The sequence below is a fragment of the Nicotiana tabacum genome, chromosome 14 (assembly GCF_000715075.1).
Source record: "Nicotiana tabacum cultivar K326 chromosome 14, ASM71507v2, whole genome shotgun sequence".
NCBI lineage: Eukaryota > Viridiplantae > Streptophyta > Magnoliopsida > Solanales > Solanaceae > Nicotiana > Nicotiana tabacum.
Window position 1 is genome coordinate 528,918 of NC_134093.1, and position 72,089 is coordinate 601,006.

General features: G+C 39.7%; 2 protein-coding genes across 2 annotated transcripts; one reads left to right on the plus strand and one right to left on the minus strand.

Annotated features, from left to right (window-relative positions):
• Positions 1-10,771: 10,771 nt before the first annotated feature.
• Positions 10,772-11,729, minus strand: LOC107764814 (protein neprosin-like). Its single transcript, XM_016583410.2, has 4 exons — positions 11,628-11,729; positions 11,462-11,515; positions 11,236-11,373; positions 10,772-11,128 (listed from the first exon to the last, which is right to left on the minus strand). Exons 1-4 carry the CDS (start codon positions 11,727-11,729, stop codon positions 10,772-10,774), a joined length of 651 nt encoding a protein of 216 aa, XP_016438896.2.
• A 20,308-nt stretch (positions 11,730-32,037) lies between these two features.
• LOC142169173 (uncharacterized) lies at positions 32,038-32,712 on the plus strand. The gene has a single exon (XM_075230406.1). It carries the CDS (start codon positions 32,038-32,040, stop codon positions 32,710-32,712), a length of 675 nt encoding a protein of 224 aa, XP_075086507.1.
• Positions 32,713-72,089: the final 39,377 nt, after the last annotated feature.

A 72,089-nucleotide genomic window follows, 5' to 3' on the forward strand; every position in this document is an offset into this window, starting at 1 on the left:
ACGGCATCACCCTTCGTGCATTAACACTCACAATATGGCACGGCATCACCCTTCATGCATTAACACTCACAATATGGCACGGCGTCACCTTTCGTGCATTAACACTCTCCCTTACCATAATGCAATGCATGAATAACAATAGGAAGATAGAATAACAAGTACAAACCTTACTTCAACATTTGGTTCCATAATATCAATCTCAACTTTGAAATAAAAACTCAATTATCACTAGAAAAATTCCGTAAACATGATAAGAATGATAATTTGAACAGCACTAGTATAACACGTAGCAATTTGGCATAGGAATAAGACAATATAAGAAAAACAGAGAAACATGAAAAACAAGTAAATTGGCGGCGCATAATTACTCGTCACCTCACATATACGCCGCTCACACGAATTTCACTTAGCAAATAATCTAAGGTTCCTAATTCCCTCAAGTCAGGGTTAGACACAACACTTACCTCGCTCCGAATGCCACTTAATTCTCAATCACAGCTTTTCCTTTGGAATTCACCTCCAAACCACTCGTATCTATTAAAAAATGACTCAATAATATCAAATATTTCTGAAGGAATCAATTATATTGCATAAATTAAATTTTCCAAATTTTCCTCCAAAAAGTCAAAAAATTGACCCCGGGCCCGCTTCGTCAAAAACCGAGGTTCGGACTAAAATTCTTTTACCCATTCACCCCCGAGCCCGAATATGTAATTAGTTTTGGAATCCGACCTCAAATTGAGGTCTAAATCTCCAAATTTCCTATTTTCTACCCTAACCCCTAATTCTACCATGAAAACTCTAGATTTTAGGTTGAAAATTCAAGAAATATAATGGGTATTTGAAAGAAAATGGTTTAGAATCACTTACCAACAATTTGGGAAAGGAGTGACTCTTGGAAAATCGTCCCTCACCGTTTGGTTTTTGAGAAAAATGAGTTTTTTGGCAAAAAATCCCGTTTTGGATTCTGTTAAGTGCTGGGCGACAGTGTTCATCGCGTTCGCGAGAGCACTGTTGCGTTCGCAAAATGTATGGCCTGCAGAGCCTTCGCGTTCGCGAGGCAGTGCTCGCGTTCGCATAGGTTACCCTTCCCTGGTCTTCACGTTCGCGATGAAGAAAATGCTGACTCCCCCTCCCCAGTGCCTAACGCTATGCGTTCGCGATGGGCTTGTCGCGTTCGCGAAGGGTAACGCCCCCATCGCTTCGCGTTCGCGACCAAGCCTTTGCGTTCGCGAAGAAGAAATCCTCAGCTACCCAGTTGACTCTTCGCGTTCGCGAGAGTACCTTCGCGAACATGAAGAAGGACATGCCAGAACACAGATTCTGCAGAAAAACTAGATTTTCAAAGTCCAAAACATCCCGTGGCCTATCCGAAACTCACCTGAGCCCTCGGGGCTCCAAACCAAACATGCACACAAGTATAAAAACATCATACGGACTTGCTCGCGCGATCAAATCGCCAAAATAACACCTAGATCTCTAAATTTAGCACCAATTCAAATGAAATTCTCAAGAACACTTTAAAACTTCTAATTTCTCAACTGGACGTCTGAATCACGTCAAATCAACTCCATTTCTCACCAAATTTCACAGACATGTCTAAATATCATAATGAACCTGTACCGAACTCCGAAACCAAAATACGGACCCGATACTAACAATGCCAAATATCAATCAATTCTTAAAAACAAATAATTTCCATACTTTTAAATTTTCATCAAAAATTCATAACTCAAGCTAGGGACCTCCAAATTCGATTATGAACATACACCTAGGTCCCATAATTCGATACGGACCTACCGGGACCGTAAAAGTACGGATCCGGGCCCGTTTACCAAAAATGTTAACCGAAATCAACTAAAATCAGCTTTTAAGGCAAAAATTCTTATTTTTATTAGTTTTCAACATAAAAGTTTTCCGTAAACCTGCTCGGACTGTGCACGCAAATCGAGAAGGGTAAAAATGAGACTTTTAAGGCTTAAGAGCACAGATTCTAGTTCTAAAATATAAGATGACCTTTTGGGTCATCACATTCTCCACCTCTAAAACAACCGTTCGTCCTCGAACGGACATAGAAAAATACCTGGGCTGGTGAAAAGGTGGGGATATCTACTCCGCATATCGAACTCGGACTCCTAAGTAGCTGCCTCAATAGGCTAACCTCTCCACTGCACTCGAACTGAAGGGTATCTCTTGGATCTCAACTGGCGAACTTGCCGGGCTAGAATTGCCACCGGCTCCTCCTCGTAAGTCAAATCCTTGTCCAACTGGACAGAGCTGAAATCTAACACGTGGGACGGGTCACCATGATATTTTCGGAGCATAGACACATGGAATACCGGATGAACTGAGGATAACCCTGGAGGCAACGCAAGTCGATAAGCTACCTCCCCCACTCTCTCGAGGATCTCAAATGGCCCGATATACCTAGGGCTCAACTTGCCCTTCTTCCCAAATCTCATAACACCCTTCATGGGCGATACCCGAAGCAATATTCTTTCTCCAACCATGAATGCAATATCACGAACTTTACAGTCAGTATAACTCTTTTTCCTGGACTGAGCTGTACGAAGTCGATCCTGTATAATCTTGACCTTGTCCAAGGCCTCCTGAACTAAATCTGTACCCAATAACCGAGCCTCCCCCGGCTCAAACCACCCAACTGGCGACCTACACCGTCTACCATATAATGCCTCATAGGGAGCCATCTGAATGCTCGACTGGTAGCTGTTATTGTAGGCAAACTCCGATAACGGCAAAAACTGATCCCAAGAACCTCCAAAGTCAATAACATAGGCGCGAAGTATATCTTCCAAGATCTGAATAGTATGCTCGGGCTGCCCGTCCGTCTGAGGATAAAATGCTATGCTCAACTCAACCCACGTGCCCAACTCACGCTGAATTGCCCTCCAAAAGTGCGAGGTAAACTGCGTACCTCGATCAGAAATGATAGACACGGGCACACCGTGAAGACGGACGATCTCACGAATATAAATCTCTGCCAACCGCTCCGAGGAATAGGTAACTGCCACAGGAATGAAATGCGCTGACTTAGTCAGCCTGCCCACAATGACCCAAACTGCATCGAACTTTATCTGAGTCCGTGGGAGTCCAACAACAAAGTTCATAGTGATACGCTCCCACTTTCACTCAGGAATATCTAACCTCTAAAGTAAACCACCAGGTCTCTGATGCTCACACTTTACCTGCTGGCAATTTAGGCACTGAGCTACATAGGCAACTATGTCCTTCTTCATTCGCCTCCACCAATAATGCTACCTCAAGTCCTGATACATCTTGGCAGCGTCTGGATGAATAGAATACCGGGAATTGTGGGACTCCTCAAGGATCAACTCACGAAGTCCATCCACATTAGGCATACAAATTTGCATCCTCAAAACTCCGTCATCTCAAACAGTAACCTGCTTGGCACCACCGTGCCGCACTGTGTCTCTAAGGACAAGTAAATGCAGATCGTCATCCTGCCGATCTCTGATGCGCTCAAACAAGGAAGATCGAGTAACTGTACAAGCTAGAACACGGCTGGGCTCAGAAACATCTAACCTCATAAACTGGTTGGCCAAGGCTCGAACATCCAATGCAAGCGGTCTCTCACTAACTGGAATATATGCAAGGCTACCCATACTGACTGACTTTCTACTTAAAGCATCGGCCACCACATTGGCCTTTTCGGGATGATACAATATGGTGATATCATAGTCTTTCAATAGTTCTAGCCACCTCCTCTGCCTCAAATTGAGTTCCTTCTGCTTGAACAAATACTGCAAGCTCCGATGATCAGTGAATACCTCACATGGCACGCCGTAAAGATAGTGCCTCCAAATCTTCAGCGCGTGAACAATGGCTGCCAGCTCTAGATCATGAACAGGGTAATTCTTCTCGTGAACCTTCAGCTGCCGTGAAGCATATGCAATAACCTTGCCACCCTGCATCAATACCGCACCCAGACCAATACGAGATGTGTCACAATATACTATATAAGATCCTGAACCTATGAGTAACACCAATACCGGTGCCGTATTCAAAGTTGTCTTGAGCTTCTGAAAGCTCGCTTCACACTCGTCTGACCACCTGAACAGGGCACCCTTCTGGGTCAATCTGGTCAACGGGGCTGCTATGGATGAAAACCCCTCCACAAATCGACGGTAATAGCCCGCCAAACCTAGGAAACTACGGATCTTTATAGCTGATGTGGGTCTAGGCCAATTCTGGACTGCCTCAATCTTCTTAGGATCCACCTGAATACCCTCTGCTGATACAACGTGACCCAAGAAAGCAACTGAACTCAACCAAAACTCGCATTTTGAGAACTTAACATATAACTGGTTGTCTTTCAGAGTTTGAAGAATGATCCGAAGGTGCTGCTCATGCTCCTCTCGACTGTGGGAGTAGATCAAGAAATCATCAATAAACACAACCACAAAGGAATCCAGGTAGGGTTTGAACACCCGGTTCATCAAATTCATGAATGCTGCTGGGGCATTTGTCAGCTCAAATGACATCACTAGAAACTCATAATGCCCATACCGAGTCCGAAAAGCTGTCTTAGGAACATCGGATGCCCTAATCCTCAACTGATGGTAGCTAGATCTCAAATCAATCTTTGAAAACACCTTGGCACCCTGAAGCTGATCAAATAAATCATCAATCCTCGGCAATGGATATTTGTTCTTGATGGTGACTTTGTTCAACTGCCGATAATCTATACACATCCTCATCGATCCATCTTTCTTCTTCACAAACAACACAGGTTCACCCCAGGGCGAGACACTAGGTCTAATAAAGCCATTATCCACCAAATCTTGCAACTGCTCCTTCAATTCTTTCAACTCTGGAAGGGCTATGCGATATGGCGGAATGGAAATAGGTTGAGTGGCCGGAGCCAAATCAATGCAGAAATCAATATCCCTGTCGGGTGGCATCCCCGGCAGGTCTGCAGGAAACACCTCTGGAAACTCACGAACAACCGACACCGAATCTATAGAAGGAACCTCTGTACTAGAATCGCGGACATAAGCCAAATAAGCTAGACACCCCTTCTCAACTATATGCTGAGCCTTCACATAAGAGATAACCCTGTTGGCAGAATGGCCAAGATTCCCTCTCCACTCTAATCGAGGCAACCCCTGCAAGGCTAAGGTCACCGTCTTGGCGTGATAATCTAATATAGCATGATAAGGTGACAGCCAATCCATACCCAGTATGACATCAAAATCAACCATATCAAGAAGTAGAAGATCTACACGAGTCTCAAGACTCCTAATGGTGACCACACACGAACGATAAACATGATCTACAACAATAGCATCTCCCACTGGTGTGGACACATACACATGAGCACTCAAAGAATCACGGGGCACAACCAAATAGGAAGCAAAATAGGATGACACATAGTTGTAAGTAGATCCTGGATCAAATAGAACTGAAGCATCTCTATTGCAAACTGAAACAGTACCTGTGATAACAACGTCAGATGAGTCAGCCTCAGGCCTGGATGGGAAGGAATAACATCGGGTCTGGGCCCCACCACCCTAAACTACGTCCCTAGGACGGCCTCTAGCTGGCTGGTCTCCACCTCTAACGGCCTGACCTCCACCTCTAACTGTCTGGCCCCTACCTCTGGCTGCCTGACCCTTGCCGCTGGCTGGCTGGGCAGGTGGTGCAGTAACTAGTGTCGGAACCATGGAACGAGAACTCTGATGCTGTGAGTTGCCCGTTGCCCAAGGGCAAAATCTAGGAATGTGCCTCGGATCACCATAAGTATAAAATAACCTCGGCTGCTGTGACTACTGACTCTGAAACTGACCCTGTCTACCTGAATAATCACCCTGATAACTCTGGAGTGGAGGTGCACTAATAAGAGCTGGTGGTACACTGTAGGCTGGCTGGTCGGAATAATGCATCTGAGGGCCACGACCACCTGAGGCACCGTGGGATGCCTAGAGCGTTGAATGAAATGGCCTGGGAGGATAGCCTCTACCAAAAGTACTCCTACCTCTAGATGAGGCACCGTTGAACTCACCGGAATGACGAGGCCTCTTGTCAGACCCCTGACCTCCCTGAGTAAGAACCATCTTACCTCGTCTGGCGACATTAGCAGCCGCCTGAAAAGAAATCTCACTCCCAGTCTCCTTAGCCATCTGCAATCTGATAGGCTGAGCAAGTCCATCAATAAACCTCCTCACCTTCTCTCTCTCTCGGTGGGAAGCAGAAGAATAGCATGACAGGCGAAATCCACAAAACGGGTCTCATACTGAGTAACCGTCATATCGCCCTGCTGGATATGCTCAAACTAACGGCGACGCTCCTCTCTCCATGTGATAGGCAAAAATTTCTCTATGAAGAGCTGAGAGAACTGGTCCCAAGTAAGATCAGGCGACCCAGCTGGTCTGGTCAACAAGTAATCACTCCACCATTTCTTGGCGGAACCAGTCATCTGAAATGCAGCAAAATCGACCCCATTGGTCTCCACTATACCCATGTTCCGTAGAACCTCGTGACAACTGTCAAGATACTCCTGGGGGTCCTCTGAAGGAGCACCATTGAAGTGAACAGGAAAGAGCTTGGTAAACCTGTCCAATCTCCATAAAGCCTCAGAAGACATAGCTGGCCCATCTCCGACCTGTGCCGTAATAACCGGCTGAACTAACCCGATTGGCTGAGCTGTTGAAGACTAATACTGGGGAGCTATCTACTCTGGAGCGGGAGTGGTAGGAGTCTGGGCTCCTCCTCCAGCCTGAGAGACTGCTGGTGCCATGGGAAATGCGCCAGTCTGGGCCACACTCTCCATAAGGCCCACCAAACGGACCAAAGCATCCTGAAGTACTGGGGTAGCAATGAACCCCTCCGGAACTTGAGCTGGTCTGACAGGAACAGTCTGGGCTGGAACCTCCTCATCAATCTCTATCTGAGGCTCCACTGTTGGGGCTGCTGCTCGGGCCCTAGGCTGAGCCCTACCCCTACCCCGGCCTCTGGCATGGCCTCGGCCTTGACCTCTGCCCCGCATAGGAGCTATCACTGGAGGCTCTGGCTGCTGCTCAGCTGAGGAAGCGGTACGTGTTCTCGCCATCTGCGAGAGAATAAGAGTAGAAGAGTTCAATAAGTATTGAGAAAGCAAAATCGCACGACAAGGAAGAATAGAAGTGAAACTTGTTCCTAAACTTCATAGCCTCTGGAAGATAAGCACAGACGTCTCCGTACCGATCCTCTAGACTCTACTAAGCTTGCTCGTAAATCGTGAGACTTATGTAACCTAGGGTTATGATACCAATTGTCACGACCCAAAATTTCCCACCGACAGGACCGTGATGGTGCCTAACATTTCACTTGCCAGGCAAGCTAACGTTATAGAATCATTAAACAAATTCCTTATTTTCATTCAGTAAATGACAATAATTAACTAAAATGAAATATAATAAGTGCAATATCATAAAACTGTATTAATTACTACCACTCAGATCTGAAGTCACAATTCAGGAGCATTCTAGAATTTACTACAAGTAATAGTCTAAAAGAAATATAACTGTCTGAATGAAAGAAAACAGTAGGGCATAAAAAGATAGACGGGGACTTCAAGGTCTTTGAATGCCGACAGATCTACCTTGAGTCTCCGGACAACGGACCAATAGCAAATCTCAATCAACCTGAGCCGGTATCAAAATTTGCACAGAAAGTGCATAGTGCAGCATTAGTACAACCGACCCCATATACTGGTAAGTGTTGAGCCTAACCTCGACGAAGTAGTGACAAGGCTAAGGCAAGGCACCTACAATCAACCTGTACAATTTAACAGTGTATATACAAATAGCAGGAATGAAGAACTAAACAGAAAATGTCGGGAGGGGAGATATACTAAGGGGAATATAGATAAAGAACTACAACAGAATGATCACTGGAGCAGTCAATATACCATGAATCAACAGGAATAATGAATACAGTAAAGAAAAATGCACGGCATCACCCTTCGTGTTTTTACTCTCATATCATGGCACGACATCACCCTTCGTGCATTAACACTCACAATATGGCACGGCATCACCCTTCGTGCATTAACACTCACAATATGGCACGGCATTACCCTTCGTGCATTAACAATCTTCCTCACCATAATGCAATGCATGAATAATAACATGGAGATAGCATAATAAGTACAAACCTTACTTCAACATTTGGTTCCATAATATCAATCTCAACTTTGAAATAAAAACTCAATTATCACCAGAAAATTCCGTAAACATGATAAGAATGATAATTTGAACAACACTAGTATAACACGTAGCAATTTGGCATAGGAATAGACAATATAAGAAAATAGAAGAAACATGGAAAACAGGTAAATTGGCGGCGCATAAGTACTCGTCACCTCACATATACACCGCTCACATGAATTTCACTTAGCAAATAATCTAAGGTTCCTAATTCCCTCAAGTCAGGGTTAGACACAACACTTACCTCGCTCTGAAGGCCACTTAATTCTCAATCACAACTTTTCCTTTGGAATTCACCTCCAAACCACTCGTATCTATTCAAAAATGACTCAATAATATCAAATATTGCTAAATGAATCAATTATATTGCATAAATTAAATTTTCCAAATTTTTCTCCAAAAAGTCAAAAAATCGACCCCGGGCCCGCTTGGTCAAAACTCGAGGTTCGGACCAAAATCCTTTTACCCATTAACCCCCGAGCCCGAATATATAATTAGTTTTGCAATCCGACCTCAAATTTAAGTCTAAATCCCCAAATTCCCGAAATCTCTATTTTCTACCCTAACCCCTAATTCTACCATGAAAACTCTAGATTTTAGGTTAAAAATTCAAGAAATGTAATGGGTAATTGAAAAAAAATAGTTTAGAATCACTTACCAACAATTTGGGGAAGGAATGACTCTTGAAAAATCGTCCCTCACCGTTTGGTTTTTGAGAAAAATGAGTTTTTTGGCAAAAAATCCCGTTTTGGATTCTGTTAAGTGCTGGGCGATAGTGTTCATCACGTTCGCGAGAGCACTGTCGCGTTCGCGAAGTGTATGGCCTGCCAAGCCTTCGCGTTCGCGAGGAAGTGCTCGCGTAGGCTACCCTTCCCTGGCCTTCGTGTTCGCGAGACATTTCTCGCGTTCGCGATGAAGAAAAGGCTGCGTTCGCAAAGGGTAACGCCCCCATCGCTTCGCATTCATGACCAAGCCTTCGCGTTTGCGAAGAAGAAATCCTCAGCTGCCTAGTTTACTCTTCGCGTTCGCGAGAGTACCTTCGCGAACGCGAAGAAGGACATGCCAGAACACAGATTCTGCAGAAAAACCAGATTTCCAAAGTCCAAAACATCCTGTGGCCTATCCGAAACTCACCCGAGCCCTCGGGGCTCCAAACCAAATATGCACACAAGTCTAAAAATATCATATGGACCTGCTAGCGTGATCAAATCACCAAAATAACACCTAGAACTCTAAATTTAGCACCAATTCAAATGAAATTCTCAAGAACACTTTAAAACTTTTAATTTCTAAGCTGGACGTCCGAATCACGTCAAATCAACTCCATTTCTCACCAAATTTCACAGACATGTCTTAAATATCATAATGAACCTGTACCGGAATTCGGAACTAAAATACAGACCTGATACTAACAATGCCAAATATCAATCAATTCTTAAAAATAAATAATTTCCAAACTTTTAAATTTTTATCAAAAATTCATAACTCAAGCTAGGGATCTCCAAATTCGATTCTAGGCATATGCCTAGGTCCCATAATTCAATACGGACCTACCGGGACCGTCAAAGTACAGATCCGGGCCCGTTTACCAAAAATATTGATCGAAATCAATTAAAATTAACTTTTAAGGCAAAAATTCTTATTTTCATTAGTTTTCAACATAAAATTTTTTCGGAAATCTGCCGGGACTGCGCACGTAAATCGAGGAAGGTACAAATGAGATTTTTAATGCTTAAGAGCGCAGATTCGAGTTCTAAAATATAAGATAACCTTTTGGGCCATCACATCTAGAGTTTCAAAGACATCGCTCATAAACCTTTTTAGGAGGAGTCGATGATACTTGAGATGCAGTTTTATTGAAATTGTGCCCAACCTCCTACATGGGCAACTTAATTACTTGTGTTAGATATTATGGCAGTGGAGTTGACAGTACGAGCTTGCCGTCTCTTCCATTCTCTATTCTGCTTGGTGAGCCCTGTTTCTTTTGTCTGTGGATTCATGTTTAGAGATTTTGCTTTATTCATTTATGTCCATAGAGGTTCCAGTAAAACTGCGGGGAGGTCTAATCATGTAGATGTGATTTATATTTTCTAACTCTCATATTCATTCCACACTTATATCAATTGGCCAAATGCCTAGTTATGTTTTGAGTTAAAACAAAGATTTTAACCAAATAACTCAAGATGGTATTTTTAATGTTTAAGTCATATCTCAAACCTTGAAATAATCATGAATAAATAGACAGGTTTAAGTGGTTCGCTCCGTATATGTTGAAGATACTAGGTGCCGATTGCGCTGGTCTTTTTGGGGCATGACAATTAGAAATATAGGTGGTTTCCTAATTTAAAAAAAAAAGACAGAAGAAGAAGGAAAGAAAAAATGTCTCCAAATATAATTGTAAAGGTCTTCTTTCTCAATCAACTGAAAATTGAAACAAAATACAATAAACATAAAAAGATACTGCACCCACTTTCTTGCATTATTTTGAGCAATTAATCAAATTACCATAAAATGGCTAGACTTAATTAAAGACTCATGCCTGCTCACAAGCCACCAGGTCCACCATAAAACATTGTGTGTTCCAAATAATCCCCACTAAATCTTACATCGTACAAATTAGGGGCGTCTAAATAAAATAGCAAGTCGCCTGTATCAATGTAATCACCCTTATCACTTAAAAGTGTAATATTTCTGCAATATCCGTCATAATTAACGTCTTTAATAGGTAAAAAGCTCGAACCCATAGGTGGTTCAGGTATTCCTGGTGGACTATATACGACTCCACCCCATTGAACGCTTGTTGCAAAATAGTCAAAGTCATCAAACACCTCTCGAGGCCAGAAACCAATTGGTGTATTAGTCTCTGTATAGAATAACCACCAGTTTCCTTCATTTTGGTCCTATTTTCAATAGTAAAAAATGGTTAACAAATAAAGGTCGAAATTGCTTTTATGCTTGAATTAATTCTTCTACTTACTTAAAGGTAGAATAAATAAAGAAAAGTTACCCAATTTATCGAAAGTCCTATCTCATATACTTTCCCTCCACGTTGTGAAACGATATCAAATGCTCCATCTATAGCTACTTCTGGATTTATAAGTACAAAGGCAGGACATAACAAGTTGAAACAAGCATTTTCACCATCCTGAAAGTATGAAAAGAAAAGTTTGAGGGAGCAAAAGAAGTTATGAATTATTTAAAAAGCTATCTAATCATATTAGTTAGGGACTTGCCTGGAAATGTATGAATAACCTAGTCGCGTTGTCACCATACAAGGTAGGATCAACCTAAAAAGCAAATATGAAATAATGTTATATGTAGGTGAAATGATAGCTCACTTCTTTATTTATGTAGATAGGAAAAAGAAGTAATTCACAATGAAAAGGTCAACTGACTTACTCTCCAACCGACTTGTATCATATTTGCTCCTTTAATTAGTTTCAATCGACATGCACTGTTTTGTTGACCTTCGACATGAGGATTATAGACATTAGTTGCCATCGCGACGGGCCGGGTCGTCACAGATAACCTCGAGTATTAGCGATTGCAAGCTGAAGAGAGTATATAATAAATGTAGGATCACTTAAATTTGAAATTTCTTCATGAAGAGCTAGGCTTGATTTCAACATATTTCTAATTAAGTGATTTCCTATATATTTAGCAATGTTTACATAATTTTATCAAGACTTATTCGAGCATGATGACATACCGTCGTGCTATAAACAAGATGTTCATGGATATCAGCGGCATGGCCAGAAATTCAAACAAGGGGATCCAAAAAATACTAAAGTGTCACACCTAAGATTTGAGCTCCTAATCAAAGCAATTTTTGGACCTCCTTTTCCACTTCACTAAAATCTTTCCGTATGTCAGAGAGATTCAACAATTTATATATAACCAAAAATAAATATTTTTTCCCTATTTGCGCATGCAGTACAAAAAACCATATAACCATGTCATTATGTTGTGTGTGAGATTGAATAAAACCAACCAGGACTTGTTGGACCATGACGTTGGCTATCAATTTATTAATGAAAAAGAAGATTAAACTAATGCAAAAAGGATAAAATAAAATAAGTTTAAATAAGTATGACAAATCATGATATGTACCTTGTACCCTTGCAAAGGTTTATATCTTCTCCTTTTTGAATAAATGGAATTTTCCTTCTGTGCAAAAGTAATATAAGATAATAATGTAAGATACGTTATACTAAAAAGCTAAACTTAGTTTGTGATAGGAAATGATTCTTCAGGATTTTGTTTATAAGTTACAAACTAGCAATACAATGATATATAGTGAAATATGAATTGTATTAGAACCAACTTTGTTAACTTAGAACAACATTCTTACATGAGTAAGTGAACTGTTGACCATGACATCTTCTTGTGAGGGCAAAAGTTTATGTCTAATAAGATCTTCTTTGGTGGTTCTTCTTATTGGAACAGTTCCAACAGGACAACCTCCAACTGGTAATCCTGTTCTTGGCAACCTTTGACTTGTTGAAATAGTTGAATCGCTCTCTTATTCTTGGCAACTCATTACTTGTCGATGTAGTTGAATCACTCTCTTTCACATACGAAGAGGGTTTCATCTGCTCATACAAATTTTCTTTTTATTATTCATCACTTATTTTCAAAATTGAAAAAAAAAATGATTATATTGGAGGCAAACCTGAGGATGGTAATTGTGATTCTTTAATAATGGATGATCAAATGCTGGTTGCTTGTAAAAGTCCACACAATCATATATATCGTCATATTTTGTCTGTTGGTAAAAAAATAAAAATATTAACGACTTACTTCGTATAAAAGAGAATTATTAACAATATAATGCATACGAAGTGGACATGTGTTATGGATCTACCATTTTTGCTTTTTAGACGCGTACCTTAATCGTTTTAATTGCAGGCTTATTTAGAAGCTTTAGTCGCTTCTCCAACTCTAAGTCTTCTTGACTTGGTAACTTTGTTCCTCGAACCCCAGCATAGCTCAAGCATAGAAAGAGCATCAACAAAAATTGTTCTATAATTCGTCGATTCATTATCATTTTCTACATCATAAAAAAAACGTTTATTCAGAATATAAACATTGTCATAGAAGATGCGTATAAGAAGAAAATTTAATTACTTTAGAGAAAAAGGGAGAATAATAATAAGAATAAGAAAAATCCTTGCTAGTCTCTAAACTGTATGATCTTCTATAGGCGATCAAGGTGAATTTTCGCCAAATTGTTAATCGTGGCAATAAATTTGGAATGGATCAATTTTTGCAAGCACTCCTAGCCCTCTTCTAAGCTTTTCAGTGAAGTATTGGGACCCACATACCCGACTAGTCTAGATTCGCATGGTGTAGGGCCCAGTGAAGGTTAGCGCTCCCTATTCTCAAGGATTGGACCTGATTTCTCCCGGTTAAGATGGAGTGATCTCAATCATCCCATTACACCGCTCGGTAATGTTTGGAACATATCATTCTAAAATAAAGCATAGAAGGAAAAACAAACGCAGATATATGTAGGTAGTGGAGAGTGCAAAGGAAAAAAGAAAAATGAAAAAAGGGAAAATGAGTATCTTATATGAAGACCAAACATTCATAAAATTCCAGATATATCAAACTAAAGTAAATGAAAAAAGAAGGACCAACACTTACTTGATTCACAAAGATTAAGTTAAAGTTGAATATTTCATTAGCAACTCTTGCCCAGGCTACTACTTTGACGATTTTATACATGGAATTTGCAGTGTTTTCAAATATACAAGTCAATAAATTTTAGTAATCCATAGGATAATTAAAGATTGCCAAATACTTCTATGTTTTTAGACACTTACTTTTTGTGGAGGGGGGTGAGAACAAATCCAATGACATTGCCATAACGAGATTATTTAATCAAAGTGAAAAAATTGTTCCAGTTTTGTAGATTTTTTTTCTTAATTTAATGGATATTGATTGACCTCTAGAAAAGCAAAGTTCATGAAGCCAATTTTAGAAACTCATCGATGAGTATTTATAATTTAATTGATCTTGAATGGTTTTCTTCTTTTGTTTTTAAGAGTTTGAAACAAATATTAACCTTAAATTGTTGTCTTATTTAGGTTTTGTTTTTTGCCTGAATTAGTGGAGTTTTCCCTCTGTGCAAAAGTAAGGTAATATTATCAGAGATGTTATACTGGGAAGCTAGATTTAGTTTGTGATCGAGTGAATCTTACAGTATTTTGTTAACTCTGTCCATACTATTGAAATTCAAAAACAGGAAAACGAAAATAGCAAAATGTGAGCACCTAATTTTTGCCCCACATAGGAAATTACTCCTAAAAATAATTCAAATTTTTTAAAATTATTTTTATGAATTTTAGAAGTTTTTCTTTATTTATTTTGTATTTATTCGCATTGCTTATGCATGTTAGGAATATCGTAAATCATAAAAACGTTCAAATCTTAATTTCATAGCATTTTAGATTTTAAATTACATTTTAGAATGTAATTACATTGTTAAATGCATTATATAAATATCTAAAAACCAAAAAAATGCATTCTTAGGTTAGTTAATTAATTATGTCATTAGTCAATTAGTAAAATATATATAATAATTTAGCCACACAAATTGTTTTAATTAAAATTTGAGTCAAAAGTGACTATTTTTGCAATTGTTTCAAGCTCATCCCTTTAAAAGCTCAATTCACCCCATAGTTGGCCCATACTCTTCTCTTAAAATACCCATCTCCCCATTCTATTAGAGGGGACCCTAATTTGGATCTCTCTTTCTAGAACACACACACACGAACCTTCCCCTTCTCCTTCTTCAATCTTTCGGCCGCCACCCCCATTCTCATCGACAGACCTCACTTTTTCTCTTCTAAAAAAATCCAGTCGATACACACACATAAATCCACATTAGTCTGACTCTATTTGACACTCGCTAAAAGCTGAAAAAATTAAAGGAAACTTAGAATTCTAAAGAAGTTTTGAAGAGAACCGATTTAAAAGCTCAACTTCTCTTCTTTATGGATTTTCTTGATGTTGTGGATGTTGCTTTGGTGAGCTGCTGTTGATTTCCGGTTTGTCATTTTTGACTTTATTTGGCTTTCTCTTCTACAAACTTAATTTTAGAGAAATTAGGTATGTGTCTTCTCATGTTTGTATTTTCAGCTTTGTCTTAATATGAAATCACAATTGGTACTTACTAACTGCTTGTATTTCTGCTCGTCTGAAGAATTGATTCATGTTTTAAACTATGGCATAAAATTAAGCTGCTTTATGTTTATAGAATCTGTTAATGGTTCCTTTAAGTTCAGATTATTGGGATAATATATATTGTTGTTACTTTGGACCCTTTTATTTATTTTTTTTGTTCTGTTTGAAAAATACCATGAATTGTTTCTTTATAGATGTTTCACGGTTTGGATCTGTTCTTGTCAATTTGAGTATATGTCATTGAGATGTTACCTTATCATTAAATTCATCCTTGTTCTTTGCCTATTTCGCGTGAATTATCGTTAGTAAGTTGATGTTCATTTGTTATGATTAAGATCCCAGTGTTGACATTGTTGTTCCTTGTTTAGTCATAGGAATTAATAATTTTTTTTAAATTTAGGTGGCTATGGCTTTGAAACAAAATAGAGGCTACATTTATAAAAAGAATAAAATAGCCAAAAATTAGAATTCTTAAATAAAAGGGGCTGTTATTTAAAGATGAGGCAAAATATCAGAACCTTACTAGCTAGTTTAAATTTGAATGAATGATTAGCCTTTAAATCAGAGGACTGCGAGCTATTATGTTAATATGAGCCCATTAAGAACAATGATGCACATCTTCTCCAAATCTTCTTTCCATAATCTATGACCTTTCACATGTTATCTAAAATTTAGGAAAATTAATTGACCCATGAATATTCGTAGTTGCTTTAGGCACGCTCTTAGTTAATTTATTATCGTGATTGTGTATACGTTCGCGTGACATAATTACGATTCTCAAAATAAATTCAGGTACACGTTCGCGTGACTTTGGCCAAACAATCTTAATAGCAATAAAGTGTTATTAGTTGTGTACACGTACGCGTGACATGACTTTGACATACCAAACAAAATGAGTACACGTATGCGTGACTCGTTTCAAGATAATTCCATAATCACGAATAATCAAGCAAATAAAAGCGGTAAAAGGTAAAACGCACATAGGTTCTAAAACATGTAATAATCCGTAATTAAAGCCAGGTATATGATTGTAAAGCGACCGTGCTAAAATCACGGAATCCGGAAGCACCTCACACCTTCTCTCAGGTTAACAGAATTCCTTACCCGGTCTTCTGTGTTCGCGGACTGTAAGATATAGTCAATTTTCTTGATTTGGGATTTAAAATAAACCGGTGACTTGGGACACCATAATTATCCCAAGTGGCGACTCTGAAATTAAATAAATAATCTCATTTCGAATAATATCACTTTAATGTTACTTTCAAATAATCCCCTACTATCGAAAAAAAGGAGGTGTGACATTAATCAACTTATGTTGACACCATTCCCTCCCATTTTATTGCTTTCAATATTGAAGTAGTATAGAGTTTTGTTATAAATAACTCACGAAATTTTTCTAGTGAAAACTAGGGCAAAAAAATTTCGTTTGTTTATTTTGTTTTGGTGTCTGAGCAGGTTTTACCTTGAGGCACAGGGTTCGAGATAATCAAAAGAAGAAGTCACAATCCAGAATAACAGAAAAGAAGAAAAGAAAAGAGTTGAACCCAAAGTGCAGAAGCGGAGAAAAGATGTGGACTGCTCAAGACATGATTGAGATCACAAGCTTTGCATGTCCCGTCTTAATCCGAAAAGCTGAACAAGAATGAACTAGCACCTGCAGCTAGCAAGCATCAAGATTCAGATTAGAGTCTGCATGAAGAACCAGCCAAGACTCAGGATCAAGCTTCAAAAGATTTATAGATAGGAGTCTTGTAACTCGTAGCTGATAGGTTTAGTTAGTCTTTTTCATTTTTGACTTTGGTGTAATAAGGAGCTCAGCAGCAGTAACATCAGTGAAATCACAGCTTCTCGGTAGTCCCAGCTACCAAAACTTCCAGAACTATACTGATCCGATTCCTTTATAGCCAAGGATATGTAGGCAACCTCGGAAATAAAGTTCGGTAAAACGTTTTCAAAATGCTTCCCATGGAGTATCCAAACAGGCAAAAATCGCTCGTATTTGTTCACTTTATCTTTGCCCGAAAACTCTTTATATTTTGAGCAAAGAGGGGCAGCTGTGAGCACATGATTTTTTCCCGTTTAAAATACTCCTACAAAATTCACAAATAGGTTTTTCTTAATTGTTTCTAATTTTATAGAATTTATAGATTTTTTTTAATTATTTGCATTTAGTTGCATTTTATGCACTCTTAATATTTTAATGACATGAAAATACCAAACATAATCTTCGTTGCATAACATTTTAGGTTTATTTGCATTTAGTATTTAATTAATGGAGTTAGTTACATTATTAAACAAAAAAACACAAATATATGGGTCATTTTTACATTTTTAGCTTTTAGTTACAAATTAATTAATTTCCTTTCATTAGCTTTAAGTTAATTAGTTGTTTAAATGGTAAAAATAGATAATTAAGTTCCATTCTACAAATTAGATTTTCTTTAGGTTTTAATTAACTTTAGTAGGATTTTAAAAATCAAAAAAAAAAAAAAGGAAAGAAAGAAAGAAAAAAGCTTGGTTTAATTCCGGATTGGGCCACAACCATTTTTAGTGGCCCAATTGCCCCCAAAACACCCCAATTCCACCCCAGCCCAAACCCCAGTCCGGTCCAACTGATTATTCTTGATCCAACGGCTCGCAACTGATTATTACCACCCCATTTAACTGTCCTAATGCCCCCCTAAAACCCTAGAGAATCATCCCAGACCCCTCTCATCTCCCTCTCTCACCCTCAACCCTTCACCATTGGCCGCCGCCCACCAGAAATCGCCTACGGCGGCGGCCCACCTTCAATCACCTCCAAATTTTTACCAGACAACCACCATATCCCCCTCATCTCATATCTCCATTCCATTTCACCATAAGACCACCCAAATTCCTTGAATTTCAAATCTGAGAAAATTTTAAAACCCTAATTTTGCCCCTTTCTGTTTCGCCGGCGTTTTTTTTCTAGTTTTGACCCAAAACCTACATCAGTCGATCGTTCTTAACAAGAACGATCGATTGATGTTGATTTTAGTTCATTCCAAAAAGCCATCGGATTGTCGTCCATTGGCAGTGACCGGCCGACCAAGTTTCATAGCCATCCCAAGTGGCGACTCTGAAATTAAATAAATAATCCCATTTCGAATAATTTTACTTTAATTGAAAAAACTCTCTATCCCCTACCCCTATATGAAAAAAGGAGGTGTGACAGCTCTGGCAACTATGGTGGGGAATCAACCTAGAATATCTCGTTCAGGGTTCAAGAATTCAAACTTGTTAATATGATTTTTACTTGTCTTTATTGATTGTTGATATTAATGTATTTTGTGGGCCTAATGTGCTAGAAAAACTAAGAGTGAGGTAGGATAGAAAATTCACCCGGTTCTGAAAACTCCGGTATTTGAAAATGCCTCAAAACTCTGCCAAAACTTTTTTAAAAAAAAAGAGAAAAAGAAAAAAAATTGTCAATAATATGTTTTTCCAATTATGTCAAAACAAATCATACTACGCGGGTCTGATTCTCACCGGATATGAGATACGTAGGCAAACCTCATCGGTTCCGGTCTCAATTTTCAAAAAATCCAAAAATAAATAAAATATTTTTCATTAATTCCTTCTTTAGAAGTCTTTTCTTAGAAAATTCCAAACAAATAAAAAATTATTTTTTACAACCCAAGAATATTTTCCTTCTATTTTGAAATCTTTCATTAAAAAAAAAAAAATCAATCAAAATCCAAAATATGTTTTTCCCTTCTTCAGAAGTATTTTTCCAAAAAAACAAAAATTAAAAAAAAAATCAAAAACAAATATCAAAATACAAAAATATTTTTATTCTTTAGAAGTCTTCTTTCGCAAATGTCATAAAAATTGAAAGGTTGAAGTCCAAAAAATACTTTCGCTTTTAGTCACAAGTTCACTTTCGGAAATTATAAAGAAAACTCACAAAGTTGTTTTCCCCTAAAATTAAAAAAAATAATAATAAAAAATCCAAAAATAAATATTTTCTTTCTTGTTTAGAAGTCTTTCTTTCGAAAATTTTAAAAAATAATAATAAAAATCAAAACCAAAATTCAAAAATATTTTCTTTCCTCTTTAAAAGGCTTTCTTTCGCAAAATTCCCAAAAAAGATGAAATTCAAAAAATATATATTCTCTTTCTAAACGCTTTCATTGTCTAAGTGTTATAAAAAAGTAAAAAAAAAAAGAGTTTGTTTATTTACTCCATTCCTGATTTTTCTGAACTACGTAATGATCTGATTCCATCATAGCCTTAAATTTAATTGAGTGAAAAATAAACTGAAAAAAAAAAATTTGAGTTGAAAAGAAAGAGAAGAGTGACAAAATAAAAGAAAAAAAAAGAGCGACAAAAAATAAAAATAAAAGAGTGACAAAAATGAAAAGAGAAAAAGAAAGTGACAAAAAATAAAAGAGCGGCAAAAACAAAATGAGAAAATCAAGATTGATTAAAAAGAGGCAGAAGTGAAAGAAAAGAGGTACGGAGTGAAAAAAGGGTTAGTTTAAGGCCGAGATAAAACATGCAACCGTTCAAACACATGGTAGAAGCGTTTAACTGTTTAGGTGCATTGCATCCCAACATGAGATTCCCTATCTGTTAAGTGTCTCAAAACTAACAAGGTTGTTGGGTGTGCAAATTAGCCAGGTTCTGATCAGGTGGTTGATTTTGTTGGTAATCTGGCTTCCCATCCTTACTTCACTAGATCCAAAGGAAAGGTTCCTATGGCCTCCGAAAATCATCTACCAATTATCGATCCTGAGGATAGCCTAGCACCGGCTATTCCGCAACCAGAATCAGCAGCTGCTGAAGAGAATAGGATGTTGCGTCTCCGCATATTGCAAATGTGGGATGCCTGGTTATCACGACCCAAAATTCTCACCTTCGGACCGTGATGGCGCCTAACATTTCACTTGCTAGGTAAGCCAACGTTAGAATAATATTAACCAATTTTTAATTTTTTTATTAATAACAAAGAACGATTGCGGAAGTAAAATCTGAAATATAGTGAATAATCCATAAAAAAATAACGGCATCGAAATACCATCCCAGAATTTAGTATAATATATACACGAGCTTCTAGAATAATATAAATAAGGGCCTGAATAAAATAAACTGTCTGAAAATAAAAACACAGCTAAATTAAAGTAGACGGGGATTTCAGAACTACGGACGTCGTGCAGTTATATCTCAAGTCTCCTCTGAGTAGCTGAAATTCGAACAAGTCTATGGTACGCCGCTGGGACCAACTCCAAAATTTGCACAAGAAGTGCAGAGTGTAGTATAGTACAACCGACCCCATGTACTAGTAAGTGCTGAGCCTAACCTCGATGAAGTGGTGACAAGGCTAAGGCGGGTCACTTACATTACATGTACGCAATATTAGTAATAACAACAATAATAAAAATAAATCAGGTAACTCATTTATAATAATTGAAGCCAATTCAGCAGTCATAATCAATTATCATTTCCACAAATTCTGTTGCAGCATGCAACCCGCTCTCACAATATATTCACATTCAATTCTGTTGCAGCGTGCAACCCGCTCTCATAATATATTCATTTTCAATCCTCTCATATAATTATTTTTAATCAAGTATATATATATATATTGACTTTTAAATAAGTCTATTGCAGCGTGCAATCCGATCCCCCAATATAGACTTTTAAATAAGTCTATTGCGGCGTGCAATCCAATCCCCCAATATTGACTTTTAAATAAGTCTGTTGCGGCGTGTAACCCGATCCTCCAATATGGACTTTTAATAAGTCTGTTGCGGCGTGCAACCCGACCCTCCAATATTGACTTTTAAATAAGTCTGTTGCGGCATGCAACCCGAACCTCCAATATGGACTTTTAATAAGTCTGTTGTGGCGTACAACCCGATACTCCAATATATCCATTTCAATCAATTCTTATGAAAGAAATTTCTAATAAATACAATAATTAATATAAAATTATAAGACAACAACCATACAATAGTTATGATTTAATTATGAAACAAACAATGACAAATAGCAAGTTATTATGGAAATCAAGGAGAAAATAGGCAATTTAATATTTAATATACTAAATGTCAAACAAAAATTAAGACACATAATTCAAATAGCATGTAACAATTAATGCAGCAATTCAAGAATTAATATTTGACAAAGAATAGGAGAGAAACAATTTTTATAACAATTAATTAGTGATTTAAAACAATTTATGATTTTTCAAGTAAGTAGGCAAACAATTAATTTGACGACGTATAGACACTCGTCACCTCGCCTATACGTCGTTCACATGCATTTCACATAACAAATAATTTAAGGGTTCTATTCCCTCAAGTCAAGGTTAACCACGACACTTATCTCGCTTTGCAATTCCAATCAATTACTCGACAACAACTTTTCCTTTTAAATTTGTCTCCAAAAGTTTCAAATCTATTCATAAATAATTCAATATACTCAATACGAATCATAGGAATGAATTCCATATGAATTTACTAATTTTTCGGATAAAAATTCAAAATTTATTAAAATATTCGACTGTGGGACCCACGTCTCAAATCTCGAAAAAACTTACGAAATTCGAACACCCGTTCCGATACGTGTCCAACCATACAAATATCAAATTCCGATGTCAAATGGACCTTCAAATCTTAAATTTTCGTTTTTGGAAGATTTTATAAAAATCTAATTTTTCTTCCATAAATTCACGGATTCATGATATAAATGAGTATGAAATCATGAAATATAATCAATATAGGATAAGGAATACTTACCCCAATGTTTTCCCATGAAAATCGCCAAAGAATCGCATTACCCGAGCTCAAAAATTAGAAATGGTTGAAAATGGGTCGAAACCCCATTTCCAGAACTTAAGTTCTGTTTTTCAGATTTTTATTCATCGCGATCGTGGAAATTCATTCGCGATGGCGTAGAACAAAATTTGCCCAGGTTTGTTTAACACTACGCGATCACGTATAAGGCCATGCGATCGCAGAGAATAATTTCTCAGCCTTACGCGATCGCATACAGGTTTATGCGATCGCGTAGCACAATTTTGATGCTTCAGCTTCTGCTTCTTTCCTTCTTCGCGATCGCAACTTTAAGCTCGCGTTCGCAGCGCACTGGGAGCTATCCTTTCGTGTTCGCATGCCTATATTCGCGAACGCGAAGAGTAAAACTCACGGCTTAAAATTTTCTCTTCGCGATCGCAGGAATGGCTTCGCGATCGCGAAGCACAATGCACCAGATGACAGCAGAAGCTCAAAAACCAGATTTTCTAAGTTCAAAATCATCCCGTAGCCTATCCGAAACTCACCCGAGCCCTCGGGGCTCCAAACCAAACATGCACCCAAGTCCTAAAATATCATACGAACTTGATCGAGTGATCAAATCGCCAAAATAATACCTGGAACTACGAATCGGACATCAAATCAAAGGAAGTTTTCCAGAAAACTTTAAAACTTATATTTTCACAGCCGGACGTTCGAATCATGTCAAATCAACATCAGTAATTTCTTAAATATCATTAAGCTTTTAAGCTTTTAACTTTTAATCAGAATTCCATATCTCGGGCTAGGGACCTCGGAATTCGATTCTGGGTATACGCCCAAGTTTCAAATCATGATACGAACCTACAAGAATTGTCAAAACACTGATCTGAGTCCGTTTGCTCAAAATGTTGACCAAAGTCAACTCAGTTGAGTTTTAAAACTCCATTTCACATTTTAATCCATTTTTCTCATGAAAACTTTCTTGAAAATTGTACGGACTGCGCACGCAAGTCGAGGAACGATAAATGGTGCTTTTTGAAGTCTTAGAACACATAATTACTTATTAAATTTAAAGATGATATTTTGGGTCATCACATTCTCCACCTCTAAAATAAATGTTCGTCCTCGAACGGAGTTAGAAAAAAGTATCTGAGCTGGTGAATAAGTGTGGATATTTACTCCGCATGTCCGACTCGGACTCCCAGATAGATGCCTCTACCGGCTGACCTCTCCATTGCACCCGAACTGAAGGATAACTCTTAGACCTCAACTGTCAGACCTGCCGGGCTAGAATAGCCACCGGCTCCTCCTCGTAAGTTAAATCTTTGTCCAATTGGACTGAGCTGAAATCTAACACGTGGGACGGATCACCATGATATTTTCGGAGCATAGATACATGGAACACCGGATGAACCGCTGATAAACTAGGTGGTAATGCAAGCCTGTAGACTACTTCACCCACCCTTTCAAGAATTTCAAAGGGTCCGATATACCTAGGGCTCAACTTGCCCTTCTTTCCGAACCTCATTACACCTTTCATAGGTGAAACTCGGAGCAATATTCTTTCTCCAACCATGAATGCAATATCACGAACTTTACGGTCGGCATAACTCATTTTCCTAGACTGAGCTGTGCGAAGTCGATCCTGAATAATCTCGACCTTATCCAAGGCATCTTGTACCAAATCGGTACCCAATAACCGAGCTTCTCCCGGTTCAAACAAGCCAACTGGCGAACGGCATCGCCTTCCGTATAATGCCTCATATCGAGCCATCTGAATGCTCGACTGGTAGCTATTATTATAAGCAAAATCCGCAAGTGGCAAGAAATGATCCCAAGAACCTCCAAAGTCTATAACACAAGCGCGAAGCATATCTTCTAATATCTGAATAGTATGCTCTGACTGTCCGTCTGTCTGTGGATAAAATGCTGTACTCAACTCCTCCCGCGTGCCTAACTCATGCTGTACAGCCCTCCAGAAATGTGAGGTAAACTGCGTACCTCGATCTGAAATAATAGACACGGGCACACCGTGAAGGCGGACAATCTCACGAATGTAAATTTCAACTAACCTTTCTGAAGAATAGGTAACTGCCACTGGAATGAAATGTACTGATTTGGTTAACCTGTCCACAATGACCCAAACTGCGTCAAATTTTCTCTGAGTCCATGGGAGTCCAACAACAAAATCTATAGTGATACGCTCCCATTTCCATTCAGGAATTTCTAACTTCTGAAGCAAACCACCAGGTCTCTGATGCTCGTACTTAACTTGCTGACAATTCAGACACCGAGCTACATATGCAACTATATCTTTTTTCATTCTCCTCCACCAATAATGTTGCCGTAAATTTTGATACATTTTGGCGGTACCTGGATGAATAGAATACCTGGAACTGTGTGCCTCTTCAAGAATTAATTCACGAAGCCCATCCACATTAGGCACACAAATACGAACCTGCATTCGCAGAACTCCATCTTCCCCCACAGCAACCTGTTTGGCATCATCGTGCCTCACCGTGTCCTTAAGGTCAAGTAAATGAGGATCATCATACTGCCTCTCTCTGATGCGCTCATATAAAGAAGACCGAGGGACTGTTCAAGCTAGAACCCGACTGGGTTCTGAAACATCTAACCTTACGAACTGATTAGCCAAAGTCTGAACATCTACAGTTAATGGCCTCTCACTAACCGGAATATACGCAAGACTGCCCATACTCACAGCCTTTCTACTCAAAGAATCGGCCACCACATTGGCCTTTTCGGGGTGATACAAAATGGTGATATCATAGTCTTTCAACAACTCTAACCATCTTCTCTGCCTCGAATTAAGATCATTTTGTTTGAACAGTTGCTGAAGGCTACGATGATTAGTAAATACCTCACACGAGACACCGTAGAGGTAATGCCTCCAAATCTTCAACACATGAACAATGGCTGCCAGTTCTAAGTCACGAACATGATAATTCTTCTCGTGAACATTCAACTTCCGTGATACATATGCAATTACCCTGCCATATTGCATTAATACTGCACCAAGCCCAATGTGAGATGCATCACAATATAATATATACGATCCTGAACCTGTGGGTAATACCAACACTGGCGCCGTAGTCAAAGCAGTCTTGAGTTTCGAAAAACTCAACTCACACTCGTCTGACCATCTAAATGGGACACTTTTCTGGGTCAGTCTGGTCAATGGGTTTGCTATAGATGAAACCCTTCCATGAACCGACGATAATAACCTGCTAAACCGAGGAAACTCCGAATCTCTGTAACTGAAGTAAGTTTAGGCCAATTCTGAATAGCCTCAATCTTCTTAGGATCCACCTTTATGCCTTCTACCAATACAACATGCCCCAAAAAGGCAACTGAGTCTAACCAAACCTCACATTTTGAAAACTTGGCATATAACTGATTATTCTTCAAAGTGTGAAGCACACTTCGAAAATGCTGCTCATGCTCCTCTCGACTGCTGGAGTAAATCAAGATATCATCAATGAATACAACCACAAACGAATCCAAATAAGGCTTGAACACCCGATTCATCAAATTCATAAATGTTGCTGGGGTATTTGTCAACCCAAATGACATCACTAGGAATTCGTAATGCCCAGACCGAGCCCAAAAAGCTGTTTTAGGGACATCAGATGCCCTAATCTTCAACTGATGGTAACCAGACCTCAAATCGATCTTCAAAAATACCTTGGCACCCTAAAGCTGATCAAATAAGTCATCAATTCTTGGCAGCGGATAATTGTTTTTGATAGTGGCCTTGTTCAACTGCCGATAATCTATACACATCCGCATAGAGCCATCTTTCTTCTTTACAAATAATACTGGTGCACCCCAGGGCGAGACACCGGGTCTAATGAATCCTTAATCAAGCAAGTCTTGCTGCTCCTTCAATTCTTTTAACTATGGCGGGGCCATACGGTATGGTGGAATAGAAATGGACTAAGTGCCCAGAGCAAAATCAATATAGAAGTCAATATCTCTGTCGGGTGGCATCCCCGGCAAATCTGCAGGAAATACTTCTGAAAATTCACGAATAACTGGTACTGAGTCCATAGAAGGAACATCCGCACTGGGATCGCGAATATAAGCCAAATAGGCTAGATACCCTTTCTTTACCATACGCCGAGCTTTCATATAAGAAATAACCCTGCTGGCAGAATGACCAGGGTTTCCTTTCCACTCTAACTGAGGTAACCCCGGCATAGCTAGGGTCACTGTCTTGGCATGACAATCCAATATAGCATGATAAGGGGACAGCCAATCCATACCCAAGATGACATCAAAATCTACCATATCAAGAAATAGAAGATCCACACTAGTCTCAAGATTACCAATAGTAACCACACACGAACGATAGACATGATCTATTACAACAGAGTCTCCCACCGGTGTAGATACACATACAGAAGCACTCAGAGAATCACAAGGCACAACCAAATATGAAGCAAAATAGGAGAACACATAGGAATAAGTAGATCCTGGATCAAATAGAACTGAAGCATCTCTATGGCAAACTGGAATAATACCTGTGATCACAACATCAGATGACTCGGCCTTAGTCCTAGCTGGAAAAGTAGAAAATCGGGGTGGGGCCCCACCACTCTGAACTGCGTCCCTGGGACGGCCTCTAACTGGCTGGCTTCCACCTCTAACGGTCTGACCTCCACCTCTTATGGCCTGACCTCCACCTCTAATGTCCTGACCTCTACCTCTAATGGCCTGACCTCCACCTCTAGCTTCCTGACCCCTACCTCTAGCTGGCTGAGTAGGCGGTGAAGCAACCGGTGCCGGTATGATGTCACGAGAATCTTGCCGAGATCTGTTACCCTCCAATCTAGGGCAATACCTCCTGATGCGACTAATGTTCCCATACTCATAACACCCATCCTGATGCCGTGGCTGCTGAAGCTAATCCAAATGGGCCAGATAATCACTGTATTAACTCTAGAGAGGCGGTGCACTGATAGGAGCTGAATGTGCACTAAATGCTGGATGTCCATAGTAAGGCATAATAGGACCGTGACTCCCTAAAGCACCGGGAGATGCATGAAGTGCTGAATGAAACGGTCTGGGAGGATGACCCCTACCAAAATTACCCCTGCTTCCAGACCACCACCGAAACCACCGAACTGACGAGGCCTCTTATCATACCTCTGCCCTCTCTCTTGTGCAAGAACCATCTCGATCCTCCTTGCATCATTAGCAGCCGCCTGAAAAGAAATATCACCTCCGGTCTCCTTGGCCATCTGAAGTCTGATAGGGTGAGTGAGTCCCTCAATAAACCTCCTCACTCTCTCTTCCTCAGTAGGTAGTAAAAGGAAAACATGACGGGCCAAATCCACAAAACGAGACTCATACTGAGTAACAGTCATACTGCCCTGCTGTAGACGCTCAAATTGCTTTCGGTAATCCTCCCTCAGTGTGATAGGAAGGAACTTCTCCAGAAATAGCTGAGAAAACTGCTCCCAGGTAAGTGCAGGCGATCCGACTGCTCGGGTCAATGTATAATATCTCCACCACCTCTTGGCGGAACCCATCATCTGAAATACAACAAAATCAACCATATTGGTCTCAACTATACCCATGTTTCGCAGCACCTCGTGGCAGTGTTTAAGATAATCCTGTGGGTCCTCAAAAGGTGTACCACTGAAGTGAACTGGAAAGAGCTTAGTAAACTTATCCAGTCTCAATAAGGCCTCAAAAGACATGGCGGGCCTATCACCGGTTTGTACCGCAACAACTAGCTAAACTACCCCAACTGGCGGGGCTGCTGGAGCCTGATTCTGGGGAGCCATCTGCTCCGGAGCAGGAGTAGTGGGAGTTTGTGCTCCTCCCACAGCCTGTGAGACGGCTGGTGCCACTAGAAATATACCATTATGGGTCACACCCTCCATAAGACTTACCAAATGGACTAGAGGGTCCTAAAGTACTAGAGTGGCTATGAATCCTTCCGGGACCTGAACTGGTCCAACTGGTACATTCTGAACTGGAACTTCCTCCTGAAGATCCATATGAGGTTTTATAACAGGTGCAGTTGCTCGAGCTCTGGATTGAGCTCTACCTCTGCCTCTAACTCGACCTCTAGCATGACCTTGGCCTCGACCTCTACCCCTGGCCATAGTTGCCACCGGGGGTTCTGGTCCCTGTCCATCGGTAGAGGTATTACGTGTTCTCACCATCTGCGAAAGAATAAAAGTAGAATGATTCAATCATCGATGATAGAATAAATTCACATGACAGAATAAGAAAAACGTGATATTGTTCCTAAACTTTATAGCCTATGATAGATAAGTACAGACGTCTCCGTACTGATCCTCAGACTCTAATAAGCTTGCTCGTGACTCGTGAGACCTATGTAACCTAGTGCTCTGATACCAACTGTCACGACCCGAAATTCCCAACTTCGGACCGCGATAACGCCTAACATTTCACTTGCTAGGCAAGCCAACGTTAGAATAATATTAACTAATTTTTAAACAATTTTATTTATTTATTAATAATAAAGAACGATTGCGGAAGTAAAGTCTGAAATATAGTGAATAATCCATAAAAATAACGGTGTCTAAATACCATCCCGGAATTTGGTGTCACAAGTGTACGAGCTTCTAGAATAATACAAATAAGGGCCTGAATAAAATAAAGCTGTCTGGAAATAAACACACAACCAAAGTAAAATAGACGGGGACTTCAGAACTGCGGACGTCGTGCAGTTATACCTCAAGCCTCCTCTGAGTAGCTGAAATCCGAGCAAGTCTATGGTACGTCGCTAGGACCAACTGCAAAATCTGTACAAGAAGTGCAGAGTGTAGTATTAGTACAACCGACCCCATATACTAGTAAGTACTGAGCCTAACCTCGACGAAGTAGTGACGAGGCTAAGGTGGGTCACTTACATTACCTGTACGCAATATTAGTAACAACAACAATAATAGAAATAAATCAGGGAACTCATTTATAATAATTAAAGCCAATTCAGCAGTCATAATAATTATCATTTCCATCAATTCTGTTGCAGCGTGCAACCTACTCTCACAATATATTCACATTTAATTCTATTGCAGCGTGCAACCCACTCTCACAATATATTCACATTCAATTCTGTTGCAGCGTGCAACCCGCTCTCACAATATATTCATTTTCAATCCTCTCATATAATTATTTTTAATCCAGTATATATATTGACTTTTAAATAAGTCTATTGCGGCGTGCAATCCGATCCCCCAATATTGACTTATTGCGGCATGCAATCCGATCCCCCAATAATGACTTTTAAATAAATCTGTTGCAGCGTGCAACCCGATCCTCCAATATGGACTTTTAATAAATCTGTTGCGGCGTGCAACCCGATCCTCCAATATTGACTTTTAAATAAGTATGTTGCGGCATGCAACCCGATCCTCCAATATGGACTTTTAATAAGTCTGTTGCGGCGTGCAAGCCGATCTTCCAATATATCCATTTCAATCAATTCTTATAAAAGAAATTTTCAATAAATGCAATAATTAATATAAAATTATAAGACAACAACCATACAATAATTATGATTTAATTATGAAACAAACAATGACAAATAGCAAGTTATTATGGAAAGCAAGGAGAAAATAGGTAGTTTAATATTTAATATACTAAATATCAAACAACGATTAAGACACATAATTCAACTAGCATGTAACAATTAATACAGGAATTCAAGAATTAATATTTGACAAACAATAGGAGAGAACAATTTTTCTAACAATTAATTCGTGATTTAAAACAATTTATGATTTTTCAAGTAAGTATGCAAACAATTAATTTGACGACGTATAGACACTCGTCACCTCACCTATACGCCGTTCACATGCATTTCACATAACAAATAATTTAAGGGCTCTATTCCCTCAAGTCAAGGTTAACCACGACACTTACCTCGCTTTGCAAATTCCAATCAATTACTCGACCACAACTTTTCCTTTTAAATTTGTCTCCAAAAGTTTTAAATCTATTCATAAACAATTCAATATACTCAATACTAATCATAGGAATGAATTCCATATGAATTTATTAATTTTCCGGATAAAAATACGAAATTCATTAAAATATTCGACAGTGGGACCCACGTCTCAAATCTCGAAAAAACTTACGAAATTCGAACACCCGGTCCGATACGAGTCCAACCATACAAATATCAAATTCCGATGTCAAATGGACCTTCAAATCTTAAATTTTCGTTTTTGGAAGATTCTATAAAAATCTGATTTTACTTCCATAAATTCACGGATTCATGATATAAATGAGTATGAAATCATAAAATATAATCAATATAGGATAAGGAATACTTACCCTAATGTTTTTCCGTGAAAATCACTCAAGAATCGCCTTACCCGAGCTAGAAAATTGGAAATGGTTGAAAATGGGTCGAAACCCTATTTCCAGAACTTAAGTTCTGTTTTTTAGATTTTTATTCATCGCGATCGCGTAGAAAATTTTGCCCAGGTTTGTTTAACACTACTCGATCGCGTATAAGGCCATGCGATCGCAGAGAACAATTTCTCAGCCTTACACGATCGCGTTCAGGTTTATGCAACCACGTAGACAATTTCGGTGCTACAACTTCTGCTTCTTTCCTTCTTCGCGATCGCATCTTTGAGCTCACGTTCGCAGTGCACTAGGAGCTAGCCGTTCGCGTTCGCATGCCTATCTTCGCGAACGCGAAGAGTAAAACTCACGGCTTAAAATTTTCTCTTCGCGATCGCAAGAAGGGCTTCGCGATCGCGAAGCACAATGCACCAGATGACAGCAGAAGCTCAAAAACCAAATTTTCTAAGTTTAAAATCATCCCGTAGACTATCCGAAACTCATCCGAGCCCTCGGGGCTCCAAACCAAACATGCACCCAAGTCCTAAAATATCATACGAACTTACTCGAATGATCAAATCACCAAAATAACACCTAAAACTACGAATCGAACATCAAATCAAAGGAAGTTTTCAAGAAAACTTTAAAACTTATATTTTCACAACCGGACGTCCGAATCACGTCAAATCAACTCCGATTCTTACCAAATTCGGCAGAGAAGTCATAAATATTATAGTGGACCTATACCGGGCTTCGAAACTAAAATATGGACCCTGGCTTAATAAATCCAACATCAATAATTTCTTAAAAATCATTAAGCTTTCAAGCTTTTAATTTTTCATCAGAATTCCATATCTCGGGCTAGGGACCTCGGAATTCGATTCCGGACATACGCCCAAGTCCTAAATCACGATACGGACCTACTGGAAATATCAAAATACTGATCCGAGTCCGTTTGCTCAAAATGTTGACCAAAGTCAACTCTCCGAAAACTTGTATGGACTGCGCACGTAAGACGAGAAATGATAAATGGTACTTTTCAAGGTCTTAGAATATAGAATTACTTGTTAAATTTAAAGATGATATTTTGGGTCATCACACTGGTCTAATGGTAGGGAACCGCCAAGTGCAATCCCTGGGTTCCCTGAGTTGATCCCCAGGTCAAGTGAGGCTAACAACGCCCCTGTGCCCAACCCATTTATCCTATGCGGGTACCCTCTAATGCCGTTTTACGATCCCAAAATTCCTTCTGTGGTTCGTCCCCAGGCGCCGGCTTCAAAGGCACCGCCAGCAATGTTCTCTGCTGCACCAATCTGCGCCACAACACAACTAACTTTACCACGGCCATATGTTGAGCCTCCAATGTTCACCTTTTAGGGTCCACAGTTTCAACCAGAAATAACATATGTGACCCGTACTCCTTTACTCAACCTCCGCAATATGATTTCTCGGTGGAGCAAGAAAGGGCTATCAAGAATCCCGAGCAAGAGGAAATAACTCGGAAGATGAAGATCCTGGAACAAAGTCTGAAAAATATGCAAGGTCTGAGTAGCCAAAAGAGTGTTTCATACTCCGATCTGTGTGTGTTTCCCAATGTTCACTTGCCAGTTAGTTTCAAAATGCTAAAATTTGAAAAGTACGACGGGCACAGAGACCCAGTCGCTCATCTGAAACGATATTGTAACCAGTTGAGGGCTGTTGTTGGAACACAAGACCTGCTAATGGCCTATTTTGGAGAAAGCCTCACTGGAATTGCTTTTGAGTGGTATATGGATCAAGATATTACCCATTGGCATGTGTGGGACGATATGGCTCGAGATTTTGTCCGCCAATTCCAATATAATACGGACATCGCTCCCGACAGGAACTCTTTGTCTATTTTGAAAAAGAAAACCACGGAGAGCTTCCACGAATATGCTGTTAAATGGTGTGAGCAAGATGCCAGGGTTAAGCCTCCGATGGATGAAGCCGAAATGGTTGTAGTCTTTCTACATGCCCAAGAGGCGGATTACTTCCAGAACATGATGTCCGCTACGGGTAGGCCATTTGCTAAGGTTATCAAAATTGGTGAGTTGGTAGAAAATGGGTTAAAAACGGGCCGAATCTTGAGTCATGATGCCTTTAAGGCCACATCACAGGCCGTTCAGAGTGGTTCAGAGGGTTTGATGAACAGAAATTGAAGAGATGAGGAATTTGATCCGGCACTGAAGGCCATTGCAGCCATTGCCGAGATAGAAGAAAAGCCAAAAAACGACCGCCAAGCCTGAAAGTTCCCCATCAGATGGGAGTCTCGGTAGCCAGTCTTGCTATCCTTTCTGCGTTCGGATTATCTCAGGGTGTGATCCAGATGTTTTACTTTATTGTCTTACTTTCCGATGTAAACCCTTCTATCTTTAAAATTCAAAAAAACAATCATCAAAATCAAATGAAATTAATATTTCATTGTCCAGTAATGTCTTTTCTTTATCTTGTCACTTTTCTTATTCTCTTTTCAGTTCTGTTAAATGAAGATCTCAATAACATGACATGCTTGCGAACTTCATGCCCAGATCCTAAAACGCTGTCAAACTACGAAATAATGAATCAAGAATCAGAATGCAATGAAGATAAGTTTAAGGAAATAAAACAAAGACTCGGAACAACTGAAGGAAAATTGGTTCCAGAATAGAAAGATCCATACATGGTAATGAGAAAACTGCAAAAAGAGAGCGCTGTACCTGGGAAACATCGAAAGAAATGTCCTTGAAACAACTGTCGATGCAGGTACAGTCAAAAGGTATTATGTTTGATCCTCTATATAGCATAAATGCTCCGATTGGAATGACTAAGGCTTTCTTTCTCGCTATCCAAACACTATTAACCCTTTTGCCAACCCTTTGAGTTAGTTACTTTTCTTTGATTACCCTTTTTGGAACTGAAAGTATTAAAAAAAAGAAAAAAAGGAAACCAAAAACAATAGACAAAAAGAAAATGAAATGAAAAATGAAAAAAAAGAAAGAGGAAAGGAAAAAGAAAGAGAAAAGAAAACAAAAATAGAAGAAAAAGAAAAAAACAAAAGAAAATGAAAAAAAACAATATTCCTCGAACTACGTTCGACTTGATTCCGAAAGGATACGTAGGCAGCCTCTTTTTGGGATTCAGTCACACCAAAATAAAATCCACATTTCCCCAAAGTTGAAACTGGGCAGAAGTTATAACGGTTCGACGATGGTTCCACCTGAAAGGTTCCGAAGTTATAACCCGATCCAAAACCTTTTACCTAAATCCTTTTTAAGTACTTCTGATCAATCAACGAGAATGTTACTTGGATCTGTTGCCACCAAATGAGAGAAATAAAATGAGAGAGTTTTATCGATGAAAACTCTCACGGGCACCATAAGGCGATGATAAGCAGAGAAATTGAAAATGAGAGAGTCTTGTTAGTGAAAACTCGCAAAGAGCACTATAAGGCGACAATGAGAAGAGAAATGAGAGAGGTCAGCTGGTGAAAACCCGCAAAGGGCACCACTGATCGAAAAGAGGATACTCACAACCATCTACATCGACACAGTCCGAGACAAGCTTTCTCGATTTCGAGGTAAAAGTTGTGATGAATTTCTGAAAGCTGAACAGTTTACACAGATCAGACATCTAGTCCAAGAGGCATGTCATGTTTATTGAAGTCCGCATGCATTCCAGATAAGTCCTTCTTCATTTTTCCCCAAAGGGATACCTCTCGTCCAAATCCACTTCTCCATTTCATTGTTTGCTTTTCTTTGAATCCCTTTCGGTCTAATTCTGTTATGAAGGTTAGACAAAGAAAGGATGGCAAGATTGATTTACAGGACTTTTGTTTGACACAAGCCAATATTCAAGAAGGTACCCAACCTCGGCAGGTGCATCGAGTCGACTTCGACTGGCCATGATGGCCGATGCTTTGAAATCAAAAACTTCTGAAAAGAAAGGAAATCAAAGTCAAATGCCCACAAAGGAAAAATAAAGTTAAAAAAGGTTAAGTCCCACGTGATTAACCGTCATGGTAAAGTTTTGGAAAATCCAGTTTCACCAGGGCCAGAAATGAAATCGGTCCTCGGGGAACAGGCAAGCAGTTGAGATCTTCATCAAAGAAGTCGGGCCGAGATCAAGTGACTGAAACGCCCAAGGCCACAAAATCAATTACTGTTTCAAACTGACAAACTGTTCTTTGTTTGAAAAAAAAGAAACATGTGTAATTAAAAGTAACCTTGCAAGAAGCAAGTGCAACTAAAAGAAACTGCACAAGGGCTAGAAAAAGCTTCGCAGCAACAACTCCCAAAAGGGAAGTCTTCTCCAAATTTTTTTTCCGCATTTACTCATTCTCTAAAATAATAAGAAAAAAAGAAAGGAAGAAATGATGATGAAAATTATAATTAAAAAAAAAACAAAAAACACACAAAAAAAGAGAGAAAACAAAGAAATTTCAAAATAATGGCAATATAGGGTCTCCAATACCTAGCTAAATTTTCCAACATAGGGTCTCCGCTCCCTAGTTGATAATTTTCTAACATAGGGTCTCCACTCCCTAATTGATACTAGTGTAGGGTCTCTACTCCCTAGTTGATGCCAATATAAGTTGATGCCAACATAGGGTCACCACTCCCTAGTTGATGCTAGCGTAGGGTCTCCACTCCCTAGTGGATGCCAGCATAGGGTCTCCACTCCCTAGTTAATGCCAACATAACTTGATGCCAACATAGGGTCACCACTCCCTAGTTGATGCTAACATAGGGTCTCCACTCCCTAGTTGATGATTTTCCAGTAGAGGGTCTCCACTCCCTGGTTGATGATGTTCCAACATAGCGTCTCCACTCCCTAGTTGATGCCAGCATAGGGTCTCCACTCCCTAGTTGATGATGTTCCAACATAGGGTCTCCACTCCCTAGTTGATGATTTTCCAACATAGGGTCTCCACTCCGTATTTGACTTTATTTTAGACATAGGGTCTTCCACTCCCTAGTTGATGATTTTCTAACATAGGGTCTCCACTCCCTAGTTGATGATATTTTAGACATAGGGCCTCCACTCCCTAGTCTGCTTTTGCAACATAGGGTCTCCACTCCCTAGTTGATGATTATTTTAGACATAGGGTCTCCACTCCCTAGTCTCTTTTCCAACATAGGGTCTCCACTCCCTAGTTGATTTTATTTTAGACATAAGGTCTCCACTCCCTAGTCGTTTTTCCAACATAGGGTCTCCATTACCTAGTTGATGCCAACATAGGGTCTCCACTCCCTAGTTGATGCCAACATAACCTGATGCCAACATAGGGTCTACACTCCATAGTCGATGATTTTCCAACATAGGGTCTCCAATACCTAGTTGATTTTATTGTTAGATATATGGTCTCCACTCCCTAATCTCTATTTTCACAGGGTACACTAATCCAGACCTTTTATTGCTTTCAACAATGAAGTAGTATAAAGTTTTGTTACCAATAACTCACGAAACTTTCCTAGTGAAAACTGGGGCAGAAAAATTTCGTTTGTTTGTTTGTTTGTTTTGGTGTCTGAGCAGGTTTTTACCTCGAGGCACAAGGTTTGATATGACCAAAAAGATGTCTCAATCACAAAATAAAGAAAAGAAAGAGGAAGAAGTGAACTCAAAGTGCAGGAGCGGAGAAAAGATGTGGACTGCTCAAGACATGATTGAAGTCACAAGCTTTGCATGTCTCGCCTTGATCCGAAAAGCTGAAGAAGAATGAACAAGCACTTGCAGCTAACAAACATCAAGATTCATATTGGAGTCTGCATGAAGAACCAGCCAAGACTCAAGATCAAGCTTCAGAAGACCTAGGGATAGGAATCTTGTAACTCGTAGCTGGCAGGCTTAGTTAGTCTTTTTTCATTTTTGTTTTTGGTGTAATAAGGAGCTCAGCAAGCAGTAACAGCAGTGAAATCACAGTTTCTCGGTAGTCCCCGCTACCAAAATTCCCAGAACTACACTGACCTGATTCCTTTATAGCCAAGGATATGTAGGCAACCTCCGAAGCAAGGTTTCAGTCAAACTTTTTCAAAATGCTTCCCATGGAGTATCAAACAAGCAAACATTATTCATGATTTCTCACTTTATCTTTGCCCAAAAACTCTTCATATTTCCGAGCAAAGAGGGGCAGCTGTGAGCACCTACTGTTTGCCCCACATAGGAAGTTACTCCTAAAAATAATTCAAAAATAATTTTAATTATTTTTATGAATTTTATAAGTTTTTATTTATTTATTTTGCATTTATTCGCATTGTTTATGCATGTTAGGAATATCGTAAATCATAAAAATCATAAAAAATGTTCAAATCTTAATTTCATAGCATTTTAGATTTTAAATTGCATTTTTGGATTTAATTGCATTGTTAAATGCATTATATAAATATCTAAAAATCCAAAAAAATACATTCTTAGGTTTAGTTAATTAATTAGGTCATTAGTCAATTAGTAAAATATATATAATAGTTTAGCCACACAAATTGGTTTTAATTAAAATTTGAGTCCAAAGTGACTAATTTTGTAATTGTTTCAAGCCCAATCCACCTCATAGCCTGGCCCATACTCTTCTCTTAAAACACCCATCTCCCCACTCTATTAAAGGGAAGACCTCTCTTTCTAGAACATACACATACGGACCTTCCCCTTCTCCTTCTTCAATCTTTCGGCCGCCACCCCCATTCTCATCGATATACCTCACTCTTTCTCTTTTAATAAAGGCCAGTCGATATATACACATAAATCCACACTAGTCTGACTTTATTTGACACTCGCTAAAAGCTGAAAAAACTGAAGGAAACTTAGAATTCAAAAGAAGATTTGAAGAGAACCGATTTAAAAGCTCAACTTCTCTTCTTTCTGGATTTTCTTGATGCTGTGGATGTTGCTTTGGTGAGCTCTGTTGATTTTTGGTTTGTCATTTTAGCCTTTATTTGGCTTTCTCTTCTACAAACTTAATTCTAGAGAAATTAGGTATGTGTCTTATCACGTTTGTATTTTCAGCTTTGTCTTAATATGAAATCACAATTGGTACATACTAAATGCTTGTATTTCTGCTCATCTGAAGAATTGATTCATGTTTTAAGCTATGGCATAAAATTAAGCTGCTTTATGTTTATAGAATCTGTTAATGGTTCCTTTAAGTTCAGATTGTCGGGATAATATTTATTGTTGTTGCTTTGGGCCCTTTTCTGTATTTTATTTTTTGTTCTATTTGAAAAATGCCATGAATTGTTTCTTTATAGATGTTTAACAGTTTGGATCTGTTCTTGTCAATTTCAGTATATGTCATTGAGATGTTACCTTATCATTAAATTCATCCTTGTTCTTTGCCTATTTCGTGTGAATTATCGTGAGTAAGTTGATGTTCATTTGTTATGATTAAGATCCCAGTGTTGACATTGTTGTTCCTTGTTTAGTCATAGGAATTAATAGTTTTTTTTTATTTATTTAGGTGGCTGTGGCTTTGAAACGAAATAGAGCCTAATTCGAATTCCTCATTCTTGTTTTCTATCGGTACAACTGACTTACTTCTAGCAAGAAAAAAAGCTTTCCCCATCCTTCACTTCCAAAAGCTTTAATTCAATTCAATCGTCTTTAAAGTCGGCATATGCTAAGGTTTTATCAGATGACCAAATGCAATTCTTACAATAATGGTTATTTTCGGAGCATGGAAGAGATATGGGAACTTATGAATGGAAGTCACGGTTAGGGGAATGTTTCTCTTTCTAAATTCTCCCTAAAAGAGCACGTAGCAACTATATCACATCAATTGTCACAAGTTGGTTCCTAAAGGATGTTCATTTGTTCAGTCATTTAATTGTGAACACTGTGTTGAATGTATCTATCTATTACACCTAATTTCCTATGGGGTACAACAAGCCTAAGATTTTATGAATCTTGAAACTGGGTCTTTGTTTAATCTCTTTTAAAATATAGCTGCTACGTTTTCTATTAATGAAGCTCCCAAAATATTCACTTTCAGTAGGCCCTAGGTTATGGAAGTTTACACATATCAGTATTCTGCAAAATATCTACTACTTTCAAATTGAGAAGTTTGCCTTAGACTAACTACTTAAACTCTTCCCTGTTAAAACATTTAAACTCCACGACCTTTGGTCCCTTACGAACAAACTCAGATAGTAGGAAAACTAATCCATTTATGAATATTCGTAGATTGCTTTAGGCACGCTTTTAATCTATTATCGTGATTATGTATACGTTCGCGTATCATAATCATGATTTTTTAAAATAAATCAAAGTACGCTTTCACGCGACTTTGGCAATTCTTCATTATTAATAAAGCGCGATTAATTGTGTACACATACGCGTGACATGATTTTAGTGCCCCAAATAAAACGGATTCACGCACATGTAATCCGTTTCAAAGATAAATTCATAATTCAATAATTAAAAGTGGTAAAAAGTAAATGTACATAGGTCCTAAAATAAGTAATTAAACAAATTAATTAAGCCAGGTATGATTAAAGCGACCGTGCTAAAATCACAAAATCTGGGAATGCCTAACACCTTCTCCCGGGTTAACAGAATTTTTTACCCGGTCTTCTGTGTTTGCAGACCAAAAATAGAGTCATTTTCCTAGATTTGGGATTCTAAAATAAACAGGTGACTTGGGACACCATAAATTATCCTAAGTGGCGACTCTGATTAAAATAAATAATCCAATTTCGATTAATTTAACTTTAATTGGAAAAACTCCCTGATCCCCTATCCCTCGGGAAAAAGGAGGTGTGACAGCTCTGGCGACTCCCTAGTTGATGAGGTTCCAATATAGGGTCTCCACTCCCTATTTGATGCCAGCATAGGGTCACCACTTCCTAGTTGATGCCAACATAGGGTCTCCACTCCCTAGTTGATGATTTTTCAGCATGGGGTCTCCGCTCCCTAGTTGATTTTTTTCCAACATAGGGTCTCCACTCCCTAGTTGATGCCAGCGTAGGGTCTCCACTCCCTAGTTGATGCCAACATAAGTTGATGCCAGCATAGGGTCACCACTCTCTAGTTGATGCCAGCGTAGGGTCTCTACTCTCTAGTTGATTTCCACTCTCTAGTTGATAATTTTCCAACATAGCGTCTCCACTCCCTAGTTGATGCCAGCATAGGGTCTCCACTCCCTAGTTGATGATGTTCCAACATAGGGTCTCCACTCCCTAGTTGATGATTTTCCAACATAGGGTCTCCACTCCGTATTTGACTTTATTTTAGACATAGGGTCTTCACTCCCTAGTCATTTTTTCCAACATAGGGTCTCAACTTCCTAGTTGATTTTATTTTAGACATAGGGTTTCCACTCCCTAGTCGCTTTTCTAACATATGGTCTCCACTCCCTAGTTGATGATATTCCAACATAGGGTCTCCACTCCCTAGTTGATCTCAACATAACTTGATGCCAACATAGGATCTCTACTCCCTAGTTGATGATTTTCTAACATAGGGTCTCCAATCCCTAATTGATTTTATTTTAGACATAGGGTCTCCACTCCCTAGTCGCTTTTCCATCATAGGGTCTCCATTCCCTAATTGATGCCAACATAGGGTCTCCACTCCCTAGTTGATGATTTTCCAATATAGGGTCTCCAATCCCTAGTTGATTTTGTTATTAAATATAGGGTCTCCACTCCCTAATCTCTGTTTTCACAGGGTACACTAATCCCGACTTTTTATTGCTTTCAACAATAAAGTAGTATAGAGTTTTGTTACCAATAACTCACGAAAATTTTCTAGTAAAAACTGGGGCAGAAAAATTTCGTTCGTTTGTTTGTTTTAGTGTCTGAGCAGGTTTTTACCTCGAGGCACAAGGTTCGAGATGACCAAAAAGAAGTCTCAATCCCAAAATAAAGAAAAGAAAGAGGAAGGAGTGAACTCAAAGTGCAGGAGCGGAGAAAAGATGTGGACTGCTCAAGACATGATTGAAGTCACAAGCTTTGCATGTCCCGCCTTGATCCGAATAGCTGAAGAAGAATGTACAAGCACTTGCAGCTAACACACATCAAGATTCAGATCAGAGTCTACATGAAGAACCAGCCAAGACTCAAGATCAAGCTTCAGAAGACCAAGGGATAGGAATCTTGTAACTCGTAGATGGCAGGCCTAGTTAGTCTTTTTTCATTTTTGTTTTTGGTGTAATAAGGAGCTCAGCAAGCAGTAACAACAACAACAGCAGTGAAATTACAGTTTCTCGGTAGTCCCAGCTACCAAAATTCCCAGAACTATACTGACCTGATTCCTTTATAGCCAAGGATATGTAGGCAACATTCGAAGCAAGGTACGGTCAAACTTTTTCAAAGTGCTTCCCATGGAGTATCAAACAGGCAAAGATTGTTCATGATTACTCAGTTTATCTTTGCCCAAAAATTCTTCATATTTCCGAGCAAAGTGGGGCAGCTGTGAGCACCTAATTTTTGTCCCACATAGTAAATTACTCCTAAAGATAATTCAAAAATAATTTAAATTATTTTTATGAATTTTAGAAGTTCTTATTTATTTATTTTGCATTTATTCTCATTGTTTATGCATGTTAGGAATATTGTAAATCATAAAAATTCTAAAAATGTGCAAATCTTAATTTCATAGCATTTTAGATTTTAAATTGCATTTTAGGATTTAATTATATTTTTAAATGCATTATATAAATTTCTAAAAACCGAAAAATATGCATTCTTAGGTTAGTTAATTAATTAGGTCATTAGTAATATATATAAAATAGTTTAGTCACACAAATTAGTTTTAATTAAAATTTGAGTCCAAAGTGACTAATTTTACAATTGTTTCAAGCCCATCCCTTTAGAAGCCCAATCCACCCCATAGCCTGGCACATACTCTTCTCTTAAAATACCCATCTCCCCACTCTATTAGAGGGGACCCTAATTTGAACCTCTCTTTCTAGAACACACACACACGGACCTTCCCCTTCTCCTTCTTCAATCTTTCGGCCGCCACCCCCATTCTCATCGACATACCTCACTCTTTCTCTTCTAAAAAAGGCCAGTCGATACACACACATAAATTCACACTGATCTGACTCTATTTGACACTCGCTAAAAGTTGAAAAAACTGAAGGAAACTTAGAATTCAAAAGAAGGTTTGAAGAGAACCAATTTAAAAGCTCAACTTCTCTTCTTTCTAGATTTTCTTGATGCTGTGGATGTTGCTTTGGTGAGCTGTTGTTGATTTCCGATTTTTCATTTTAGCCTTTATTTGGCTTTCTCTTCTACAAACTTAATTCTAGAGAAATTAGGTATGTGTCTTCTCACGTTTGTATTTTTAGCTTTATCTTAATATGAAATCACAATTGGTACATACTAAATGCTTGTATTTCTGCTCGTCTGAAGAATTGATTCATGTTTTAAACTATGGCATAAAATTAAGCTGCTTTATGTTTATAGAATCTTTTAATGGTTCCTTTAAGTTCAGATTGTTGGGATAATATATATTGTTGTCGCTTTGGGCCCCTTTTTTTTTTTCTATTTGAAAAATGCCATGAATTGTTTCTTTATAGATGTTTCACGGTTTGGATCTGTTCTTGTCAATTTGAGTATATGTCATTGAGGTATTACCTTATCATTAAATTCATCCTTGTTCTTTGCCTATTTCGTGTGAATTATCGTTAGTAAGTTGATGTTCATTTGTTATGATTAAGATCCTAGTGTTGACATTGTTGTTCCTTGTTTAGTCATAGGAATTAATAGTTTTTTTTTAAATTTAAGTGGCTTTGGCTTTGAAACGGAATAGAGGCTACATTTACAAAAAGAATAAAATGGCCAAAAATTAGAATTCTTAAATAAAAAGGGCTATTATTTAAAGATGAGGCAAAATATTAGAACCTTACTAGCTAGTTTAAATTTGAAAGAATGATTAGCCTTTAAATCAGAGGACTGCGAGCTGTTATGTTAATATGAGCCCATTAAGAACAATGATGATGCACATATTCTCCAAATCTTCTTTTCATAATCTATGACCTTTCACATGTTATCTAAAATTTAGGAAAATTAATTGACTCATGAATATTCGTAGTTGCTTTAGGCACGCTCTTAATTAATTTATTATCGTGATTGTGTACGCGTTCGCTTGACATAATTACGATTCTCAAAATAAATCTAGGTACATGTTCGCGTGATTTTGGCCAAACAATCTTAATAGCAATAAAGTGTTATTAGTTGTGTACACGTACGCGTGACATGACTTTGACATACCAAACAAAACGAGTACATGTACGCGTGACTCGTTTCAAGATAATTTTATAATTACGTATAATCAAGCAAATAAAAACGGTAAAAGGTAAAACGCACATAGGTTTTAAAACATGTAATAATCCATAATTAAAGCCAGGTATATGATTGTAAGGAGACCGTGCTAAAACCACGGAATCCGGGAGCGCCTTACACCTTCTCTCGGGTTAATAGAATTTCTTACCCGATCTCCTATGTTCGTGGACCGTAAGATAGAGTCAATTTCCTCGATTTAGGATTTAAAATAAACTGGTGACTTGGGACACTATAATTATCCCAAGTGGCAACTCTGAAATTAAATAAATAATTCCATTTCGAATAATGTCACTTTAATTGAAAAAATTCCCTATCCCGTACCCCTATCGGGAAAAAGGAGGTATGACAGCTCTGACAGCATATTAGGAGGTGTGAAAACTCCCATTTCGAGCTTGTTAATATGATTTTTACTTGGCTTTATTGATTGTTGATATTACTGTATTTTGTGGGCCTAATGTGCTAATTGCCGCTCATTTACCGCTTTGATATTATTTGAACTGTATTAAACTATCTTCTTACGCCTCGAATTTGATATGTGCTAATTTGACATTTTAATCCAGTTCTGTCACGATCCAATTTTCCCCTCTGTGTGACGTCGTGACGACATCTAGTCTCTACAACTAGGTAAGCCTAACATTTTGCAGAATAATGAAATAAAATATAGATTTAACCAACTATTCAAAAATTATACAATAAATTCTAAAACCCGAAACATCGTGAATCACAAACTACATAAGGAAAGATCTAGTGTCTCTATACATTAGAGTCTAACAAGAAAAAATACAGAAGATAATGGACATGGGAAAGAGTAGAAGGGGACTCCGAGGTCTGCGAACGCGGCAGATATACCTTGAAGTCTCCAAAACTGTCCCGGCTCACTGATAGTGCGGCTGATAAGGTGCACCTGGATCTGCACATGAAAAACATATGTGCAGAGAGTAGCATGAGTATACCACAATGGTACCCAGTAAGTGCCAAGCCTAATCTCGGTCGAGTAGTGACGAGGTCAGGTCAAGGCCCTACCGGAGTAAATATAATAACTTAAACAGTAAAAGATATAAATAAAATTTACAGTAACACGGTTAAAGAAATACTCGTTAATTTAACAGTTAAGGGATCTCTCGGCTCAGAACAAGGTAAACACAATGGGAAATCTCCCGGGATACTGTCCCATAATTTCGAATGAATATGCAGTACAGGGGGATCTCCCGGAATACGTCCGTAGTACCAAAGTAAATATGCAGTGCTGGAGAATCTTCCGGAATACGTCCGTAGTCCCAAAGTAAATATGCTGCGCTGGGGGATCTCCCGGAATGCGTCCGTAGTTCCAAAGTAAATATGCAGTGCTGGGGGATCTCTCGGAATACGTCCGTAGTCTCAAAGTAAATATGCAGTGCTGGAGGACCTCCCGGAATACGTCCGTAGTCCCAAAATAAATATGCAACGCAAGATGAAATGGCAGGTAAGGCATCGAGTTTTACAGTTCATACAGAACACAGATAAGGAAAGTAGGGACTTAACTAATCATGGCGCACAGAATGTCAGATAGGCAGTTAAAACACGTAAGCATGCTTCTCTAGTCTAAGCTAAACAATTAAGCGAATTAGTGCAATTTAATAAGGGAAAGACAAATTTATGATTTAGAAGGGAAAAACGGGATTTTTGCAATAATAGCCCATGTACGTACTCGTCACCTCACGTACACGGCGCCCACACCTCAATTAATATCAAACATCCTAAGGGGAAAGTCCCCAACACAAGGTTAGGCAAATCATTTACCTCGAACCAAGCTCAATCAATCGGTCACAATGCCTTTCCTACGAATATCCGGCTCCGAATGGCCCAAATCTAGCCAAAAGCAATTACATATCATAAATACAACAATAATAGACTCTTCTAATTAACGAAATCAACATTTTAACGAAAATTCTGAAATTAACTCAAAAATTGTCCGTGGGACCCACATCTCAGAATCGGGTAAAAGTCATAAAATACGAACACTCATTCGCTCACGAGTCTAACCATATAAAATTTGCTCAAATCCGACCACAAATCCCCTTCAAACCTCGAAATCTTTGTTGAAGAAGTTCTTCCAAATATTTTCCAATTTCAACCCCAAAAATCCAAAATTAATGATAGATTAGTGAAATATAACCATAAAGGAGTTAAGAATCGTTACCCAATTGATATCTCTGAAAATCCCTCAAAATCTCGTCCAAATCCGAGCTCCCTATCTCAAGTTTTTGGTAAAATGGCAAAACCCCCCCGTTTTTGGAAACTTTAACACTGCCTAGCGATTCCTTAATCGCGATCGCGGAAATAGCCTCGTGATCCCGAAGAACAACTTTGCTGCTCCAGAAATTACTCTATGTGATCGCATAAAACACCACGCGAATACGATGCTCTGGTTCCCTTACTCACGCGATCGCGAACATCCGCACGCGTTCGCGATGAGCAAACCGCGTGGTCCAGCTTTGGTATACTTAACCCTACACGATCGCGGCCTTGTCTCTGCGTTCGCGAAGCACCACCTCACATCACTACGCGTTCATATGCCCATGTCCATGAACGCGAAGAAAAATTCCTTCCTCTGCCCCAGCTAAGCCTACGCGATCGCGGATCACCTCACGCGATCGCGTATAAGGAAACCAGAACTCAGACACCAGAAAACTTTAGCAACCTCCTAAGTCCAAAAATCGATCCGTTGGGCGTCCGAAACTCACCCGAGGCCCCTGGGACCTCGACCAAACATACCAACAAATCCTAAAACACTATACGAACTTAGTCGAGCTCTCAAATCATATCAAATAACGCTAAAATCACAAATCACCATCCAATTCAAACTTAAAGAACTTAAAACTTCAAAATTCTACAACCGATGCCGAAACCTATCAAATCACGTCCGATTGACCTTAAATTTTGCGCACAAGTCATAGTCAACATTACGGACCTACTCCAACTTCCAAAATCGGAAAATGACCCCGATATCAAAAATACCACTACCGGTCCAAAACTCCAATAATTCGACTTTCACCATTTCAAGCCTAAATGAGTTACGGACCTCCAAAATATAATCCGGACACGCCCCTAAACCCAAAATCACCTAACGGAGCTAACGAAACCGACAGAATTTCATTCCGGATTCGTATTCACATAGTTCCGACTACGGTCCAAATCCTAAGGCTTAAGCTTTCATTTAGGGACTAAGTGTCCCAAAACACTCCGAAACTCAAAACCAATCATCCCGGCAAGTCACAATAGCAGAAATAGATATGGAAAAAAGCAGTTATTAGGGGATCAGGGCTCTAATTCTTAAAATGACCGGCCGGGTCGTTACAAGTTCAAATAATATCAAAGAGGTAAATGAGCGACAATTAGCACATTAGACCCACAAAATACAGTAATATCAACAATCAATAAAGCCAAGTAAAAATCATATTAACAAGATTGAATTCTTGAACCCTGAACCGGAGATTCTGGGTTGATTCCTCAGCAGAGTCGCCAGAGCTGTCACACCTCCTTTTTCCCGATAGGGGTAGGGGATAGGGAGTTTTTCTAATTAAAGTAACATTATTCGAAATGGGATTATTTATTTAATTTCAGAGTCGCCACTTAGGATAATTATGGTGTCCCAAGTCACCTATTTATTTTAAATCCCAAATCGAGGAAATTGACTCTATCTTACGGTCCGCGAACACAGAAGACCGAGTAAGAAATTCTGTTAACCCGAGAGACGGTGTGAGGCGCTCCCAGATTTCGTGATTTTAGCACGGTCGCTTTATAATCATATACCTGGCTTTAATTACGGATTATTACATGTTTTAGAACCTATGTGCATTTTATCTTTTACCGCTTTTATTTGCTTGATTATTCGTAATTATGAAATTATCTTGAAATGAGTCACGCGTACGTGTACTCGTTTTGTTTGGTATGTCAAAGTTATGTCACGCGTATGTGTACACAACTAATAACACTTTATTGATGTTAAGATTGTTTGGCCAAAGTCACGCGAACATGTACCTGGATTTATTTTGAGAATCGTAATTATGTCACGCGAACGTGAACACAATCATGATAATAAATTAATTAAGAGCGTGCCTAAAGCAACTACGAATATTAATGGGTCAATTAATTTTCCTAAATTTTAGACAACATGTGAGAGGTCATAGATTATGAAAAGAAGATTTGGAGAAGATGTGCATCATTGTTCTTAATGGGCTCATATTAACATAACAACTCGTAGTCCTCTGATTTAAAGGCTTACTGTGAGCATGTAATTTTTACCTTACCCAAAATATTCCTACAAAATTAATGAATAAATTAGTCCTATTTATTTTTAGATTTTTTTAAGGATTTCTTTTGGTGTTTGTTTGGAATTATTTGCATTTTTAGTCGCATCTTTTTATTTTTAAAGTTATGAAAACTAACAAAAAATATTTAAACCTTCATCATATTGCATTGTTAGGTTTTTAATTTAATTCAATGTCTAAGTACATAATTAATTACTCCATTAAAAGAAAATCACAAACAAATTATTTGTTTTGACATTTTTAAGTTTTAGTATTATATTAGCAATTTTTCTTTTTAAATCTAAGATTGACTAATTATGTAAATAATATAAATAGATAGTTGGTTTAATTTTATAAATTAAGGTAATTTAGTATTTGTTTAAATTAAATAGATTTTAAAGAATTAATTAAACAAAATGGGGTTTAAATTAGCCTAAATTGGAGTGGGCCAGGGTAAAAAACTAGCCCAATCCCCCGAAATCTAGCCCAATCACCGAAGCCCAAATACCCCAGAACCGGTCCGCCCCATCACTAAACCAAATGACTCCGTTTAGGTGCCAGGCGATCCTGGCCGTTCATCTTCATAAGATTAACGGCTCGGAACTCGCCTGCCATTTTGTATATAAATGTCCAAATGACTCCTACCCCCCCATTTCATCATACCCCTCCCCCCCCCACATATCTCTCTAACCCTATCGACGACTTCGTCTCTCATCTCTCTAATCAAACCCTAGCCGCCCCTATACGCTCCTCTCACGCCGTCGCCAGAAATCGCCCTACGGCGGCGGTGGACCTCCAAAGCCATCCAAACTTACCCTACATATTCTCCTCATCCTCTAGAATCCCACCATGACAACTGATTCCCCCAAACCCCACCAAAATCAACAAATTTTAGATCTTAGATCCCAGAAACCCTAACCCCGCCGCTAGAAATCCCCTACGGCGGTGGTGGACCTCTAAAACCACCCCAAACTCACCCCATACCCTCCTCTCATCCTCCTAAACCTCATCTTACCAAACAAATTCCTAAAATCTCCATCAATAATCCTAGATTTGTCAAAACCCTACCTAGTCCGTCTAAAGATCCTCAGGCCAAGAACTTCTTTCACGGGTCTCAGATCCCAGATAGGAGTCTTGGCATGAGGGTTTTTTCACGGTTAGACCCATTTAATTTTGTTTTTTTGCTATTTTTTCTGTTATTTACGCATTTTCATTTTTTTTTTGTTATTTTCGCATTTTTTTTTATTATTTTTGTTATTGTTTCCGCATTTTTTATTTATTCTGTTATTTTCCTTTATTTACGCATTCTATTTTTTTTATTTCTGTATTTATTTTTTTTAATTATCATTGTTCGTTATACTCTGTTATAATTAATTAACTAATTAAATCGGACTTAATTAAAAATATACAAAATCAGGGCTTAAATATATCCTATTAATTTTTACATCATTTGTTATTTCGTTTGCATTAATTAATTAGTTAAAACGGATTAATCAGTGTTAAGTTTATTTTTTATTTTTTTGCTTACTGTTGTATTTTATTTTCTGTTATTTATTTTTAAATTAATTGGGCCTGGCTGAATAGACATGCATATAGCTTTGTTATTTTATTATTGGTTATTTATTTTTTGTTATTATTGGGCCTGGCTAAATAGACGGGCCCATAACTTGGTTAAATGTTTTAGAGCCCAAGCTCTTCAGGCCAAGAGTCACCTGACTCAGGCCCAGAACCAATCTGGTTTTGAGGTAATTCCAAGACCCTTAAGGGTCGATTTTGGAAACCTAATTCTAAAATTAATTCAGAAGGTACTAGAACTTTCTAGAATAGGGACAACTGTCCCAATACTGATTAGGAAAATAGGAATAAGATCCAAAAATATCTAGAATCTGGACACTTGTCCATTTTCTGAGATAAAGAAGGTACTAAAAATTGGACAGCTGTCCATTTCTGTTAAGAAGATGCCATTTTCCCTAATTTATAGGGAATTCTGACAGATTCTTTGTACCTTGATTCTTATCCCTTTTCACCTCCTCACTATATAAATATATTCTTCCCTTTTCATTAAAGAGGATAGATTTCGAGTGACAATATACACACAGAAATCTCTGCACTGCCTGAAAGAAATTTTCCTTTCATCCTTAAGAGAATAAACTTCTTTTCTTTTCTTAGAATCGGTCTTGATCTTTCAGAATCAAAAAATATCTTCCTATTTTTGAAATCTGGTTTCATTGCTGCTGCTTTGCTTCAAAGTTTATTTAGAGACTTATTTTCTTACTATTTTCATTTCTCTTGCTGCTGTCAAGGTACTTCCTTGACAATGTAAATTTTCATTCTTTTTGCTGTGAAGTTTCATTTACTGTTTATAAAGTGTGTGGTTGGTTTGAATGTGACTGAATATTTTAAGCTAAGTTATCACCTAAATGATGCCGGTAGAGTGATATATCATATGTAAATTCCTGAAGGATTAATTATCTAGGCAATTTAGGTGGTACTGTTAAAATGTCAGCAAATTGTGAAATAAGTTTAAAGCTTTGTGTTCATTAGATCTGTATGCAATAGTGAGAATAAGAGAAAAACAGTCCAAAAAATTTGTTTAAGTAATAACAAGCAGATTTTTATGACTGTTCAGTTAGCCAAAACAAGAAATGTAATAATTTTGTTTTTTTACATCTTCTTATGCTATAGACCCGCTTGATATTTTAGCCATTTACTACTATTTTTTTAGTGATTAAATATAATAACTCAAATTTGTATGAAACTGGGTTGTTCACAAGATAATTAATGTAGCAGGCTTTGATACAGTTACAGGCCCAAACCAATTGGATCCCTGAAACTATATTTTAGATTTTAGTTTTTAAATTAAACAAACACTTTGATTAAAGATAATCACTTTAAGATTTTCAAATATAAATGAGTTTTAAACTTAGCATTTTAAATGAAAAACTTAGGCAAATCAGTAGGAAATTTAGTCAAGTTTAAATAGATTTCGATTTGTTATTCAAAGATCCTTTTACTTCTGCTTTAAAGTATATACAAAAGATAGGTAAATTTTACATATGTCAATACCAATGTTAAATTCAAACTCATTCAAATAAATATGCATTGGGCTAGAGTCATTCAGACTTATTACTAGTCCCAAACCTCTTAATTAAATGTATTTAACTGATTAGATGCTTAATTGGGTCAGAGTCCAATTGGACTCAAACAGACCCAAATTCTTTTCCAATTAATTCAGTGGTATGGTCCAAACAATGGACAATATAATCATGGGCCAGAGTCTATTTGGATTCAGTCCTTATCAGGCCTCAAACTTCTAAAAAATCTGGGCCTGATAGGCAGTTTGTAGATAAGCTGCCCTATTAGATACAAACAAATATGTAACATTAGTGTTGAACCTTTATACCTAGATATACGATATAGTATTAGAAACGTAGGCATGACTTTAGGTACTCATACTTAAATTAATTATTACAATTATGTACACGCATGCATGACATCGTTGTGATACCAAAATAAACCAAGGTACATGTTCGCGTGACCATGGTCAAACACTCTTAGTAAATAAAATGCCTTAATCAAATACTCGTAGAAATGCTTTTAGGCGCGAATTTTAAACTACTATCGTGGTTGCGTACATGTTCGCGTGACGTGATCTCGATTTTCAAATTAATCCAAGGTACGCGTTCGCGCGACTTTGACTATTTTTCTTAAATAAACCAAATGTCGTGAGTTGTGTACACATACGCGTGGCATGATTTTTGACATACCAAACTAAACGGGTATACGTACTCGTAACTCGCATTAAGGTAATCCTTTAGATAAATCAAGTAATTAAAAGCAGTAAAGGATAAATACACATAGGTCCTAAAATGAGTAATTAGATCAAATAAGCCAAGTATGAATCATTAAGCGACCGTGCTAGAACCACGGAATTCGGGATTTTCTAATACCTTCTCCCGGGTTAACAGAATTCCTTACCCGGTCTTCTGGTTTGCAGACTTTTAACGGAGTCAAATTTCCTCGATTTGGGATTTAAAATAAACCGGTAACTTGGGACACCATAAATTATTCCAAGTGGCGACTCTGAAATTAAATAAATAATCCCATTTCGAGTAATGTCACTTAAGTTCGAAAAACTCCCAAATCCCTATACCATTCGGTAAAAAGGAGGTGTGATAGCTCTGGCGACTCTGCAGGGGATCGAACCCAGAATCTCTGGTTCAGGGTTCAAGAATTCGTGCTTGTTAATATGATTTTTACTTGGCTTTATTGATTGTTTATATTACTGTTTTTGTGGGCCTAATGTGCTAATTGCCGCTCATTTACTGTTTTGATATTATTTGAACTGTACTAAACTATTTTTTAACGCCTCCCTTCCGAGTCTTCTAAAAAATATAGTGCACAGGTACGCGTGGCCCACTTTTCTGTTAGAGGTAGTACCAAATAGAACGAGGATGGATCAGCCACTAGGCCGGGTAGACATTCTTACTCCCGGTATGTCGCTCCCACCTCGGCTCAAGTTGTCCTCTTGGGTAAGCCATGCATAGAACACACTCCCAAGTTTAAACCTAAAATAACATAGCCTCACGCCGGATCCCTAGTAGGTACGTTTGTTTGCATCACGTACATTTGACTTAGGGAACTCAACATAGGGGTTGGGTTCGTCTAGGACAGGTGTACCCGAAATAAAAGACCATCTTGATGCATCTTACCTTCTATGTGTGCATTTATTTGTTTCGGCTTGTTTGTTGACCGGCTAAGGAAAGAAAATCAGCAGAAAAATCAAGAGTGAGGTAGGATAGAAAATTCACCCGGTTCTAAAAATCACGATATTTGAAAATGCCTCGAAACTCTGCCAAAAGTTTAAAAAAAAGAGAAAAAAATAAAAAATAAATAAAATTTATCAATATCATGCTTTTCCAATTATGTCAAAACTGACCGAACTACGTGGGTCTGATTCTCACCGAATGTGAGATACGTAGGCAAACCTCATCGGTGCCGACCCCAATTATTTCCAATCAAATAAATAAAGTGTGTCCATTGATCAAAAATAAAACCGACCCAGCTTCGGTTAAGTCCTGTGCCGTTTTTGCCGTAATAGCCTTGGAATGCCTTTAAATTGTCAAAGGGTTATTTTCGCTAAGAACTGACATATTTGTCAATAAATCATCACTTTTCCCAGAAAAGTGCCTTACTTCAGCCTCAAAACTTTATTCAAAAGTATGAAGGGGCCACTTTTGCAAAATAACCATTTTGGTCGAGGTTGCACAAATAGACACTTTTACTTCTGCTGGTCTTGTCTTTCAAAATTAGAGTTAACCTTAACCATACCTGCTCACAAGTACAAAATGAATATTGTCCAGAATCCACCATTGAATACCGTAGAGCAAGCTCCGCTACAGCTCCAAATGTGGTGGTATGATTTAGACAAAGAGGGTCAAGACTAGGTAGTCGAACATCTGGGTGCTCTCACCGATATCATGAAAGTTAAGCCACGAAATGACGTAATCAATGCTTTAGTGACTTTTTGGGATCTTGTCCGTAATGTCTTCCTCTTCTCAGATTTCGAGCTCACTCCCACCTTGTAGGAAATAGCGGGGTATAGAGGTTTTGGGCGGGGTTTGAGAAATCAACAGCTTATATTCCTGAGGCCTATGTCAGTGCACCATTTCTTTGATGTCATGAACATCAGTAAGCGAATAAGAAAGAACCATGTGAACGAGGGCTGCTGCTTATTCTACTTCCTATACTCCCGATATGGGCATCCAGAGGGATTTGAAACGCATGAAAAAGGGTTGAACAACAAGCAAAGCAAAGATACTTGAAAAGTTCACCGTCGTTTTGCCAAATGAAAAGGGGACAGTTGATATTCGTATGGCTAGAATTGCACAAGTCCTAACTGACAAGGAAGATCACACACTCGCTCCTCTAATATTGTCGGATATTTATCGGGCATTGACGCAGTGTAAGTCGGGGGCGACATTCTTCGAAGGTTGCAACATTCTTCTACAAATGTGACTAATTGAACTACGGTCCAAGCAAAAGCAACTTCATTGAAAGCTATAAAGAAAGAGTGAAAGATTACGACTCCTCGGAAGGGGTTGAAGCTTGGATCGTCCACTTGATAACTTTAAGGGCAAATTAGATTGAGTGGAATTTAGGATGGCTCCTGGTGAGGGAAGTTATATATATGTCAGCCACGAAGAATTATTTGTTATTGATGGGCCTGAGAAGTGTCCAACCATATGCACCCAAAGGGTCCTAAGGCAATTGGGAAGATATCAAGTAGTACCTGAGGATGAAGACTTGAGTACCCAAGTTATTGAGCTACATCCCGAAGCCCTACTTCCAGAAGCCTTGATTCAACAAATCTGGAATGGGTGCCGATATTTGAAAGAGGATACTCAAGTACCTGATCTTGCCAAAGGCGAAGTAGATTTGGGCTATGCCACATAGTTTGAGAAAAGGAATTGCATCGATGAGGAACCAGAGCCCAAGCCAGAAAGGCCCGCCAAAAGGCGTCATGTTCAAGCTTTTGATGACAAGATCCAAGAACGGTTGGCCCGGGGAAAAAAAAGAAATATCAAGACACTATCCATGCCTTGGAGGAAAAATTGAGAAACCTCGCATTTGACAATGATTTGCAGGAACAGGTAGCTGAAGGTGAAAAGAGAAAGTTAACCCGAGAGAACGAAGCGCTCCGAGCCCAACTCCGGAATGTGAGGATAGCCGCCGAAATGCCTGTAAGAAGCAAGAGAGATGAAAAGATCATCAACAACTTAAGAATGAAGGTCCATGACTATGCAGCTGACTTGATAAAAACCGAAAAGAATTTGCTAGATGCTCAAACAAAACTAGCTAAGGGGGGCAGCAAAACAGACCCACCATTTGAGACAGAAATATGGCAAAGAAATAACAATTCTAAAGGAAAAGTTGTTTGCCCTTGGGAATGGGATGGTCCAGCAAATCAAAGATTTCAAAACAGAAAAAGAGCATTCTTACGCACTAATCTGCCAACTAGAAGAAAGCGTGCAACAACTACAAGACCAAAACAACACAAGTGCACAAGTGTTGGAAGCCCGGGCACAACAGATTGGGTGTATGCTTCAAGAGAAAGGAGTCATCAGAACTAGGATCAAGGAAATAGCTGACTATGTTGTGATGGAATGTCACGAGTGTGAAGACATGACTAGGTCCATGTTTTTCGCTTCTCTGATGACCTTCGTCCACCAAGTAATAGATGACTTGGACCGTCTTCAAGAAGACATTGCGCGAAGGCCCGTGCAAAGACCAGCTAATGCCCCACAGGCTCCAAGAAGACCAGTAGAAGCTCTCATGTATTTTTGATTAACTAGTTTTCGAGTCTGTACTTTCCTTCTTTCTAGAGTTTTAAATTGTTTTGTCACTTGTTTTGAGTCTGTATTATTGTCAGTACTTTAATTCCCTGTAATGAAAAACCCAAAAGAAAGAGATATCCTTTATTAATGAAATGAAAAATTGCACTTTGTTACTTTGTATTCCCTGAACTACATAATGATATGATTCATGCAGCGCCATGATACGTAGGCAATCCACGTAGGATTTGATCATAACCCTAAAAGAAAATAATTAAGAAAGCAAAAGAGAGAGAGAGAGAGAGAGAGACAATAAAGGTGGGATGAAACACGCAGCCGTTGCAAAACATCTTAGCAAAACGTTTAACTGTTTAGGTGCATTGCATCCCCAATATGCGATTCCCTATGTGTTAAATGTCTCAAACTAACCGGTTTGTTATGTGTGCTTTAAAAGAACAAGGTTCTATTTTTAGATGGTTGGTTTTGTGGTGGTAATCTGGATTCACACCCTTATTTCACAAGATCTAAAGGAAGTATCGCCATGGCCTTAGAGAGTCACCTACCTATCGTTGAGCCCAAAGAGAGCCCTGCATCAGTTATCCCACAGCTTGAGTCAGCAACTGCTGAGGAGAATAGGCGGTTAAGATGCCACATGTTAGAAATATGGGATGCATGGTCCAATGGCAGGGAGCCACCCAGTACTATCCCTGGTTTCCCTGAGTTAATCCCAAGAATGGGAGGAACTGCCAATGTCCTTATCTCAGTAGCCAACCCATTCATGCCATTTGGGTTCCCCACCATGACAACAAACTTCACTGGAATGCCTTCTAAGGTTTGCCCCGAGGCACTATCTTCAGGAATACCATCTACCGTGTTCACAACACCACCAACTTCTAGTATGGCACAACTAACGCTGCCTCGACAAACCTTCGAACTATCAACTTTTACTTTACAAGCTCCCCAATTCCAATTGGACATCGCTCGGGTTACCCCAAATTCATATCCTCAGCACCCACAATTTGAATCTCCCGTAGAACAGGAGAGAGTCTTAAGGAATCCTGAACAAGAGGAGATGGTACGAAAAATGAAAAGTATTGAGCAAAGCCTCAAGAATATACAAGGCCTGAGTGGTCAAAAGAGCGTGTCATATGCTGATCCGTGCATGTTCCCTCACGTGCATTTACCTGTGGGCTTTAAGACTCCAAATTTTTAAAGATATGACGGGCATGGAGACCCGATTGCTCACTTAAAGTGATATTGTAACCAGCTGAGGGGCGCTGGTGGAAAAGAGGAGATGTTAATGGCCCACTTCGGAGAGAGCCTCACCGAAATCGTGTGTGAATGGTATATAGACCAAGATATCTCCCATTGGCACATATGGGATAACCTGGCCCGGGATTTTGTGAGGCAATTCCAATACAACGTGGACATAGCTCCAGACAGAAATGCTTTATCTAACTTCAAAAAGAAAGCCTCGGAAAGCTTCCGAGAATACGCTATCAAATGGCGTGAACAAACAGCCAGGATAAAACCCCCGATGGATGAGACCGAGATGGTCAGTGTCTTCTTACAGGCCCAAGAGGCCGATTATTTCCAAAACATGATGTCTGCCATGGGCAAACCGTTTGCGGAGGCCATTAAAATTGGATAAATGGTAGAAAATGACCTAAACGCAGGCCGTACTTAAGTCAATCAGCTCTAAGAGCCACTTCCCAAGCCATTCAGAGCGGCTCGGGAAGTTTAGCAAGCCGAAAGAAAAAAGAAGAGGGAGCCATGATGGCTTCGAGCTTAAGAAACTCTCGGCGACCCCGAGATTATTCTGGTCCACCTTCCAGGGCCCCGCAACATTATTACCCCTACCAGGATGCAGCCTATGCTATGACCCCTCATCCTTATGCAGTAATGAACGCTCAACCGTACACCCGGCCACAACAACATTACAATCAGAATAGAGCTCCACCTCCAAGAATCAACCCTCATCCTCACCAAGCTCCGTATAATCCCCGTCCACCACAGAATAATTACCAATATAACACCTGTCCCCATGAACCACCCAGAAAAGCTGACTTCACACCCATTGGTGAGTCGAACTCCAGCCTCTTCCCGAAATTAGTCCAAATGGGCCTGTTGCAGCCTGTACTGTCGAACAGACAAAACCTAGAATCTCCATCCTACAGGCTAGGTACCAGGTGCGCTTATCACTCCGGGGCAGAAGGGCATGATACTAAAGATTGTTGGACCCTTAAGAGAGTAGTCGAGAACCTGATAGAAGAGAAAAGGGTAGTGCTAAGGGATGAGGAAGTCCCCAATGTAACCAACAACCCGTTACCAGCCCACAATAACGGGCCGGTCATCGGGATGATCTGTGAAGATAAAGAATTCGACCCCGCATTAAAAGAAATTATTGCCATTGCTGATTCAGAGAGGAAACCTAAAGCAGTGGCAAAATAGGTTACGAATGAGAAAAAGATGAATTCCACTCCCCAAAATGAAGAAAAGGACGGGGAAGCAAAGACAGGGACATCACCTGCCAAAGAGGCCATTCTCTACATCCCAAGAGCCCCCAGAGAGGGACAGCTCATGTTAAGCCCTCCCAAGAGATTTAAGCTAAGGAAAACCACACCAAATCTGCCAAAAATGAGTGTACCAAAAGGGACTTACGTGGCACGGAGGCCATTCATTCCACCTAGGTTGGATGAGCCTTTGATCATCAGCTGCATGCCACAAAATCCCAAAAAAGACACTTCTGCCATTCCTTGGAACTACAATCAGACAATTGTCACATGCAAAGGGAAGGAAGTTAAGGGGGAAGTGAATGAAACAAACCAATCTGGGAAGTATCATAACCCAAAAGAATTGAACATAACCAACCAGAAGCGTTTTCCCCTCAAAAAGCTTGTAACTGCTGAAGAAGCGGAGGAATTCTTCTGAAAGATGAAAACCTCGGAGTATGCTGTAATTGATGAACTGAGAAAAGCCCCTTCCCAGGTTCCACTCTTGTCTTTACTGATGAGCTCAAACGAACACCAAAAAGTGCTTCTAAAGATGCTGAATGAGGCATACATTCCAATTGAAACCACGGTTGAACAGTTAGAAAGAATGGCAGAGCGATTTTTTGAGGTCAACAAAATCCCCTTCAGTCGAAATGACTTGCCTCCCGAAGGAGCCGCCCACAACATGGCCCTTCACTTGACTGTCAAGTGTGAGGGATATTATGTGAAAAGAATTATGTTGGATGGCGGGTCCGGAATTGATATTTGCCCTCTATCAACATTGCAAAGGATGGGAATTGGGACTGAAAGGATCAAACCAAACAATGTTTGCGTGCGTGCTTTCGATGGTGTCAAGAGGGACATGATAAGGGAGATATCCTAACCATTGGCCCCGTAGATTTTGAAGTAACATTCCAAGTTCTGGACATGGACACTTCCTATAACTTTCTATTAGGAAGACCATGGATCCATGCAGCAGGAGCCGCGCCCTCTACTCTCCATCAAATGGTCAAGTTCGAACATGAGAACCAAGTGGTCCATGGAGAAGATGAACAGTAAATCTACAGGGACCCGTCAGTCCCATACCTCGAGGCAAGAGACGGAAACGAGCACATCATCTACCAAGCCTTTGAAATTGTGCTCGCCGACCAGTGCAAGGAAAGAACCCCATGCCCTCAACCTTGTTTATCAAGCGCATTAATCATGGTCGCCAGCAAAATGATCAAGCATGGGTACAAACCTGGAAAAGGGCTCGGGGTATCCTTACAGGGCATCACAGAACCCGTCACCTTGGCTGCCAACAAGAAATTCTTTGGCATAGGTTTCTAAGCCACCGATATCGACAAAACATGGGCCGATAAATGTAAGAAAGATGGGTGGGTTTTGCCTCAGCCAATCCCGCACCTCGCCAAATCATTTGTTAAGCCAAGATATATAGAAGAAGAAGAAGAAGAAGAAGAGGCCATCACGGCCGATGAAATATAGGATATTTGTGAAGCAATGAGGCAAATGCTCTATGAAGTCCACATGGTCCAACCGGGCGAAGGCTCGAGCACTGCTGAGGTTCAATACATGGGGCCCAATGCTAAATTGCAAAACTGGTAGGCTACTCTATTCCCAGTCAGGCGGGAATCCTGGTAGATCAGTCTTGCCATATTTTCTGCATTCCGAGTTATTTCAGGGTGTAACTCGAATGTCTTTAGTTTCATTATCTTTTTAAATTCTGATGCAAACCCTCCTATCTTCAAAATTCAATGAAATGAAATCAATATTTCATCGTCTATGAATCTTTTCCTGTTATTCTTTCTGATTTTGCTATCTTTCTCTTTTCAGTTCTAATAATGCGGACTTAAATAACATGACATGCTTGCGGACTTCATGCCCAGATCCTAAAACGTTGTCTAACCCCGAAATAATGAATCAAGAACCAGAATATGACGAAGGTGAGGATTTTAGGAAAATAAATTGAGAATTGGAACAATTTGAGAATAAGACTACTAAGGCAGACGGGTTCACGCCGGTCATATGTACTACTATTTCGCATGGTTAGAGGACGACATAGCTGGGGATGCCTAAGCCAAACCTAAATAAAACCAAGCCAGTTAATTTGGGCAGTTCAGAAGAGATCAGAGAGACCATGATAAACATTCACGCCGAGGAAAAAACTAGAGATGCATTGATCCAACTCTTGTTTGAATTTAAAGATGTGTTTGCCTGGTCTTACGATAATATGCCAGGACTAAGTGTCGATCTAGTGGTACACAAGTTGCCGACTTATCTCGGTTGTCCACCTATCCAACAAAAGTAAAGAAAATTCAAAACAAACATCAGTGATAAGATTAAAGAAGAGGTTGCCAAACAATTAAAAGCTGGTGTGATCCGAGTAGTCCGATACAACACATGGTTGGCCAATGTAGTCCCAGTACCAAAGAAGGATGGGAAGATCCGAGTATGTGTGGACTATAGATATTTGAACAAAGCAAGCCCTAAGGACAACTTTCCATTACCCAACATCCACATCCTTGTCGATAATTGTGCCAAACATTAGATACAGTCTTTTGTGGATTGTTATACTGGGTATCACCAAGTCCTGATCGATGAAGAAGATGCAGAAAAGATAGCTTTCACCACACCATGAGGGATTTACTGTTACAGGATCATGCCATTCAGTCTGAAGAACGCTAGGGAAACTTACATGAGGGCTATGACTGCCATTTTCCACGATATGATGACCAGGAAATTGAGGTGTATGTGGATGGCGTGATCATTAAGTCCAGAACATAGGAAGACCATGTGAAGGATTTGAGAAAGTTCTTTGAGCGCCTGCGCATGTATGATTTGAAATTGAATCCAGCTAAATGTGCATTCGGAGTTCCATCTGGGAAGCTTTTAGGGTTTATAGTCAGTCGAAGGGGTATTGAGTTGGATCCAACAAAGATAAAATCTATCCGAGATCTGCCACCTCCGAAAACTAAGAAAGAGGTCATGAGTTTGCTGGGAAGGTTGAATTACATCAGTAGGTTCATCGCTCAGCTTGCTACCATGTGTGAGCCCATATTTAAGCTGCAAAAGAAAGACGCGGCAATTAAATGGACGGATGAGTGTCAAAAAGCTTTTGAAAAAATCAAAGAATATTTGTCAAATCTGCTGGTGTTGGTTCCGCATAAGCCTGGAAGACCTTTGTTCTTGTACTTAATGGTTCTGCAGAATTCTTTTGGCTGTGTCCTCTGACAACATGATGCGACCGGGAAGAAAGAGCAAGCCATATACTATTTGAGCAAGAAATTTACTGGTTATGAAGCCAAGTATACTTTGCTGGAAAGAACTTGTTGTGCTTTAACTTGGGTCGCTAAAAAGCTTAGACATTATTTGTTGGCTTATACCACATATCTCATAACCGGAATGGATCCCCTGAAGTATATATTCCAGAAACCAATGCCTACGGGAAGGCTAGCCAAATGACAGATCCTGCTCACTGAGTTTGACATTGTCTATGTCACCCGCACAATCGTGAAAGCCCAAGCCTTGGCCGATCATTTAGCTGAGAACCCGGTTGATGATGAATACCAACCCCTAAGCACTTATTTCCCAGACGATGAAGTGAATTCAGTTGAAGTAATCCCAGAAGATACTAAGACTTGGAAAATTTTCTTTGATGGAGCTGTAAATGCAAAGGGTGTTGGGATTGGGGCAATTTTGATTTCGCCCATGGGTCAGCACTATCCGGATATAGCCCGGCTTTGGTTCTTCTGTACGAATAACACCGCTGAATATGAAGCTTGTATCATGGGCATGAACATGGCAATTGATATGGATGTAGAAGAATTATTAATTATGGGAGATTTTGATTTGATCATTCGGCAAGCACAGGGCGAATGGGAAACTCGAGATATCAAGCTCATCCCATATCAATCCATTGAATTCAGGTATATTCCTCGATTCCACAATGAGTTAGCTGACGCGCTAGCTACTTTAGCTGCAATGATGTCATATCCAGGCAACATCCATATTGACCCTTTGGAGATTCAAATCCGAGAAAGACATGGTTATTGCAACACGGTTAAAGTAGAACCAAATGACCAACCATGGTATCATGATATTAAAAGGTTCTTGAAAACAAAGGAATACCTTGAGCAGGCCAATGTAGACCAAAAGAGAACCATTAGAAGGCTTGCTGACAGTTTCTTCTTAAGAGGAGAAGTGTTGTATAAGAGAACTCCAGATCTGAATCTTTTAAGGTGTGTAGATGCCAAAGAAGCCGAAAAGATCATGAACGAAGTGCATTCAGGAGTATACGGCCCCCCACATAAACAGATATGTCTTGGCAAAGAAAATCCTGCGGACAGGTTATTACTGGATGACCATGGAAAAGGATTGCTTTAGTTTTGTTCAAAAGTGCCATCAGTGTCAGATACACGGTGACCTGATTCATGCACCGCCTTCAGAGTTGCATCCTATGTCAGCACCTTGGCCGTTTGTTGCTTGGGCTATGGATGTCATTGGGCCGATCGAGCCGAAAGCCTCAAATGGGCACCAAATGGGTCGAAGCGGTCACTTTTAAAGCCGTCACCAAGAAAGTAGTGGTGGACTTCGTACATTCCAACATTATCTGTTGTTTTGGTATTCCAAAAACTATCATTGCCGACAACGCTAAAAATTTGAATAGTCACCTGATGAGGGAGGTATGCGAACAGTTTAAAATTACGCATCGCAATTCTGCCCCTTATCGACCAAAAGCCAAAGGCGCCGTTGAAGCGGCAAACAAAAACATCAAGAAGACCCTCAGGAAAATGATCCTAAGTTCTAGGCAATGGCCGGAGAATCTGCCTTTCGCATTATTGGGATATCACACAACCGTGCACACATCAGTCGAGGCTACGCCTTACTTATTGGTTTATGGCACTGAAGCCGTATTACCCGCGAAAGTCAAAATTCCCTCTCTTCGAATCATTGTTGAAGTAGAGATCGAGGATGATGAATGGGTCAAAACTCGGCTGGAATAGTTAACTATGATTAATGAAAAGTGGATGGCCGCAGTTTGTCACGGGCAGTTGTACCAACAAAGAATGGCTTGTGCTTACAACAAGAAAGTGCGGCCTAGAAGCATCGAAGTGGGGAAACTCGTTCTAAGACGCATTCTCCCGCATCATGAAAAAGCAAAAGGAAAGTTTGCACCAAATTGGAAAGGTCCGTACATTATAAGAAAACTGCTGCCAAAAGGGGCATTGTACTTATGAGATATTGACGAAAATAAGCCCAAAATGACTGTCAATGTAGATGTAGTCAAAAGGTATTATGTTTAACCCCTTTCGCGATCTTAATACTCTCTGATTAGGATGACGAAGGCTTTCATTCTCGCTACCCAAATACTATCAACGTTTTGTAAACCCTTTGAGTTGGTTACTCTTCTTTGATCACCTTCCTTGGAACCTGAAAGTTCAATTATCAAAAAAAAAAAAAAATCAAAACAAAAATAAAAAAAAAAATGTTTCCTTGAACTACGTTCGACTTGATTCCAAAAGGATACGTAGGCAGCCTCACTCTGGGAATCAGTCACACCAAAATAAAAATCCAAATTCCCCCGAAGATGAAACTGGGGCAAAATTTATAGTGGTTTGGCGGTGCTTTTTCCTGAAAGGTCCCAAGGTTGTAATTCAATTCAAATTCTTTCTACCCAAATCCTGTTCAAGTCCTTCCGACCAATCGGTAAAGATGTCCAAAATAGGAGAATACAATGACTTGGATTTGATGCGACCAAATGAGAGAAATAAAATAAGAGAGTTTTATCGGTGAAAATCCACACGAGCATCATGAGGCGATGGTAAGTAGAGAAATTGAAAATGAGAGAGTCTCATTAGTGAAAACTCGCAAAGAGCACTACAAAGGGATGGTGAGAAAAGAAATGAGAGAGGTTAGATGGTGAAAACCCGCAAAGGGCACCACTGATCGAAAAAGAGGATAATTGGTCACTGACATGGACAAAGCCCAGGGCAAGGTTTCTCAAATCTTGAGGTATAAGCTATGATGGATTTCTGAGAGTTGGACGGTCCGCACAGATCGGGCATCCAGTCCAAGAGGCATGTCATGTTCATTGAAGTCCGCGTACCCTCCAGATAAGTCCTTATTTCCTTTCCCCGAAAGGGATACCTCTTATCTAAATTCATTTTCCATTCCGTTGTGTGTTTTTCTTTCAATCCCTTTTGGTCTAATTCTATTCAAAATTGAGACAAATAAAGGATGGCAAGACCGATCTATAAGGTTCTCATTTGATACAAGTTAGTATGCAAAAAGCGCCCAGCCTCGGCAGGTGCATCGAGTCGACCTCGACCAGTCGTGATATCTGATTCTTCAAAATTAATAATTCCCAAAAGGAAAGGGATTAAAGTCAAAGTTCCACAAAGGCAAAAAAAAGTTAAAGAAGGTTAAGTCCCACGTGATTAACCGTCCTGATAAGATTTTGTAAAAGTCAAGATCTCGAGGGTTAGAAATAAAACCAATCCCCAGTGAACCAGCAAGCAATCAAAATCTTTGTCCAAAAGACGGGCCAAGATCGAGTGACCAAATAATCAAGGCCACAAAAACATACAACCGTTTCGAACTGACAAACTATTCTTTGTTGAAGAAAACGGAAAACATGTGCAACCCGAAAGCAACCTCGCAAAAGCAGAGGCAACCAAAAGGAAAACCGCGCAAAGGCTGGAAACAACCTTACAACAACAGCTTCAAAAGGGAAGTCTCCTCCAAATTTCTTTCCCGCATTCAAACGTCCTCTAAAAAATAAAGGAAGAAAAGAAGAAATAATGTTGAAAATAATTCAAAACTATGGTCTTTGGTCCCCAGCCGTGTCTTTTCCAACAAAAGGTCCCACTCCCTAATTGATGCCAGCATAACCTGATGACTTTCCAACATAGGGTCCCACTCCCTAGTTGTTGCCATCATAACCTAATGACTTTCCAACATAAGGTCCCACTCCCTAGTTGATGCCAGCATAACTTGATGACTTTCCAACGTAGGGTCCCACTCCCTAGTTGATGCCAGCATAACCTGATGACTTTCCAACGTAGGGTCCCACTCCCTAGTTAATGCCAGCAAACCTGATAACTTTCCAACATAGGGTCCCACTCCATAGTGGATGCCAACATAACCTGATGACTTTCCAACATAGGGTCTCATTCCCTAGTTGATGCCAGCATAACCTGATGACTTTCACACATAGGGTCCCACTCCCTAGTTGATGCCAGCATAAACTGATGACTTTCCAACGTAGGGTGCCACTCCCTAGTTGATGCCAGCATAACCTAATGGCTTTCCAAAATAGGTTCTCACTCCCTAGTTGATGCCAGCATAACCTGATGACTTTCCAACATAGGATCTCATTCCCTAGTTGATGCAGCATAACCTGATGACTTTCCATCGTAGGGTCCCACTGCCTAGTTGATGCCAGCATAACCTGATGACTTTCCAACATAGGGTCCCACTCCCTAGTTGATGCCAGCATAACCTGATGACTTTCCAACGCTGGGTCCCACTCCCTAGTTGAAGCGAGCATAACCTGATGACTTTCCAACGTAGGGTCCCACTCCCTAGTTGATGCCAGCATAACCGGATAACTTTCCAACGTAGGGTCCCACTCCCTAGTTGATGCCACCATAACCTGATGACTTTCCAACTTAAGGTCCCACTCCCTAGTTGATGCCATCATAACCTGATGACTTTCTAACATAGGGTCCCACTCCCTAGTTGATGCCAGCACAACCTGATGACTTTCCAACATAGGGTCCCTCTCCCTAGTGGATGCCAGCATAACCTGATGACTTTCCAACGAAGGGTCCCACTCCCTAGTTGATGCGAGCATAACCTGATAACTTTCCAACATAGGGTCCCACTCCCTAGTGGACGCCAGCATAACCTGATGACTTTCCAACATAGGGTCTTATTCCCTAGTTGATGCCAGCATAACCTGATGACTTTCCAACATAGGGTCCCACTCCCTAGTTGATGCCAGCATAACTTGATGACTTTCCAACATGGGGTCCCACTCCCTAGTTGATGCCAGCATAACCTGATGACTTTCAAACGTAGGGTCCCACTCCCTAGTTGATGCCAGCATAACCTAATGACTTTCCAACATAGGGTCCCACTCCCTAGTTGATGTCAACATAACCTGATGACTTTCTAACGTAGGGTACCACTCCCTAGTTGATGCCAGCATAACCTAATGACTTTCCAACATAGGGACCCACTCCCTAGTTGATGCCAGCATAATCTGATGACTTTCTAAAGTAGGGTCCCACTCCCTAGTTGATGCCAGCATAACCTGATAACTTTCCAACGTAGGGTCCTACTCCCTAGTTGATGCCAGCATAACCTGATGACTTTCTAACGTAGGGTCCTACTCCCTAGTTTATGCCAGCATAACTTGATGACTTTCCAACATAGGGTCCCCTTCCCTACTGGATGCCAGCATAACCTGATGACTTTCCAACGAAGGATCTCATTCCCAAGTTGATGCCATCATAACCTCATAACTTTTCAACGTAGGGTCTCACTCCCTAGTTGATGCCAGCATAACCTGATGAGTTTTCCAACATAGGGTCCCACTCCCTAGATGATGCCAGCATAACCTGATGACTTTCTAAGATAGGGTCCCACTCCCTAGTTGATGCCAGCACAACCTGATGACTTTCCAACATAGGGTCCCTCTCCCTAGTGGATGCCAGCATAACCTGATGACTTTCCAACGAAGGGTCCCACTCCCTAGTTGATGCGAGCATAACCTGATGACTTTCCAACGTAGGGTCCCACTCCCTAGTTGATGCCAGCATAACCTGATGACTTTCCAACATAGGGTCCCTCTCCCTAGTTGATGCCAGCATAACCTGATGACTTTCCAACATAGGGTCTCATTCCCTAGTTGATGCCAGCATAACCTGATGACTTTCCAACATAGGGTCTCACTCCCTAGTTGATGCCACCATAACCTTCCCTAGTTGATGCCAGCATAACCTAATGACTTTCCAACGTAGGGTCCCACTCCCTAGTTGATGCCAGCATAACCTGATGACTTTCCAACGTAGGGTCCCACTCCCTAGTTGATGCCAGCATAACCTGATGACTTTCCAACGTAGGGTCCCACTCCCTAGTTGATGTCTACATAACCTGATGACTTTCCAACGTAGGGTCCCACTCCCTAGTTGATGTCAACATAACTTGATGACTTTCCAACATAGGGTCCCACTCCCTAGTTGATGTCAACATAACCTGATGACTTTCCAACGTAGGGTCCCACTCCCTAGTTGATGCCAGCATAACTTGATGACTTTCTAACATAGGGTCCCACTCCCTAGTTGATGCCAGTATAACCTGATGACTTTCCAACGTATGGTCTCACTCCCTAGTTGATGCCAGCATAACCTGATGACTTTCCAACATAGGGTCTCATTCCCTAGTTGATACCAACATAACTTGATGACTTTCCAACAGAGGGTCTCACTCCTTAGTTGATGCAAGCATAACCTGATGACTTTCCAACGTAGGGTCCCAATGCCTAGTTGATGCCAGCATAACCTGATGAGTTTCCAACGTAGGGTCCCACTCCCTAGTTGATGCCAGAATAACCTGATTACTTTCTAACATAGGATCCCCACTACCTAGTTGATGCCAGCATAACCTGATGACTTTCCAACATAGGGTCCCACTCCCTAGTTGATGCCAGCATAACCTGATGACTTTCCAACGTAGGGTCCCACTACCTAGTTGATGCCAGCATAACCTGATGACTTTCCAACGTAGGGTCCCACTCCCTAGTTGATGCGAGCATAACCTGATGACTTTCCAACGTATGGTCCCACTCCCTAGTTGATGCCAGCATAACCTGATAACTTTCCAACGTAGGGCCCCACTCCCTAGTTGATGCCAGCATAATTTGATGACTTTCCAACATAGAGTCCCACTCCCTAGTTGATGCAAGCATAATCTGATGACTTTCCAACAAAGGGTCTCATTCCCTAGTTGATGCCAGCATAACCTGATGACTTTCCAACATATGGACCCACTCCCTAGTTGATGCTAGCATAACCCGATGACTTTCCAACGTAGGGTCCCACTCCTTAGTTGATGCCAGCATAACCTGATGACTTTCCAACATAGGGTCCCACTTCCTAGTGGATGCCAGCATAAGTTGATGACTTTCCAACATAGGGTCTCATTTCCTAGTTGATGCCAGCATAATCTGATGACTTTCTAACATAGGGTTCCACTCCTTAGTTGATGCCAGCATAACCTGATGATTTTCCAACGTAGGGTCCCACTCCCTATTTGATGCCACCATAACCTGATGACTTTCAACCGTAAGGTCCCACTCCCTAGTTGATGCCAGCATAACCTGATGACTTTCTAACATAGGGTCCCACTCCCTAGTTGATGCCAGCACAACCTGATGACTTTCCAACATAGGGTCCCTCTCCCTAGTGGATGCCAGCATAACTTGAAGACTTTCCAACATAGGGTCTCATTCCCTAGTTGATTCCAGCATAACCTGATGACTTTCCAATATAGGGTCCCACTCCCTAGTTGATGCAAGCATAGCCTGATGACTTTCCAACGTTGGGTCCCAATGCCTAGTTGATGCCAGCATAACCTGATGAGTTTCCAACATAGGGTCCCACTCCCTAGTTGATGCCAGCGTAACCTGATAACTTTCCAACATAGGATCCCCACCCCCTAGATGATGCCACCATAACCTGATGACTTTCCAATGTAGGGTCCCTCTCCCTAGTTGATGCCAGCATAACCTGATGACTTTCCAACATTGGTTCCCACTCCCTAGTTGATGCCAGCATAACTTGATGACTTTCCAACATAGGTGTCACGAACCAATTTCACCTATAGGTCGTGATGGCGCCCAATACTATGGCTAGGCAAGCCAACTTAATAAATTAATCATTCATTGACAAAATTTAAAACCAAGAGAAATAATAAAATCCAAATTCTACCAATGTGTGTGTGCCAAGACCTGGTGTCATAAGTGTTTGAGCATCTAGTAGATTATACAAAACCTTAAATACTGTCTGAAATAAAAATAGACAGAATTAAAAAACAAAATGCAAAGAAAGACACTAGTAGCTGCAGAACGGAGCAGAGAAACAGCTCACCACTATGCCCCTGTATAACGTGGGTGTAAGACGATCGGTCCCCCACTAGTACTTGCCTCAGTTCCTGCACAAAAAGTGCAGCAAGTGTAGTATGAGTACCTAAACAACGTGTACCCAGTAAGTATCAAGCCTAATCTCGAAGTGGTAAAGACGAGATGGCCGACTTTGAGACTCACTATGGGTCAATAATAATAATTAAAATACAACTAGGTTATTTAAATCACCATGATTTACAGAATTTAAAATAATTTATTTAATCAGCGAAAATAATCAAATTCTTTCAAATGCAACAATTCTCAATATAATAATTAAATTCATTCAATTCAAATAATTTCCAATTTATCAATTCAATATCATTTAGAGGAATAACAATTAATTCTTTAACAAGCAAGAATAATAATTCATTAAATTCCAAGGATTTTTCAATTTATCAATTAGCTTCGCAAGCTGAAATAAACTATTAAAGTATCGTGTAATTATTATTATTATTATCTAGCACGATTTCTACCGAGAACGTACGACCTGATCCAGAGTGTCGTGTACATTGCCGAGGGACGTGCGGCGCGATCCATAGATGCATCTATCCTGCCGAGGCATTCGGCCCGCTCCACAATAAAGGAAGACATTTTTATATGTACCTCCGGAAGGAGAGTATATTTATTATAAGATAAATTTGGGAGGAAAAAAAATTTCTTTTAATAATTAATTAATTTAAACAGAAAATCAAGCATATGAGATTTTTATCCTTTAATATCTTTATCTAACAATTCATAATATATTCATATATATTAATTTAATATTAATTAATCAGGGAGTACAATTTACACAAGTAATTCATGCTTTTGAATCTTAAACTACCCGGACTTTAGCATTTATAGTAGCTACGCACGGACTCTCGTCACTTCGTGCGTATGTAGCCCCTGCAATTAGCAACAATTATTCAATTTAAGGCCTATGGGGTAATTTTCCCCCTCACAAGATTAGACAAGAGACTTACCTCGTCTCAAAGTCCACTTTCCGATTATCGCGTCGCGTAAAATTCTCGATTCAATGCCGAAAAATTCTAAACAATCCAAAAGTTATATAAAATAATTAATATATGTTCAACAAATTCGAAATTCATCTATTAAATAAATTACCCTATCCAAAATGGTAAAATTCCTAAAATTCACCCCGGGTCCACCTGCCCGGATTCCGAATATTTTCGGATGAAAACGTTACCCATAATCTCAAGCACTCAAATATATAATTTCTATCCAATTCCATAACCATTTTCATGTAAAATCTCATTTTTATAAAAATCTAGGTTTTTCACCTAAACCCTTGATTTCTAAGATTTACTAGTTATAATCTACTGATAATCTATATATTTAACTCAAGGGTGTAGAATTAACTTACCTCAAAGTTGTTAGTTGAAAACTCCTCACAAAGAGCTCTGAAATCGCTCAAACATGGAGGAAAAATGAACAAAAATGGACTCAGCTTCTTCTATTTTAAGGTTCTGCCCAGACAGATTTTTCGCACCTGTGGAAGATGTTCGCACCTGCGGCTTTCGCATCTACGGAAAAGCCTCGCAGGTGCGAAATATTTCCTCTTGGACTGGCTCCGCACCTGCGCGTCCGCTTCTGCGCCCAATGCTTCGCATCTGCGATGGCCTGGCAGATCCTCCCCTTCGCACCTGCGGCTGACCATGCACATGTGCGATCATACCAGAAGCTGGAAGCTTCAGCTCTTCCTCAAAATTCAAAAATTAATCCGAGCCTCGTCTGGTTAACACTCGGGGCCCCCGGAGCCTCGTCCGAACATACCAACAGGTTTGAAATCGTAAAACGGACTCGGTTGAACTCACGGAACATGTAAAACAATATAAAATCTAAGAATCATACCTCAAACCAAATTGAATCAAACTTAAGAACTTCAAGTTCTTCAATTTACTTGCAATGCGCCGAAATATACTTAAACTACTTGGAATGACACGAAATTTTGCGTGCAAGTCTTAAATCACTATACGGAACTATTCCCAAACTCGAAATTCCAAACGGACTTCAATTACTCAAAAACCTACTCCAAACCAAATATAAAGAACTTTAAACCTTCAAATAGTTGATGTTTACTATTTAAGCGTCAAAATGCTCCGGGGTCATCCAAAACCAGATTCGGACATACGACCAAGTCCAAAATCAACATACAAAACTATTGGAACCGACAAATCCCGATTCTAGGGACATTTTCTCAAAATGTTGACCGAAGTCAAACTTGTCCATTTAAAGCTAACTTAAGGAACCAAGTGTTCCGATTTCAACCCAAACGCTTCCAAATCCCGAACCAACCATCCCCGCAAGTCATAAATTATTAAAAGCATATTCGGGGAGTTTTATTTTAGGGATAGGGTTTCTAAAAGTTTAAATGACCGGTTGGGTCATTCCAATAGGGTCCCACTACCTAGCTAATGCCAGCATAACTTGATGAGTTTCCAACATAGGGTCCTGCTCCCTAGTTGATGCCAGCATAACCTGATGACTTTCCCACAAAGGATCCCCACTCCCTAGTTGATGCCAGCATAACCTGATGACTTTTCAACATAGGGTCCCACTCCCTAGTTGATGCCAGCATACCCTGATGAGTTTTCAACATAGGGTCTCACTCCCTAGTTGATACCAGCATAACCTGATGAGTATCCAACATAGGGTCCCACTCCCTAGTTGATGCTAGCATAACCTGATGACTTTCCAATGTAGGGTCCCACTCCCTAGTTGATGCCAGCATAACCTGATGACTTTCCAACATAAGGTCGCACTCCCTAGTGGATGCTAGCATATCCTGATAACTTTCCAACATAGGGTCTCATTCCCTAGTTGATGCCAGTATAACCTGATGACTTTCCAACATAGGGTCCCACTTCCTAGTTGATGCCAGCATAACCTGATGACTTTCCAACGTAGGGTCCCACTCCCTAGTTAATGCCAGCATAACCTGATAAGTTTCTAACATAGGCTCCCACGCCCTAGTTGATGCCAGCATAACCTGATAACTTACCAACGTAGGGTCCCACTCCCTAGTTGATGCCACCATAACCTGATGACTTTCCAACATAGGGTCCCCCTCCCTAGTGGATGCCAGCATAACCTAATAACTTTCCAACATAGGGTCTCATTCCCTAGTTGAGGCCAGCATAATCTGATGACTTTCCAACATAGGGTCTCACTCCCTAGTTGATGCCAGTATAACCTGATGACTTTCCAACGTAGGGTCCCACACCCTAGTTGATGCCAGCATAACCTGATAACTTTCCAACGTAGGGTCCCACTCCCTAGTTGATGCCAGCATAACCTAATGACTTTCCAACGTAGGGTCCCACTCCCTAGTTGATGCCAGCATAACTTGATGACTTTCGAACGTAGGGTCCCACTCCCTAGTTGATGCCAGCATAACCTGATGACTTTCCAATATAGGGTTCCACTCCCTAGTGGATGCCAGCATAACCTGATGACTTTCCAACATAGGGTCTCATTCCCTAGTTGAGGCCAGCATAACCTGATGACTTTCCGACGTAGGGTCCCACTCCCTAGTTGATGCCAGCATAACCTGATGCCTTTCCAACATAGGGTCACACTCCCTAGTTGATGCCAGCATAACCTGATGACTTTCCAACATAGGGTCACACTCCCTAGTTGATGCCAGCATAACCTAATGACTTTTCAGCATAGGGTCTCAATCCCTAGTTGATGCCAACATAACTTGATGACTTTCCAACATAGGGCCCAACTCCGTAGTTGATGCCACCATTACCTGATGACTTTCCAACGTAGGGTCCCACTCCCTAGTTGATGCCAGCATAACCTGATGACTTTCCAACGTAGGTTCCCACTCCCTAGTTGATGCCAGCATAACCTGATGACTTTCTAACGTAGGGTCCTACTCCCTAGTTTATGCCAGCATAACTTGATGACTTTCCAACATAGGGTCCCCTTCCCTACTGGATGCCAGCATAACCTGATGACTTTCCAACGA

What these genes read in the sequence shown, in the direction of transcription:
- LOC107764814 (XM_016583410.2), bottom strand. Translation starts at nt 11,729, where the DNA reads ATGGCAACTAATGTCTATAATCCTCATGTCGAAGGTCAACAAAACAGT. An exon ending in TGATACAAGTCGGTTGGAGA is followed by an intron (nt 11,516 to 11,627) that starts GTAAGTCAGTTG and finishes TTTGCTTTTTAG; the next exon opens with GTTGATCCTACCTTGTATGG. An exon ending in TAGGACTTTCGATAAATTGG is followed by an intron (nt 11,129 to 11,235) that starts GTAACTTTTCTT and finishes TATTGAAAATAG; the next exon opens with GACCAAAATGAAGGAAACTG.
- LOC142169173 (XM_075230406.1), top strand. Translation starts at nt 32,038, where the DNA reads ATGAAGATCCTGGAACAAAGTCTGAAAAATATGCAAGGTCTGAGTAGC.